This window comes from Ambystoma mexicanum, chromosome 11 (assembly GCF_040938575.1).
Source record: "Ambystoma mexicanum isolate Mex_15411 chromosome 11, UKY_AmexF1_1, whole genome shotgun sequence".
NCBI lineage: Eukaryota > Metazoa > Chordata > Amphibia > Caudata > Ambystomatidae > Ambystoma > Ambystoma mexicanum.
Window position 1 is genome coordinate 1,249,866,107 of NC_090934.1, and position 72,089 is coordinate 1,249,938,195.

The 72,089-nt window shown below is 46.2% G+C and overlaps 1 protein-coding gene across 1 annotated transcript; it reads left to right on the forward strand.

Moving 5' to 3' along the window:
• Nucleotides 1–23,045: 23,045 nt before the first annotated feature.
• Nucleotides 23,046–44,490, forward strand: LOC138504838 (surfactant protein C-like). The gene is made up of 6 exons (XM_069625279.1): nucleotides 23,046–23,159; nucleotides 30,480–30,623; nucleotides 37,343–37,480; nucleotides 38,515–38,622; nucleotides 40,901–41,039; nucleotides 43,752–44,490. The coding sequence occupies exons 1-6, from the start codon at nucleotides 23,118–23,120 to the stop codon at nucleotides 43,859–43,861; spliced, it is 681 nt and encodes a 226-aa protein (XP_069481380.1). The 5' UTR covers nucleotides 23,046–23,117; the 3' UTR covers nucleotides 43,862–44,490.
• Nucleotides 44,491–72,089: the final 27,599 nt, after the last annotated feature.

Consider the following 72,089-nt stretch of genomic DNA (forward strand, 5'->3'; position numbering starts at 1 on the left):
TATCTCATTAATAGGCGACCTGACCTCCATCCAGACATCTTTTAATCCTGGGCATGACCAGCAGATATGATGGTACATTCCTCTCGCGTTACAGCCACTCACACACTCTCACAATTTATCACTATACATTGTATGCAGCATATCAGTATAGTTGCTTGTACTGTGTGTCCAAAGCCGAACACTCGGGACATCTTACCAATCCTTTGAAGACACAGCAGCCATTGTCTTCCAGTTCCACTTCCCGCTCCCTTTCTCAGGCCTCCACATGCTTTCCATTATAGCTGCACTTCAAACTCATTGGGCCTCATTACGAGTTTGGAGGTAGCCATGCCCTTAATAAGGGCCCTTAATAAGGGCATGGCTACCGCCAAACTCGGGTCTGGCTCCGGGTCCCGCAAAAGGGGACTTACCGGGCCATTGCGACTTGGAGGGCCCGGTAATTCCCTTTCACGGGACCCGGAGCCGGTACGTCCCCATTCCCATTTGAGCCCCCATAGCGCTCAATGGGAATGGGGAGGATGGTAGCAGCAGTACCGTTCATAACGGTACCGTTGCTAGCATCCTGGTGCCGCTCTGCACACCTGGTCTGAGGTAATGTTGTGGCATGGCAACAATGCAGCTGATAGCACTACCGGTGCCGTTGTTGCCTTACCGCAACAGTTGTAATGAGGCCCATTATCTCCTTATCAATTGGTGAAATGAGACCCTTTGAAGAGCTCTTCCCCTGCAGGATCTTTTCTATCCCTCCAAACAACCTGCTATCACGATCCTGAATTCTGCATTGCACTGTTCAAAACTTCTAAAGGTTTCCTCATGAAACAAGTGCCAATTTTGTTGCACTCTTCTGCCTTTCATCTGGAACACCCTGTCCCCTAGAATCCTGGTGAGATGTCAGGTTTTCAAATATGGGTGTGAACGGGGACAGGGATGAGGTAATCCCTGCGACCCCAGATACTTTCTAGATATTGAAATAGCAAGGGTTGTGATTGGGCTGACCATCGTGGATTTTGCCCTATATCAGGACGAAAGCCGGGTCTGTCTACAAATATGGGACCCTGTAATTGCCTGCTCCATAAAATAACATTTCTTAGATTCTCTCGGTATCCACTCCCCAAAAACTCATAGCTGCAAAGCCTCTAAATAAGATTCGATATCTGGGCACCCCAGACCCTTTTTCAATTTGAAGTACAACCTTCAGACTCACTCTGGCCGTAGCACCCGGCCGCATGAACTGAGCAATTATCCTATCCATTTTCATGATCTCCTTTTATAAACCGCTATGGGGAGCATCTGAAATAAATACAATAACCCAGGAAGGACATTCATTTTGGATATTGCAATTCCCTATCCTTGTGCTGCATAGTTTTATAATTGCTTCCACTTCAGAAGATCTTCTGTGACAAATACAACTGAAAAGTTTGGGAGTCAGGTACAACCCCAAGTACTTGGCTTGCTTTTTAGCCCAATATGAAGGGAACCCCAGAACCAAGAGATGCCATCTTCTCCCCCAAAATGGTTAAAATGTAAAAGGTCTGACATCACATCCCTCATCACCGGAAATTCCAAACCGTCAGCACAAATCATGATCCTTGGGGACTTCAACCTCGGTTACCAGGACCCAAACGATGCACATGTTGCATCCCTAGCCAATGTCCTAACTGAACATGACTTCACTCAACTCATTGTACTCCCCACCCACCAAAAAGGCAGAACCCTTGACTGGGTAGCAACCTACAATTGCAATACAACCTGCAAAGACCCCCAACCTCTGGCATGGACTGATCATGACATGATCCCTCTTGAGGTCAACACCAATCAGGTACTGCCCAATAAATACCCCCCGGCACCAGCCTGTCCACTAGGAATAAACGCAACATCACTGCTGAAGTCCTACTACCATTGGTCCTACCCACCCTCAATGCTCTCCCAGCCAACGCTGATTTAAACCTGCCTATTGACACCTTCAATGACTCCATGGCTAAGGCAATGGATACTGTTGCACCCCTGAAAATGCGCAAAGACAAACCTAAAGCTCATCTGAACTCGTGGTACAGCCCTGAGCTCAAATTACTCAGAAAAGAGAACGCCAAGGCACAACACACTTGGAAAACTAACACCTCTGCAGAAAACAAATCCAACCTCAAAAACTTGTCCTCACTTTACAAAAGCGAGATAATTTGCACCAAAAAAGATGTATACAACACCAGGATTGTTCAGGCAGGCTCCTCCACCAAAGTATTATTTAAAATTAGAAAACCCTATTTCACCTCCAGACACCTGTCTGAAAGACAAATCCTGGTGCACCATCATCCAAAACGCCCTCAACAATAAAATCTCAGGACTCCAAACCAAAATTGAGGACAAACGCCAACAACTCTCCAATAACAAGGTAACCAACCCTAGTCTACCCACGCCTAACAATACTAGTTCGGGCTTCTCGTTTAAGAAAGTCACCATTACGGAAGTCCAAAAAATCATCATCTCCTTGAAACCTTCAAACTGCAAAGGAGAAAGCTGCCCCGCCCAGATCATAAAAGATGCAGCTAGAGAGCTCTCCCCCTTCATCACCAAACTTATCAACCTATCCTTCACCAATACCTCGATCCCTAGCAACTTAAAACAATCATGGGTTCTCCCACTCCTGAAAAAACAATCCCTCGACCCAGCCATACCCACCAACTACAGGCCCATCACCACAGTCCCCTTCCTACTAAAAATCCTGGACAGACATTTGCCTACATCCAAATTCAGGAATACTTGGAATCCAACCAACTGCTAGGAATACGTCAATCTGGCTTCAAACCTCAACACGGAACGGAAACCGCCCTTGTTGATCTCAAAAGCCAGATTGATGAAATTAAAGACAAAGGCAAGGCCGCAATCCTACTCCTCCTAGACCTCTCAGCGGCCTTTGACCTGGTCAGCCATGAAATCCTTTTTAGCCACTTAGCCACCGCAGCCCACTTCTCCTCCTCTGCCATCACATGGATACAATCCTTCCTGGCAAACAGAACCATGCAGGTTTTCTCAACAACAGCTGCAGCAGACCCCATCCCCATCACATGCGGGGTCCCACAGGGATCCTGTGTATCCCCCACTTTGTACAATATATTTACAAAGCCTCTATCTGACCAACTGGACCGTCTGGGTGTCACCTACACAAATTACGCTGGTGACACCCAGATACTCCTCACCATCACAGGCAATTACCAAGCAGACGTCGCCCGGATCAACGAAATATTCTCCATCATTCAGGCACGGATGGCCTCGCATGGCCTCTGCCTGAACGATGAGGAGACAGAGCTCCTCATCGTCGGCTCCCCCAACACCCTAACTAAACTCAATCCTAGCTACAATAACATTAAGATCGATGGTCACACCATCTCCGTTGCCAAAAGCGTGAAAACCCTTGGCTTCTATCTGGCTGCCAACACCAACCTCTCCAAACACACCAATACGACCGCCTCAGCCGCTGCTTACACCGGCAAGCTCATTAGGGCCAGTAGACCCTTCCTATCACCCAACAGCTGCCTCACCCCCGCCAGAGCCCTCATACAATCCAAATTGGATTACTGCAAAAGCCTGTACATAGGTGCTAACCAAGCTGCAGGTACTACAAAATAACGCTCTGCGCGCAGCCCTCAACATTCCTAGACGAGAGCATATCTCCGCTACTAGGAAAGCCTGCAAATGGCTCTCCATATGCCAAAAAATTGACTTAAAAACCATCTGCCTCACGTGCAAGTCCCTCAATCACCTAGCACCACCATACCTAGCTAACAAATTCACCATGAAACCTGCTACTAGATCGACCAGATCCTCCAACACTCTATGTTTGACAGTGCCCAGATTCCACCTAATAAGAGCTGGAGGGGCAATCTTCACAGTACTTGCCCCCCAACTCTGGAACACCCTGCCTCTCAACATCAAAACTATCAAGTCCTTCCAGATCTTCAGGAAGCAGGTCATCAGCTGGCTCCTAAACAAAGAGTAGCCCCACTAACACCAGACCTCACACCCCCTGCGCAGTAACTGGCTCATGTACTGTATGTATATTGTAACTGTATATTGATAAATGTATATGTATGTATTATAAGTATGCACGAAGTATGCAACACAAAGATACTTCTCAATGCTGTAACCGTATTCTTAAGCGCCCTTCTACCCCTGGGTTTGGAGCGCTATACAAATAAAATAAACAAACAAACATGGTCATATTGACGGTAAACCCTGAAACCGCTGGGAATCCTTTTATCTCCTCAGCCACCGCATTAAGGAAGGTGCCAGGATCCCTCAATAGGAAAATAATATCATTTGCCAAGAGCCAGATCTTATGTGACTCTGCCCACCCCCACAAATTCAATCTCCCGGACCACTTAATACCCCCTCATATATACCACAAAAGGTTTGACAATGGAAAGAGGAGATGAGAATGCCAGCATCCCTGTTTTGTCCCCCTTTGAAGGGGAAAGGAGTCAGAGAGGTTTCCGTTGAGGTCCACCCTCGCTTTCGAGGAGTGATAGTTGTACTGAATCATTCTAGTCATATGTGGACTGAATCCATATTTTTCCAATACCTTTTGCAAATACCCACAATCTACTCAATCAAATACCTTCTCTGCATCTAGCATGAGTAGTACCAATTTAATCCTTGACCTATGGACCTTATCAATAACATGAAACACCCTTTGTATGCTATTGAATGTACTTCTATTTGGAAAAATAAACAGATTGGCCTGGGTCTGCTGGGGATGATCGGTAAATCTCACTACAACTGACAACACTTCTTGTGCATAATTTTGCATTGATATTAATCCGTTAAATCGGCCTATGAGGAGCACACAGTTGAGGATCCTTTTCCCGTTTTGAAATTATTTTAATTTTGTATTCGTCTATTAATTTTGTAAGTGGACTCATATCCCTAAGGGATTAAGCAACGTACTCAGATGGGGAACCATTATAGGTGTGAATGTCTAATAAAAAGAGGCAGTGATAACATCCGGGGCTGGTCTTTTATTATTTGTCATCCCTTTGTTTGCCTTGTACACCTTGTACTCCACAGGATCTAGCCTCTCTCTCTTTGCTCCTGCACAAGATTGCAAGAGGCACATTTTCAGAAGGTAACTTGATGTAAAGGAGGGCATTGTTACCTAGAGTACGGTGATGTATACTATTAGAAAATTCCCTCTTCTGATCGCACTCTATCCTCATCTGATGCTTTGATTGTTGGATTATGAGCCTTGATCCTTTGCACCTGCAGCTGCTGTGCCAGCAACGATCCGCTTTTGTTTCCATGTAGAAAGAATGCGGCTTCGCCTTAGGGAAAGAAGCTTTGGTTTTATTTGTCAGAAGGAATATAAGATGAGCTTTGGCTGTGAGAAAGGTCTTCTGCTCTGCGACTAACCTATTTCCTTGTGCAAAGCAACCTGATACCTTAAATCATCTTCAGTGAGTAATCTCAATGTTTAGCTGCAATCACCAATGCTATACAGTTCCCCTGTATTACACCTTTCATCATATCCCATGTGGTTGGCATATGATCTGTCCCGGGGATCCTCTTCTCTTTTGAAACACTCAATTATATATCTTAATTGTTTCCTACATACAGACCCTCTTAGGATATACACCTTTAATGTCCATAGCCTCCTTCTACCAGTTGTTTTGTCCAGACTATAAGCTAGCGAAATCGGGGCATTATCTGACATAGAATTATACCCATACCAACCACCCTGAACCCCTGGAAAACATAATGAGAAGCCAATAGAATAGCAGTTCACCAGTAAGTGTGGCGCCCATGGGAGTATAAAGAATAATCCTTCCTCTCTGGGGGTATGTTAGGCCTCGCATCCAGTACCTCCTGTTCCAAATTCTAGCTTTTAATTAGCTGACATACCCACTGCCGACTGATATATCGAATTTGAAGAGTGGCCCAACAGTAGGTTGGTCACTAGATTACAACCTACGACCTTAGTAGGCGAGAACCCCCAAGCATTCCCGGATAAAAGGTTCCTGTCCCTGTTTTGGAGGCTAAATCGACATAAACATCAAGGTGACATCCCCCAACGGTCCCACCACCAAGAAGTATCTTCCTACAGGGTCAGATGCAGCCAGCCACCTGTAAATGAAAGTTTACATGGAAGAAGAGAGCAACCCCTAGTCACTTTCATCATGATATTGCACTGGATGTTCCTTAAACCTAAGCCTGTGGAGGTCTATTAGTCTGAGGTGTGTGTCTTGCAGACAATCAATGTCCGGAAGATCATTGCCCCCTCATCAACTTGCCTCTCTTGAGTGGGGAATTCAATCCCCGTACATATAAAGACCCTTTTCCAGCCGTGCCTCACAATGGGAAGGAGGCCTTGCTTGGTCCCCCCCCTGAACCACTAGCATGTCTCCAACAATAAAGAACACCTTGAGCCCTATTAGCCTGAATCTTCCAATATGAGCTGCTATAATTGGGCCCTAACAAACACTCGACCCTCTTCCCCTCCCCTAACCCCCTGCCCTCTTTATCCCTTTGATATATTACGCTGAAGGCACTCTCCCAGCTACTTCCGCGTGGCCTGCTGACTTTTCCCGTGACCACTCCTTAATGATGCATCACCACACCCGCCAATCCATTCGACATACATTGGACCATGTACATTTCAACAGTCAAGAACTTGCTAGTCAAGATAACATTCGACCACAAACAGTGTGACACTTCTACTCACTCATACGGAGGTACACTAAGCACATTTCTCCTCTCCAGCAGCTGATTGGTTACTTTGCTCTTTACTGGTTGTACCACAACTCACCTAAAGCATGTCAGCCCTCGCCATAAACATCAAAATTATTTTGGAACTCCAGAAAGCCTCAAAAGCTCTCATTCGTAAGCAGTTTTGGGTGGTCGGCACTTGTTCCCTGTGGCAGCCAGTTGTTATTGAGTTTCAAGATAGAATATCATCCCTAAGGAGTCAACCTCTTGGAGTTTGTCAACTGTGCATTCAATGTTGGCGTTTCCACTCCGAGGATTCTATGCCGTTCGTCCGTTGTGGTAACTCCATCCTTCTTATCTGCTGACTGAAATTGTAGCCCAAACAGAAATGTCCAACTATATCAAACTTGTATTGCTTCGAGCGCCTCTACTACTGGTGTCATCTCTCTTCTACTTCTACAGTCAACCATTGCTGCAGTGATGTTCTAGAATAGTTGGACCTTGCTATCAAGATAATTAATGTGGGGTTTAATTGTTGCAGTTGCATGAAAGTCATGAAATGTGTCTGGGATGTCTCTTGAAGGGGGACCAGCCTCATCGCAATGCCTGCTGACTCTAAGCTCTCACTCCACCCTCTAAGGATTTCTGGTAGATTTCCAATGATTGCTGTAAACTGCACCTGCATTCATCCTCCAATGTCATTGAGTTTCTCTCTTCGGGACTGGTTATCTAGGACTCCACACTTCTATGCCAATTCTGCAAGGGGGATTCTTGAAGGGTCTCAATTTCGGAGCCAGTGGATTTCATGCCACCTGCACATGATTCTATACGACAGTGGATGTACAAAATGGCACCCCTGCTCTGACAGTGAGGCAACCACTGATTGGTTAGCATTCTGGAAGGTCTTTACCTTACGTGCATGCAGTCCCATATAAAAGGGATGTTTAAAATGGCACCGCTGGCCCGACAGACAGGTGTCCACTGCGCATAGCTAGCACACCACACAGCGCATCACGATGGGGTCTAAAATGGTAAGTATGCACATAGATCCACAGAAATGGACTCGGCTAATAAGAGAATGCTCATTGTAAATAAGGGACACACCACAAAGGTTAGAACAGAACAAAATAAATATATTGAACAATGAATATATAGAGCATTAGGCTCATTGTTGCTTCTCCATTCTGTTTTAGAACATTGTCAACGACACACAGAACTTTACCACAGAAATTGAATATTTACAAGTACAAGGCAGGGGGGCGTGGCCTGGGAGGACCTGAGAGGATGCCTCTCTGAGAGCCTCTGCGCCACGCAGGGCCTGATGCCTTGCTACCACGGCTTAGTTGGCTCTGGAGTGCCTTGTGGGGTGAATCCTGCGAGGGCAACCAGGAGAGCATGTAGATGGGAATGGGGGCTCTCACCGTCCCGAACTCCCATGGATTTCACCTCCGTCCGTGGCAACCCGGAGGCACCCTAACTCCAAGATGGTACCCGTGTTCTTGGCAGATCGGCCGGAGCTCCTGGAGAATGTTCCAGAGTGAGGTGGGGCGTGGCCTGTTTCTGACGTGGTGGCCTTGGTCCCCTCACTGGGACTCAAAGCGTGACCTGGTTGGGGTTCTCTGTAGCCAATGGAGGAGCTGACTTGCAGGCCATGAGACTCTTGAAGCAGTGATACGACATGCAGCAGGATGGGTGCAGACTGAAGCTCTCAGCGGGGTGGAGAAACCCATCTAAGTGGAGTGTTCACACTGCTAGAGGCCAAACTGCTTTGAACTACTGAACTAACTAGCCCCCTGGATATGGCGCTGCCTGTATATCAATGCATGGAACTTTGCTCGCTTCAGCTCTGCCTTCGATGGGTGTGCTGTGGTCACTTTTTGTGTCTTGGGGATAGCTCTAAACTGCAGTGGGCAGGCTCATCTGCAAATACCTTTGTCTGTGGTCTCTCCATCTCCTGATGCCTCTGGGATTTGGGGCTTCTGGGAACCTTGCCCCTCTGAACTAGCTGTAGTGGAGGACTGTGCATTGATGGCGAAGCAGGGTAAGAATCCCAGAAGCTGCAACATCGCAATGATGTTCCAGGCACAAGATAATGCCAAAAAGGTCAACACGGATGTGGCCCTGGTGCACTGTCCTCAAGATGAGGGGGACAAGCAGGTTGTGGAGGTGGAGCAGCGTATTGGTAAAATCAAGGATATCATCTGCGAACAAGCTCTGGAGACTTCTGAGGCATCCCATTGTTTATTGGACCTGGGGCAGAGGTGCGAGGCTCTGGAATACAAGCGGGAGGTCATTGAAAATCGTTCCAGACGGAACAGCATCAGGGTGCATGGGATTCCCCGTTCAGAAGGGGATGCTGATCTGCCTGACTATGTTCATGCCCTCTTCCGTTCTCTTCTTTGTCTTACTGATGAGGCAGTGGTTGAGCTGGGTCAGACTCATCGCCTTCGCGGGTCGTCAAGGGATAGAACGAACTTGCCACCTGATGTTCCCTGCTGGATTCATTTCTTTTCCCTCAAGCAAAGAATAATGGATGCAGCTCGTCTTGCTCCGGATCTGAAATTCCGTGGCCCTGATCTCCATATATTCCAGGACTTGGCTGCTGTTACAATTCAAAGGCGCAGGGTGCTCTGCCCACTCACTACCCGGCTTACGCAGGACGGCATCCGCTCCAGATGGGGCTACTACTGCCCTGATCTTTACGCATGAGTGTAGGCAGTGATTGATAAAATCGCCTAATGAGGGTGAAGATTTCAAAGGAGTCATCACTAATCTCCCAGCGGTAACCTCCTCCCATGTGACCAGGGGACGGCAGCTGCTTCCTGATGCTGACCCTGGGGGCGGCTATGTGAGGGAGGATAACATGGGAACAGAGAGCCTCCGTAGAGATGTCATGGCTTCATTGGATGAAACATGGTATCCCCTTATTTTCCCGTGAAGATGACCCCTTTATACTCAATACCCTCATAGCATATTGCCATATATCTACAACACCTGTTAGGGAAACTAGAGAAACCCTTTTCCAAAACTCTGCAGAGCAAACTCCCATCTGTGGTCTAAAATGTGGAAGCCCCAAAGAACCCTTTTTCAGTTCTAATTATTCACCATATACAACTGATTTGTCATTGAGAACTGTTGAAAGTGATTTTCTAAGTAATCGCAACATTGGTGAGGCATCTGCATGATAGAGAGGGTTTTGAACACATCCGTTCTCAAATTGGGAGCCAGTGAGCACCTCTTCTTGCGGCTGAGATGTGTTTGCATATAAGAATATTGAGAGCAGCTCGGAGGGCGTTGTTCTGGATAACCTGCATCTTCCGGATGTTGAGCGATGAGGTGCCTACAAAGAGTGCATTGCAGTAGTCAAGCCTTGACCCAATGACTGCTTGGGCAGTAGAAAGACAGCAGAAAGACAGATGTCTGGGGATAAGAAGAGTCTAGATGCGTTGATCAGTTTTGTTGTGAAGGCATTGGAGGAGGCAATGGCATGCACTTGGCGAGTAAGTGAGAGAGAGGCATCAAGGTAGACTACAAGTGTCTTCACCGAGAAGGAGACCGGGATCCAAATTCCATTAAAATATTGAAAGATGCATATTGGGAATTGAGCTTCTTGATCACCTCTGAAGGTCCTACCAATAGGATCTCCATCTTGTCATCATTGAGGCAAAGACGGTGAGTGACCTTTCAGGCCTCAATGGTCATTTAGACAGTGTTTAGGGTGTCAGTGGGCCTCATTATAACAGTGGCGGGAATGGTATGAACTGTGCCGGTAAGGCACCGGCACCGTTCATACCGTCCTGCCGCATTACGAGTTCTGCTTTCGGGTTCCTGACAGCCCGCCAGGTAAGGTCCAGGGGCATTACCTGAAGTGGTAATGCCCACCCCCCTGCGAGGGGCTTATTTCTATTAGTACTCCAGCCCACAAGACCAGAGTACTAATAATCTTTTTTTTTCAGTTGAAAAGAAAAAAAATGGCTTCCACGTAATGGGGAGAATTCCCTTCTCCCTTTCCATGGTGGCCATTAAAAAAAGGAAAAAAAACAAAACAAAGAAAATGGACATCATGGAAAGGAGAAAAGGGACAACATGTAGTCTCTTCTCCCTTTCTATGGCGGCCACTCCTGGAAGAAACCCGGGGACGCGGCGGTGAGTGGAGCTTTGTTGGCCAGGTAATGACCCAGCAAGGACCAAACAGATAGTGTGAAACAATTTGATTGTCCCTTGCCGGGTGCTAATTGTATGAAGTTGCTAATGCTAAAAAAGACTGAAGCTTATTTGAATGCAGTCAAGGCAAAGTACAAAATCAACATCTAATAAGAAGAATGGTTTGATGCAAACAAGGCAAGGTACAAAGGCATACCCCAAGTGAATGCAGATATATGAGATGGGGGAGAGTTGAAGTAAATATTACCACAGAGAGAGGTGCCAAGCATTTCATGGTATATGAAACTGTGGTACAACCAAAGAACAGTAAAGCATATAAGAAGTCCTGGCAGGCGAATAAACCAGGCAACTGAAATTGTACAATAGATTCCTGGCAGGGGAGTACACCAGTAAATCTGCAAAGCTACAGAAAGATATTTGTTTTCACATCTGTTAGTCAAAGAGACACTTGGCCTCATTATAATGTTGGCGGATACGGTATGAATGGTGCCGGTAAGGCACCGGCACTATTCCTACCGTACCGCCGAATTACAAGTTCTGCTCGTGGGTGCCTGACAGCCCACCAGGGGAAGAATGGGGATTGGGATCCTGGCAATACCACCACCCGCAAATGGGCAATTACCGGCCCATTCATCTCGCAATGGGCCGGTTATTGCCCAATCGCAGGTGGCGGGGCCGGTAGAGAGCATGGCGGTAGCCATGCCTGCCATCAGGCACGGCTACCGCCATGCTCGTAATGAGGCCCATTGTCTTCAGAGTAGTTGCCAGAGAGAAAGGCAACTATGTGGAGAACCCAAATTGAATGACGTATCAAGGAGATATACTATAGCGAAAAGGGTATGCAGAACTGTGGGAGTAAAAGAGGAACAGCATGGAAATATAAGCAGTCCTGCCAGGGGAGTAAACCAGACAGTGACCATTGTGTGTGAATAAGAAGTCATGGCAGGAGAGAAAACCGGGCAGTGACAATTGTGTATGAATATAAGAAGCTGGGCAGGAGAGTATATCAGGTGTTTACAAGTGAATGATAAGTCCTGGCAGGGGAGTATACCAGGCAGATGCAAGTCTGCAAGAAGTCATAAGAAGTATAGAATTGTGTTTACTAAACCAAAGGAACTTTTTGAAAGAAGTGGAACTACAAAGCTAAGCAGCTTTGGAAATAACAGTACTGCTGTGGGCCAAGAAAGACCCAAAGAACTGTTGGATAAAGAATCATTTGTAGTGAGCAGAATTCTAGGGGAAGGGAGCCACCCCCTGGAGCCAAGGCTTTTCATCCTTGGAGAACTTTCACGTTGGAGCTGTTTATTCTTCCTTTATAAACTCTTTTGCAATCACCTAAGGTTAAAGACATTCTCCTTTTCTCTTTATAGTGTGGGGGTCAGAATAGAACTTTTGGACACAAAGACTGTTTTGATTTCAACATCCTGACACAGACAGATCCTTAGTTTTTGGTTTTAGCTAGGGCTTCTCTTAGAGTAGAGTCAGAGATGCCTTTGCCTTTTGCTTTTGTTTTAATAAATCTTTAACCAAAAACATGACAACTTGTGTCCGAGTTTCATCTCCTCCTTTTCACCTATCACGACGGATGAGGTCTCTAGAGTAGTCCGCTCTATGAAGGTCTCAATCAAACAGGTGTCTCACTGTTCTTCCAGAACCATCAAGGACAACATATTCTCCCTCGCACCTGCTCTTGCTGACTTTTGCAATCACTCCTCCCTCAAGCACTCCCTTGTGCACCCCCTCCTAAAAAAGCCTTCAGCCGACCCCTCCTGTCTGGCCAACTACCACCCTATCTCTACTACACCCTTCTTGGGAAACTCCTGGAGAAGTTGGTCTTCCCCCAACTGGCCCAACACACTGATCTTGTGTGTCCTACCCGGCTACGCCTCTGTGCCTGGCTCTGGTTTCCTCTATGGTAAGCCTTCCAATCCAGACAGAGAGGGGTCACCATCATCTCTTGACGAGGTCAACTTATTTACCTGGTCATATATATTCATTTTTACAAGGTGTTGGTTAAACATATTTATGGGAAATGGGGACGTTGACAATATGGACTTCTCATATCTGTGAATATTGTGCATTGCCAGCGACTGCATTTTCTATTGGTGATCTTACATACTGAATGTATTATTTCCACATTCGCTGCTGCTCTTACTCTGTCTCCCATGGATTTCTCTCTGTGCACAACACCTCTCCCTGTTCATTCACTCTCCCCTGGACCAGGGCCACTGCCTCCTGGTCGCTGCTCATGTATGGCGCCTTAGCTCTGTTCTTATCACTTTCAAACTATCTTATACCTGACCACCAAAACATCATCCATTAGTAAGGCCACTGGCTGGATAGCTGTGTATACCTTCTTTAACCCAAAGTAGATGATTTAAAGAAAAAATGTGATGTGAACAGTAGCCCTTTCACCAACTAAAAGAAATCATACAATCGTCACACACAAACTAATATCCACAAAGTCAGGGGTACTGGATTTTGCAACACTTAAGGCCTATTTTTCGACTCAGGTTTTTTACTAGCAGAATTCAAAATCACCATAATGAAACCCTTTGACCCTGCCGACCCAACAACTATTGACACAGAAGCCACTTCCTGATCATTCTCAAACAGATGGCAGCAGGCCTACAGCTCCTGGAGTCCAAAGAAGCAAGTTAGTGAACCACGCAACTCTAACCAAACACATGGGCCAGATGGTCAAGTGCTGGATTAGATCATCTCGGGCCACTCTGATTAAGTCCAAGTCCTCCCTCTTTCTTCATTTCTCTCCAGCTCATAATCATCCCCCTCAGGTGTCCCCCAGGACATCACCTTGTCTCCTCTTCTTTTTGGCCTCTACCTGAGGCCAAGTCATCCTTCACAACTCCCAGTACTCAACAATCTTGGTCAATGGCTGCTCGAAGTGGACTGATAATGGGTAGCCTTCATTAATGATCTGTGGCAAATGGCCAGCTGTGAAGTCTCTTCTGTTGACCCTCGTTGGGCATTTTGTTTGTGTAATTGTGTGCTTTGTGCCCTCAACGCTTCCAGCGCCGCTGCTCCTCACTCCCTCCCTCCCCCTGTTTCCACTTCCCGATCCTGATACCTCCCGCCTCCCAGCACGCCCGCCTTCTTTCCTGATTGGTTGGGTGCGGAAGCGCCATCTCAGCCTACCGGCCCGACTCAATTCCACCTTGCCACTTTTACTGCACCATCAGGTGAGCGTGGGCTGTTGTTGACCCTCCTTGGGCATTTTGTTTGTGTAATTGTGTGCTTTGTGCCCTCAGCGCTTCCAGCGCCGCTGCTCCTCACTCCCTCCCTCCCCCTGCTTCCACTTCCCAGTCCTGATCCCTCCCGCCTCCCAGCCCCCCACCTTCTTCCCTGATTGGTTGGGTGCCGGAGCTCCGCCTGAGCCTACCGGACCGACTCGCTTCCACCTCGCCACTTTTGCTGCACCATCAGGTGAGCATAGGCTGCTGTTGACCCTCCTTGGGCATTTTGTTTCTGTAATTGTGTGCTTTGTGCCATCAGCTGCTCCTTGAAGTGTCCGGCAGGAAACAATGATAACTACGGAGTAAGTTATAGTGTGATTTAATTTAAACAACAAGTATAAGTGAACATTAGGGAGGAGGGAGATTGCACGTCTCTCAGTCCGGCTGGCATCAGTTTATGTTCAACTCGTCCTCCGCATTCCATCTCACTCCGTCATGTCGATGACACGCTCCCAGCTTGTCCTGCTGCCTCTCGTGCTCCTCATTCTTCTCGTGCTAACTATACCGTAGTATGAATATTACACATCTCCCTTCCTTTATATACAAAAATATAAAACACCAAGAGTGTTGACACTAGCTTATATACAACTTATATACAACTTCACACAAAGTCCTCCATCCTTCTGGGCTTCCGAATTGTTCTCCCACTTCTGGATTTGCATGACATCTCACTGATTCGACTGGGCAAGGAAATTACTTCATTTTTGTTGGATCTCACCACTCGCACATTCTTCATCCCACATACAACCTTCTGATTTTTTTCATTTCTTACTTCTCTTTGATCCACTTTCTTTCTCTCCTTTTGCTTCATCATTATACTACCACTACCACCATCAGAACATTTGTTGTCACCACATATCCATACTCTTTCCACATTCCAGATCCTGCCATCCTCCGTTCTGACAGAATGTTTGCCTGCTTCCAACACTCTGATGGGCTTGGACCATTTACAGGGACCCTCTCTGAGTACAGGGGGTAAATTAATTCTTACCATTTTCCCTACCACGGTATTTTTATCATACTTGCCCGTAGGTCTTTTCTCATCATAAACTCTTTTGTTTCTCAATTGTGTATTTCTTATATTTTCACACACCAACCCAAAATCCTTGTTAACTCTATTGTTCTCATTGCTTAACCATATAGGTGCTAATTTTGTGTGCGCCTTTCTACCCCTACTTAACTCAAACGGGGAAAGACCTGTAGTCGAATGAGGAGTGAATCGATGTGCAACAATTCTCTCCTTAACTGCTTTTTCCCAATCCATGCCATTAGACCATGCCAATCTAATGGTCTGTTTCAACACTTTGTTAAAGCGCTCCACAGTGCCATTTGTCTGAGGATGATAAATGGCACTCTTTTTATGTAGTATAGAATATTTTTCGCAAAATTCTTTCATCTCTTTAGACTTAAATTGAGTACCATTATCTGTTAAAATGCTATTCGGGTAACCTTCCCTTTCACATATTTCAGATAAAAATTTGATCACTATATTACTTGTGACTTTTGGTGCAATAAGTACTTCAACCCACCTAGTGAGAAGATCAATTAGTACTAGACAATATTTTTGTACACCAGCACTGCATACTGGGCCTAACACATCCATTCCCACATCCTTCCATGCCTTATCTGGTATTTCAGTCACCACCATAGTTTGTTTTACTCCCACACAACCTTTATCATTATTGTTGCAAAGGATACAATCCCTAATGTGTCTCTCAATTTGCAGGTCACATCCTGGCCACCAGTAGTCATTTCTTATTCGTTGTTTGGTTTTCACAATTCCTTGGTGTCCCTCATGACCTAATTCCATGACTCTTCTTCTCAGGCTGGTAGGCGGGATTATCTTGTCTCCTCTCATGACTATGTCTCTGTGTGTATGTAATTCCTCAGCAATAGGCCAATATTCTGACAGATTGGCTTTCTCAAACAACGCTTTGTTCCATGGAGTTTGACTGCATATCAAACCTTTAAGATTGTTCATATCACTGTCACCTTTTATGGCATCACTCCATTCCATCCTTGAAATAGAAGTGGACTCAATATTCAGAACATTTTCAGTATCGTCATCCTCATCTGTAGTTTCTGATGTATTAGTCAAACGTGACAAACAATCAGCTGTAATGTTTTTTGTACCTGGTACATATCTCACAATACAATTATATTCCTGAAGTAGTATCACCCATCTTCTAATCCTGTTGGATACTTTGTCCAATCCTTTGGACATAATAACATGAACCAACGGTTTGTGGTCAGTCCGAAATTCCACTTCACGTCCCCAAATAAAGCTTCTGAACTTTTTTGCCGACCACTTAATTGCCAAAGCTTCCTTTTCTATTGCTGCATACGATTTTTCAGCACCCCTCAGAATTCTTGAAGCAAATGCAATTACCATCTCACGTCCTTCATGTTCCTGAGTAACAACAGCTCCTAATCCAACATTGCTGGCATCTGTGGTGATTATGACTTTCTTATCGCTACTGAAATTTTTTAACGCTGGAGCCTTATCAATTGCATTTTTGATAAATTCAAATTCTTCCTCACATTCATTATTCCAATCAAAATTCTTCTTCTTATTGACTTCACGTAAAGGAACAGTATGTACAGCAAAATCACGAACAAACTTAGAGTAGTATTCCGCCATACCTAAAAATGTACGTACTTCATATCATTCTGTCAGAACGGAGGATGGCACACTGCTAAATGCCATAACTCTACTGTTTATGGCGATTAATCCACTTACAATTGATGTGGTTGATATATATATGTTCAACTGAGAACTCCTCAGCACATATGACTAGTACCATATAGACTGACTAAATAGTTTCCTTAATGTATATTTGCATCACACTATATTTTATTATTGCTTTTAAATTTTGACATCCGCATTGCTTTGAAACTTGTGTTGTTTCCTTACATTAACATATCCACTGAGTAAGATGATTACTTCACTAATGACAAGTCCAACGACCTGCAGCAATTTCCCTTTTTTTTTTCTGTTTGGTTTATGCAGGCAACATTGATGTGTATGTCCCTTTAAGACTAACTCATTCACACGCATGCGTGTGGACATCCAGGAAGTAATTGGGCATAACCGAGCTGTAATTCACAGAGAGAAAACGAAGCAACGGCAGCCCACAAACATGAATGTACTCCGTGTAAATACCATCAATCAACGTTACCGTTTGACAATTCGGGCCGCTGCAACACTCGGGCATGAGCGGAGCGGCCTATGATGTCAGATGATTAGTGATCCTCGTCGCCATCTGAAGTGTCCGGCAGGAAACAATGATAACTACGGAGTAAGTTATAGTGTGATTTAATTTAAACAACAAGTATAAGTGAACATTAGGGAGGAGGGAGATTGCACGTCTCTCAGTCCGGCTGGCATCAGTTTATGTTCAACTCGTCCTCCGCATTCCATCTCACTCCGTCATGTCGATGACACACTCCCAGCTTGTCCTGCTGCCTCTCGTGCTCCTCATTCTTCTCGTGCTAACTATACCGTAGTATGAATATTACACTCCTCACTCCCTTCCCCTGCTTCCACTTCCCGGTCCTGATCCCTCCCGCCTCTCAGCCCGCCCAACATCTTCCCTGATTGGGTCTCTTTTGGTCATCACTGATTCACCCAGGGCAGCTCTCTCCCCAGCAGCTCCTGCGGCTAAGGTCCCAAGGCAAACGCCGGCTCCAACATTGGCGGCTCCAGCTCGTGTCTGCAGGTGTCTGCAGGGGATGCCAGTGGCCAGCCTTCAACCGACAGCAACTAGGATTGGCCCAGGTTAGCAATTAGAGACTGCACTCTACCCTGACAACCTTGCCAAGGAAAAATGTTCATTGTGAGAGTATTTTAAAATTGCATTGTGACTCCTAGGCCTCTTTCCCCTTATTGAGGGCTCTAGCACTTAGGTATGTTTCGCGAGGTGTGTTCAAACAATTGCATTGTGAAAGTATTTAAAATTGCATTGTGAATCCTAGACCTTTTCCCCCTTATTCAGGACTCTCGCTCTTAGATGTGGTTTTCTAGGTGTGTTCAAATAATTGCATTGTGAAAGTATTTAAAATTGCATTGTGAATCCTAGGCCTTTTTTCCCAGCATACAGGACTCTCAGACTTAGGTGTGATATCTAAATGACACTGTGTTAGTAGTGCCATCCTTTGGTTTTACTTCTTAGCAAAGCTTCATCTAGCATATCTCTACCATTGTCTGAGCGCCTGTCGTCTTGTCCAATTGTCCACTCTTGTCCCATCTCTCCCTGTCTCGTTTGCTTGCGCCCCTCCCTGCATCCTTCCCTATTGCTCTTCCCACCCTCCCTCCCCCTTCCTCTTCTCACCTATCCCCACCTACTCTATGGTGTTCTCTGTCTCTCCTATCTTTTCTAACTGCTTCTCTATCGGCTATCCTGCTCTCCTCACTAAATCTGGTCCTCTTGCCAATCTCCTCCTCTTTGATAGACGCTTCCCGAACCTCATCAATTTCCTTCCTTCCCCTGCTGTCCTCTCTCTTCCCACCAAGGCTTCCTTGCCTCCCCCTGCTGTCTCCTCCTTGGCTACTTTGCCCTCGCCTCCTTCCTCTTCTGCCCCCCCTTGGGCCTCGTCTACACCTCCACAGGGCATACCTCTGATTCGTACCCCTCCCGGGAAGTCTTTCAAGGACGGCAACCTTCTCCATATTGCCACTCTTAACACTCGCTCATCTGTCAAACACTCCTCTGACATCTGCCACCTCCTGGAGGAACTTGACCTTGATGTCCTCGGCCTCACCGAGACATGGTTCACAGCCAACTCTGTCACAAGCTTTGACACTCTCCTTCCTGATGGCTGCAAGATCCTCTCCACGCCCAGGTCCAACCGTTCCGGAGGGGGTGTAGCCCTGATCTTCCCTGAGTGGATTCCTGCCTCTGTCATTCCTATGCAGGCCTACTCCTCTTTCGAATGCCTCGTCTGCAGGCTCTCTCTCTCCCCTAGCTATTCCCTTACTGTGGCTACCATCTATCTATTCACCTGGATGCTCCCTGTCCTTCCTGGGGACTCTTTGGCAACCTCTGTGACTCTCTCTCACTCTCTATTCTCCCCTCTGGCCCTACTCACTCTGCAGGGCACACTTTGGATGTTCTGATCTCTTCAGGCCTTCCCCTTTCTATCCCTCTCCTCTCTCCTCTCTCCTCTCTCCTGGAGTGATCACTTTCTCCTTTCCTCCCAGCTCACCCTCTCTACCCCTCAAGCAAAGCCAACTCCAGCACTGCCACCCACCTTCTCGGTCATTCGACCCATGAAGCGTGTGTTAGTTGAGGCTTTCGCTGCCACTTTCTCACCCCCTCGTCCCCGTGACACAGCCCTTTCCATGCTCCATTCTGCTATATCTGATACTCTCAATGTTATTGCCCCTGTCATGAGGATCCGCTTGAAGCCCAAAGCCAAGTGCAACTCCTGGCATGACTCAGACCTTGCCACCCTCAAACGCCAGTGCAGGGTGGCTGAGAGGAAGTGACGTGCTTCTGGTACACCCTCTGACAAACTGGCCTTCCGCCTGCTCCATAGGCAATACCGGCTCTCTGTCCACACCAAGAAGAGAGCTCACATCCAAGCCTGCGTCTCTACGGCATCTAACAACTCGGCCAAACTCTTTAAAATCTGCAAGGAACTGGCCAACCCTGCTGCAGTCTCAACCTCTCCTGTCCCTTCCCAGGCCCTCTACATGGCTCTGGCCTCTCATTTCATCTCTAAAACTCCAGACATCCTGTCTTCTCTTCCCCCCCTCCTCCCTCTACCCCTGCTCTGCCTCTGGCCCTTTTTCAGCCACCTCTGCTCCCTCCTTCTCTGTCTTTCCCCTGTTCTCCCCAGATGAGGTTTTTAGACAAGTCTGATACATGAAAGTCTCATCAAAACAGGTTCAACCCTGTTCCTCCAAAACCATGAAGGACCACATTGACTCCCTGGCTCCTGCCCTGGCCGACTTCTGAAACCATACCTTTGCACTGGAGTCTTCCCATCCCCCTTGAAGCACTCTCTTGTGCACCCTCTTCTTAAGAAACCCTCTGCCGACCTGTCCTGCCCGGCTAACTATCGCCCAATCTCCATCACTCCTTTCCTGGGCAAACTCCTGGAAAAGCTGGCCATCTCCCAGCTTAATCTTCACACTGAATCTGTTGGTTGTCTTCATGATCATCAGTCTGGCTTCAGAGCTGCCAGAAGCAAGGAAACTGCTCTCCTGAACATCCGTGAAGACCTGCTCTCCAACCTTGATTCCAATACCCCCTGTGTCCTCATCTTACTTGATTTCTCTTCTGCCTTTGACACAGTCAAACATGCCATTCTGCTCAACCGTCTCCGTGAAAACCTGGGGGTCAGGCCCTGGCATGCCTGACTTCTTTCCTCTCGGATCGACCCTCCCAGGTCCAACTTGGGTCCTTCCTATCCTCCATCTTTATCTCTACCTGCAGTGTTCCCCAGGGGTCTAACCTCTCTCCCTGACTGTTCAACAAATACCTGGCACTTCTTGCCTACCGCATTGCCGCTCTGTGCCCCAACTTCCAGTGCTATGCGGATGACACTCAGCTCATTTTCAGGCTACCTTCAGCCACCTCTTCTCCTTCTCTCATCTCTGACTGTCTGTCTGCTATCCAGGAGTGGTGTGCTGCAACGATCTCTGTCTTAATGCCAGTAAGACTGAAATTCTCCTCATTAGCACACCCGCTCTCTCCTTTCCTGTCACTTTCTGGCTGGCCTCTCTTGGCCTTCTCCCTGCTCCCAACTGCGAGGCAAAAAACCTCGGGGTCATCTTCGACTCCACACTCTCCTTCTCTCCTCACATTTACGATGTCTCTAAGAAGTCACACTACCAGCTGCCCCTCCTCAGAGGTATTCTTCCTTTCCTCTCCTTCCCCCAGAAGCTCACTGTCTCCAGAGCTCTGGTTCTCTCTAGGCCAGACTATTGCAACAGCCTCTTTCTAAATCTGCCTGCTTCTACTCTCCGCCCTCTGCAACTCATCCAGAACAGGACTGCGAGACTTGTCCTTGGCCTCAAGCCCAGGGTCATATCTCTCCAGGACTGAAATCTCTGCACTGGCTCCCAGTGGCTGCAAGGATTAAGTTCAGAACCCTCTGCATTGTCCACAAGGCCTTCTGGGACCTCAATACCTTCAACTCTCTCTTCCTAAATATCTTCCCTCTCGAGCTCTTCACTCATCCGCCTCCAACTCCCTCAGGGTCAGTCGCTTTTCCAAGCAACGAGTTGGTGGTACATCTCTTTCCTCTGCTGGGGCCTCCCTCTGGAACAGCCTCCCTGCCTCCCTGAAACTTGAGGAGAACCCTCTCCGGTTCCGGAAGCACCTCAAAACTTTCCTCTTTGCTTCTGCTTTTTCTCCTTCTCTCCCCTGCTGAATTCATTGCTGAAACTGCACTGGTTACCTGGCCACCCTCTGATCTCGGGCCCAGGTCCCCTCCCCCACCAGTTGCTCACCTGCACTGCCTCCCGGGGAACCCCCGCACTTGGGGACTGTTTTCTGTATCCCTACAGTCCCCTACCAGCACTTGACACCTGATGTCTGCACTTACCCTGGCACTTGCCACCAGCTGGCCGTACTATTACTTATTGGTTATTTATACTATTTATCCCATGTACTGCACTGTCCCTCACCCTTCCCCTCCGCACTTTTCCCCTCCACCCCTTCCCATGCAGTTGCGCGATCTGAATGACACGGCCTAGTAAGATCGTTGTCTCTGTCTTCCCTCTTTTCCCCCTCCCTTGTCTCGACGTGCCTTGAAACACTTGTGTATAGATGCATTATAAATGCCATATCATATTTTATCATATCATAACTGCAGTGCTGGGTACCCCACCCAAAACTCCCATGGAGGTGAGAAGTCTAACTGTCTTTTTCTCAGTAACTCCAGCTCTAGAATCTGTGACCAAGTCCTCTTTCTATGTTCTTAATTTTCAAAGACGCGTCTTGCCTTTCCTGAGTTTCTGCACTTCTTTAACAGAGTCTGGGCCACCTTGGCACTTATCAGATCTCACTTGGACAACATCAAGAACCACAAGGCATCCTCAGATACTTCTTCGGGAAAATACAGCAGGCCAGAACTCTGCAGCCAGAGTTCTGCTCCACCTGGACCTTTAAGAAGACATCCCAGTAGCGCAGGAGGTGCAGAATATAAGTCACACACCACCCCTCCTTCAAAGCACCAGGCATTGCCCACCGGGATCTCCAGTCGTGCACTTCCGACAAGGCAAACTTTGCAGTTATTGTGGCCCCTTTGCTCCAAAACTCAACTACAGATCAAAAACCCTCCTTAAGGCAATCTCACCTGGACAACCCAATGGGCATATGAACTAGCCTCAGAAGGACTTTTCTAGCTGATCGGCTGATAACTGGCAAAATGCTTTTTGCCCAGGCTCCAAAATAGCAAATATTCGATTACACGTCTCAAGGTCCCTAATCAACATATGCAGATTCACTTTTCAAGGCGGTGCAACCTCTCACCCTCAACCTACTCAACCTAAAGCTTTGCTCGGAGCCTAATTGAATCAATTTAAATGATCGAGGACTCACCCATCATGCGTAGTCATTATAATGTTGCCCGCTTATCCCCGATATCTAAGTGCGCTAAGAACCCCGTGTGTTGAGCATGAGAAAGGGGCATTCACCACCCTAATCGTCACACTTGTTTGTGGTGTTAAGAGAAAGCAGTAAACAAAATGTGAAAGGCACAGAAAAGGAATGTGTACTGAAAGACCACACACAGAGGATTCTAAGGGCAGGTGCTCATTTTAGTTCCTGGTTATTGTTCGCAGAGGTATTCTTAAAATGTCCACACATCAGTTAGCCCTGTCGAGCCAACGTAATGTGGACAATGTGCGTGCCTATTATGTCTGTTAGTTCCTGGTGCATTGACTATAAAGAAGGCCTCTTCCAGTGAGGTGCCATTATCGCTTCTTTAAGAATAATCTGGAAGATTCTAGCACTGACGGTGAAGGGAACAGTCCTAGGACCAACCAGCAGGATGGAAACGGGCAGTAAGATGGACCTGGTGGAGTCCCCTCCAGTGAGTGTATTTTCTTACATTTCTTTAACAGGAGCCTCTTTTCTATAATGATAGGTGTATGTCTACCTTGTTCCTATTTGCAACCTTTCAACATAGGGCCTCATTACAAGTTTGCCCGTCCAGAAACACTGGAGCCGGTAAGCTTACAGGCACTGTTGTATCCGGCCCGGCAAACTATGAGTTTCCTTGGCTGGGTGCCATCTTGCCCGCCAGGTCTGCCCTCGCGGTCGGTACGGCACCCGCCCGCAGACTTTCACTGAAACACTGGCACCATCAATGAGGGTGCCGGTGTTTCAGTGGTCCCCAGTCCCATGGAGTCCTATGGGACTCTATAGGAATGGGGAACAACATAGTTACCGGCGCCTGATTTACCGGCAGCCGGGGTTGTAATACCCCAGTGTTACCGGCAAGCCAGGCGCCGGTAACTGTTTGCCGGTCCGGTTGCAGCTTACTGGATTTACCGGCACGGCTACCGCCGGACTCGTGACGCATGCACGATATCAAGGAAAAATGCCAATGGCGTGTCATCAAAGTTCCTGGAGGAGCAACCGCCAACCTGATTAATGCGGTAACTGATCCACTACCCGGGCAAGGGGTGTTTCAAGGTGAGAATATTAAGCCTTCGTGCTAGATCAGGCGGGCAGCTGAGCTGATGTGAGCTTAATTGGACTCTTTGGTCATTATATCATTCAGATCTCCATGCGTCTAATTATGAATTTGGCAGCAGCTGTAAAAACATGCTATATTTTGAATAACATCTCTTTCTTCCACATCTCTGAGATAGGCCAAGCAGTAATTACCACGTGCCCTATTCCTAGGAATACTGATGTTGTTAAATAATGCATGCAGTAAATACTGCTTCATGATGGGTGATGTACCTCATAAATTGTATAAACGGATACAAGTATTTTCCTTTAAGTGGCAGCATGCAATAATGTGTCCATTCAACTTAAGTGAAAGAATCTATACGGGTCGCCCAAACGAGGTAAATAATGGGCGTCTCACATACACACCTTCTCACCACATTTGCAAAATTGCGAAGACAAGGGCACACAATGATCCTTCTGTGCATTGTTTTGGTGTTACAGAAGTGGTTCAATCCTCTCCATCCTCAAAAAACAGGAAGGGGAATGGGTTAAAAAAAAAATGCAAACACATTTTTTTAAAACTGCATGAGATATTTCAGTAAATTGGCATCCTTGCCTCTGTACCAGCGGCATAGTTGTAATGAGGTGGAGTCCAAGAATTATAGTGTGTGGCAAATCAAATGCAATTACTACATGCGGAAATTCTGCAGAAAATTCGACTAACTCATAAATGATCCCCAATGGGTTTAACACCACAGCCGCCGTTTTGTTGAAGCACACATGTACATTATATGATATGGCGAGTTCCTCCACTGAACGCTGACCAATAGCTGAATCATGTCTTCAAGACTTTCTAGCCTGAAGCTGCTCTTCTGAGCACAGGCTGAACATTGCATATCCTTCCGCCCTCTAAGAATTTGTTTGCCTGATGCAATTTTTTTATATCACCCAAAAAAAATAAAAATAACCTCAAAATCTTCACTGCTGGTGATGTAGACTGAACTGCATGTGCTCCATACAAAGGAGCATCGTTTTAAGGCTTTGCAACCTGTAGAGTTTCTAGATGTTTTGGCCTACAACTCCCATGATCCCTCACCATTGACTATACTGGCTATGGCTGATGGAAGTTGAGTTAAAAACATTTGTAGAGCCGCAGGTTGCCTACACTTAATGGGATTTCCCAGCAATCCAGAGGCATGTCTGGAAATGGGCCCTTGCCCATGTTTTAGGGGACACAAATGGTGAAACTTCTGCACAGCACTCAATGTCTCAGGACCAGAGTCTTGTCTACAACATCAGAAAAATACAGACATCTACTCTCACAATCTTCTACAAACTGATTTTATAAACCGGCTGATTGTGGACAGGAGCACTAAAACCATTTTCCAAACTCCTCATTGACAAGTTTAATACTGGATGCTACTAATGTCACAGTTACAGCTCTACTTTTCAAGTACATGGTCACCACATCCCTCCCCTCTATCACACTGACACTTCTATGCAACAGCACCTCCACACTTGTCTACAAACCGAGTGGACCCCCTTCCTGTGCCTCTGCTCGGGAAGGTTAAAGCCAGCTATCTTGTGTGCAAATAAGCAGGTAATTGCATAAGGGTCTGTAGGACACATTTTTGAATCCTCATTAGCTATTGTGACGATTCCGAGGATATCATCACTTCTCCCCTAGGAGGAGCCCTTTCCCGTGAAGCCTGGGAGGTGAGACTGCTACCCGATAGTCCCCTAGGTGGTGGTACTCAGCAGGTGGATCCCATGTGGAGGGAAGCCCCCTATGGGATTAGAGAACATGGTATCTCCACAACCCACCTTACCCTAGTCCACCTTCCTCACCAACCCATACCAGTACCATTCCCCCTGTTCCCATGTGTTTCTTTTATACTTACAGTATAGCACGTACTGGGAAGAGGAAGAGCAAGGACTATCCAAACAGAGTTCCCCATCACAATACCACGATAAAGAAGAATTCTACAATTTCCTGGGAGATTTACCCATGTATTACTGTGACTACCCAAATAGTGTTCCCTTTCCTAATAACAAGACAAGGATGGACTCTACTAGTTCTTGGGGAGACTGATTCATTTTGTTTTGAGATGAAGAAAAGGCAGAGAGTACTAAGGAGTACCCCTGCAGAACTAAAGTGACCAGTCTAGTCCATATGAACTTGATCGATGTATAAAAACTGAGAAGGACTCAGACTAATGTCGAACCCTCCCTGGAGGAACCAGGAGTTCAGAGAAGGGGGCACTGGAGAGAAGGCAGACTAGGATGCCAGGAAGGGAGCACACCACCACATGGAGGGTCTGGTGTGGAAGGACGACTCCACGAAGGAGGAAGAAGCAACTCCTGGGGTCCTTGGGATGGCGAGCGTGCGTAGCAGGAAGCACGATCCCTGGAAGGAAATGTCCCTTGCGGAGACGCCACAAGAAACAGGGAGCCGCTGACTGGCGAGGAAACACAGAGGCACCAGATGCATCACAGAAGCCCTGAGAGCACCACGGACCATAGAGACTGTTAGGCAAGTGCGAGGGGAGGTAAAAGTGCCTAAGGCAAAGGTGTAGAAGCTAGGAACCTCAATGGAAACAAGAGTCACAGGTCTGGGACCCCAGCCCTGAGAGTATAAGAAGTTGTGAAAGCATTCAGGTTGATCATCATAGTCTCAGTGCTTGGCCGGCTAGCAGACCAGGTGGACTGAACGTGGAAAGAAGAAAGTGTGAGTCTGGGACCCACACCCATACAGGTGATCAAGGCCTCCAAGTTAATCATCATAATCACAATATCTGGCAGGTGGACTGCATCTGCGAGGCTGGGAATGCACCCATAAAACATCTTTGCTAATCTTATAATAATAATACCTGGCAGGAGAGTATACGAGGTGGATTGTACATACAAGTCTGGCACCAGCACCCATGGAAGTATCCTCATCAATCTTAATAGTCACAGTAACTGACAGCACAGGAAGTCATGTTGACTGTGAGTACAACAGCAAAGCAAGGGAAAGGAAGCATTACCATTGACAAACATTGTAATAGCAAATACCTGCCATTGAGAAACCAAGTTGGTGATGAGACCAGGGCAAGGGAGTCATACCCCCTGGTGCTTTATGAACATTTCTGTTAACAGCCAAGAGAGGACATTCCTTCTCTTGTCCCTATAGAAAGCCTAAGACCAGGGGAAGGGAATCATACCCCCCTCTGCTTAATGAACATTTTGCAAACAGCCAAGAGAGTTGAGTCATTTTGGCCCTATAAGAAGCCTAAGCACAGGGGAAGGGAGTCAAACCCTCTGGTGCTTAATGAACATTTTGCAAACAGCCAAGTGAGGAGAGGCATTCTCTTGGTCCTATAAGAAGCTTAATACCAGGGGAAGGGAGTCATGCCTCCTGGTGTTTTATGAACATTCTGCGACAACTAAGAGAGGAGAGTCATTCTCTTGGTCCTGTAAGAAGCCTACGACCAGTGGAAGGGAGTCATGCCCCCTGGTGCTTAAGGAACATTTTGCAAACAGCCAAGTGAAGTGAGTCATTCTCTTGGTCCGATAAGAAGCTTAATACCAGGGGTAGGGAGTCATACCTCCTGGTGTTTTATGAACATTCTGCGACAGCAAGGAGAGGAGAGTCATTCTCTTGGCCCTATAAGAAGCCTAAAACCAGTGGAAGGGAGTCATGCCCCCTGGTGCTTAAGGAACATTTTGCAAACAGCCAAGAGAGGAGAGCCATTCTCTTGGCTCTATAAGAAGCCTAAGACCAGGGTAAGGGAGTCATACCCGCTGGTGCTTTACGGACATTTTGCAAACAGCCAAGAGAGGAGAGTTATTCTCTTGGCACAATAATAAGTCTGAAACCAGTGCAAGGGAGTCCTACCCCCTGGTGTTTTATGAACATTCTGCGACAGCCAAGAGAAGGAAGTCATTCTCTTGGTTTTCTAAGAAACCTGAGAAAGACCTGGGGAAGGGAAACATTCCCCCCAGGAGCTTTGAACATTGTGAAGATAAGGGACTTTATTTTCTTTGTACCTTTTTGGAGAGTCAGTCCAAGGAACCTTTCTGAGACTTTGCTTTCATGCTCTACCCTTGACGAAGAACATTTCATTTGCCCTATAACTAAAGGTGGGGGAATCGTTCAGGGAGAGAGAGACATTCTTCTGAACCAAGACGATCATCCTTTTCCTAGGTTTCTGACACGTTGGTGGACCATTTACTTTTGACAAGACCTCCTGGCAGAATCCTCAGTTTATTTGAGTCAGGGAAGCCCCTCTTCGAAATAGGGAAGTCTATAACCAACAACATGCCACAAGTGTGTCAGTCTCCTATGTCTACACCCTTGCACTAGTCAAATATATACTTCTGCCTTTCCCTTGCACAAAAGTGTAAGGCAGAAAGTAGATCTCAAACTCCAGTCAGGTAGCCAACAGACTACTGACGAGACAGATGGACCGGTGAGTTAATCGCGCGTTGTTCAGATTTGTTTTCGGTGCGCTCCTCTCAAATCCCACTAAGCTTTACATAATTCAGAGATTAATACACTGAGCACCAAAACAAACTGCTAAATCGCAACGCCTTCTACTTATAATACTGCACACTGGAACTAACTGTAGGAGCAAGCACTACATAAGAAGACGGTAACATTATTATGATCATCGTCATCACCTTTATTATTATCATTATTGCTATTATCGAAGTTCCCTGATCAACACATAGCACTGATGCAACTCTCTCCTGAACTGCTCCAACTTCTGCTCTTCAGCACGAGACACCCAACAGACTGCAAAGTGCTTGGCCGACCGCCTCTGTATGATTCCACCCACTCATGTATTCCCTATCTGAACTTCTGCTTTTGCCTAACTGAGCCTGTCCTGTTTCGTTTTGTATACACCCTGAAGCCTGCGGCCGTGTGGCGCAGTAAATACAAATTCAAATAAATAAATAAAGCTTGGTATAACTCTCAGCGAAGGAAAAGGTTTCCTATCAGAAGTGTGGTGTGATAGAAGACTACTAAGAGATCTGGAGTGGATTTAATGAACTTTAAGGATGAGTAATTTAAAGGATCGAGGCATGTTAAGATCATGATAATTGTTCCACTTATCGCCCCTTGTCCCCCTTCTTTATCCCTTCCCAGGTTTTCTAAATTCAAATGGTATTTTATACAGTAAGCATGTTCATTTCTGTTCTTTTAAAAATTCCGCAAAGCTTGTTTACATACAAAAAAAGAAATCCAACAGACACAGATAGCGCACTTCACCCCTGACTTTTTGCCTCCATATCATTTCCAATTTTAGCACCCCAACACAGCTCTGTCAGTGCGCCTCAATCCTGGCCTGCATCTTCCCTAATAGTCCAGTCTTTAGTCCAACACTGTCAAAGCACCTCAACCTTCACCAACATCACCTCATCCAGGCATCCAACCGGTTTACAATGATGTTAACAGTATTGAAATCCTGGTGAGAATTGCTTGCTTGGCCCCAGTTAAAGCACTGCAGGGGTGCAGCCTTTTTTTAAAGGCTGAGGGCTGCCTGCCAAGCCTCATTAAAAGTGTTAAAGATAAGCCGATACATGTCTTCACTGCCCTCATTACATGTGTTGCAGTCCAAATGCGGAGGCTGATCTATTAAAAGGTTCAGAAATGTAAATACTGCCACAGCAAAGTGTTTCAGGTGTGCTGAAGCATGTCTGCACTGTCCTCATTACACACACTGCAGTCAAGCAGCAGCTGCATAGCTCTAGTACTCTCTCCTATATGCACGCCCCATGAATAGTTGTGGCGTGTAGGCAGCGCTTTCAGCTCCATCTAATATCCAAAACGAAAAATACTTCAGTCGTGGCAAGTTTAGTTGCTCATGAAAATGACAGTGGGGGTCATTCCGAGTATGGTGGTAGCCATGGAGCAATTAGCTCCATGGCTGCCTCCCATACCGGTACCGACTCCGGTTTGGTACAATGGGGACTTACCGGTCCATTCCGACCCTGGAGGGACCGGTAAGTCCCCATTGACCAAACCATTCCCCATTCCCATTTGAGCCCCCATTGGGCTCAATGGGAATGGGGAGGGCGCAAATAACGGGCTCGCTAATGGCAAGCCCGTTATTTGCGCCCTGGTCCCCTAACGGGACCCGTAAGGTACATTTGGTCCGACCAAACGTCCCTTACGGTTCCCGTTAGGGGACCTCGGAATCTGGCGGTAGGGGATTACCGGCACCGGTCCCCTACTGCCTGACTCGGAATGACCCCCAGTGCCATGTATGTGCATGTTTGCTCAGGAGTATTTTGTTCAGAGGTGTCAATTGGCTGTAGGCCATTAGAGTAACTTGCATCCAGTCCTGCCAATTTAGTCAACATCACTTTGAATGCTGGGATGTGTAGTTTGACCTTTTCCACTATAAACACAGATTTCAAAGTTACAGTGACTATAGAGCATGGACTGGATAAAGGTGAATTTGAGGAATTGATACCAATTCTTCTCTTAGCCAGCCACTCAAACCCCAGATGCCCATGGAGATGACACCCCGGAGTCTGTACAGAGAACTGCAACAGTTCCCCAAAAATATGCTCGGGACAGAATGTACTGTTATTGGAGTGCACGCCTGTGCAACGTCATCAAGTGGTCCACACATGCATTGCCCGTAGTCCATGTCACTGGAGTTTGTTAAAAGAGACCATCTTGTCTGTGTTGATTGTATCTCCCACTTGCAAGTCCGACTGGCCCTCTCCTCTCCCCCTGCAGGTTTACTCCATATCCCCCAAGGGCTGGACCCCTGAGAAGAGGAAGAAGGTGGTGATTATCTCTGTGGTGGTGGTCGTCCTGTCTCTGATTGCGGTGGCCGCGATCCTGATTGGAGTCAAAATGACCCAGGATCACACAGAGCATGTGAGTACCCCAGTTCATTTCCAGCCTTTGTGTACCATTAGAATGACCATGGATACAAGTCTTTTTTTGTTGTTATAGAGGGGGGAGCCAAAGCTGGCACGAGTGTCTCTGTGAAAGAGCTGACCCAAGCATCACCTCACCCTCAGTTACTTTCACAGAGGAAATAAAAGTGACACTCACACCCAGTGACAGTTAAAACTCAATGCAATCGTCTACTTGCACCGAGTACTTTATCTCTACCCAGGAATGGCATTGCATGTTGGTGCAAAAGTAAAGATGCTAAGCGAGCATGTCTAGTCTGCAAAATTCAAGACAGCAAACTGTGCTATCAGAAAACCTGACTTCCACACTTAACCAATCTATGCAAACCTCTCTCCTTAAATAGCTCCTATTTCCTTTCACTGCCACAACTGAGATCACTTCGAAGTGATTTTGTTAAATGAGCACTAACCAAACCCAACTTACAAATATTGTATTAAACCACAGTGTTGGCTCCATTTGGTGGGCAACAGGGTTTGGCTGAGGCATTCTCCTTTACTGTATAAGGAGCCTGCCAGGACCATTTTAATTTTTTATTTTTTTATTAGTGAGTTGGTTTAAACATTCAAACCTTTTCACAGAAAGAGGTATACAACGGATACAATATAAATAACTTTAAAAATACAGTGCATAGAAAGTTAGAATCCATGAAGTAGCCAAATTAAATTGAAATGCCCAACATTGTAAATATCTTTGTTGACATCGAAAATAAATCCAACAGCCTAGTAATACTGTTGCCCACCATTAAATCAGCCCCCAAAATATTATCAGCTTCAATAGAGGAAAAGTCTGACTGGTGATCGGTCAAGCACCCAATGGTTGGACTTCTGATTATTGGCCTGTCTGCCTGGGACCCTGCCCTAAACCCTCTACTGTAGTTAAAAGCCTTGGAATTAAGGTCATGACTTTGGGCTCTAGAGAGGTGCAAATCTCAGCGGTCTGCCAGACTGGCTTTGTGAAACTTAGGGTTCTGAAGAAGGTGCTCCTGTTTCTCCCCAATGAGGCTAGGAGTAAAATCGTCACTGCTTCCATAATGGGTGGAATTGATTATTGCAATGGCATCGATCTTGGTCTGCCAGAAGCACTGCTTCAACGACTTCAGACCCTCCAGAATGCGGCAGCCAGGTTGGCTCTTCATGCCCCTACACTATCCCTTTCTCAGGACCTTCTTCAGCGTCTTCACTGGTTGCCCGTCAGAACTCGGGTCGAGTTCAAGGTCTTTTGTACGGTCCATCGTGCGCAGAGTTCCATGGGCGCAGAGTTTCTACAGTGAAGCTGTCTCTTTACCACCATAAGAGAATTCTTCGCTCAACCAATGAGTTGCTGCTCACTGTCCCCCGCTTCCGACGTTCTCGTGCAGGTGGCAGATCTTCTCTGTACTTGCTGCGTCTCCGTGGAACGCTCTCCCGTTGCATATCAGGAGCATTCAGGTTCTGTCCAACTTTCGCAAGCAGTTAAAAAAATGTTTGTTTTAATATGTGTTGTTCTCCTCTCCTCTCTGGTGGTTTTTCCCTCCAGCGCATTGATGACTTCTGGTCTTTGCCGCGCTTTATAAATCCTCATACAACACAATACTACAATACAATGCCTAAAGTGTGTATGCTTAAGCTGTGCAGTGCGTTCATAATACAGTACAAGATGTTTTGTTGTTTCAACAGAGTCAGGTTTTTGTGCAAAGTCTACAAATTCTAGAACTCTTAGGCAGAGATATTCTAGGTCCCATACACTGTAAAATAGGCAACTGATTGAATTTTAATCTTATATCTATATATGTCACTTGCTCTAGAACTAGGAAAAAGATACATATATCTAGGTAGTAAACGGTACCAGTCAATTTACTGAAGCAAATTTCAGAGTGGTACATTTCACTGCAACCATAATACTGAAAAATTCTGAAAATATTAAATAAATATATAAAGGGTAGTGGGGTAAGTGGTTAAAATGGGTCAGGATGGGGTTGGGGTGGGGTTATAAGGATAGAAAAACGGTGGCATGGGGGCTCTCCCAAATAAAAAAAAAAAGATTTGAATTTGGTATTTTGGTTGCGGTGAAGTGTACCACTCTGAAATTTGCTTTGGTAATATCACATATAACTGTAGCAAACTCATTTTCCTAGGAAAACTACTATATTCAACATACAGTGTGTACATGCTCAATTCACACACCAATCAAAGTGAAAGAGCTTTCTCTTGACATAGAGAGGGGTTTCGATAAACGGCCCTGTCAAGGCCCAATCATTCTAAAAGTGCCAACATGTTAGTGCAAAATGTGTCCAATGAAGAAATCGAATGAGTGCAAGACCTCAAAAACACATTTAGAAGGAGGATCCAAGATCTTAGAAAATAGGTGCAATTTTGCCCACAGGACTCTCGTCGCCAGCCAGGGCAGCAGGCAAAAGGTTCATACCTTGCTTCATTATCTTTTCTTCAAGGGAGTTCAAAAGAGGACCCCCTCGAGCAAGGAGATCTCCATCCCATAAATTGAAACTGGGACCAGCTTAGCAAGATAACATTTGCACAGCGGAATGAGAGAAAATTGTTAGAGGGTCCTATGGAGCCTTTTTAACTGAACATGAGACTTAGCTCTCAGACAGTTACAGATTGCACATTGGGACTCGCTGTGAGAAATATTAAAACCTAGGTTCTTTATAGAGTCAGTAAGTTCCAAGCAGGCAGTGCCAACTGCCCAACCCATTGTTTTAGGTTTCTGTGAGAAAATGATGATCCTTGATTTGCTTCCATTGATCTGCGGGCTATTGTCCTCAGCATAGGAAGAGAAAACAGTAAGCTCATGCTGCAAACCTACCGCAGTCAAATCAAAGAGCATCACATCGTCAGTGAAAGCCAACCAATTCAATTTAAAAGACCCTAGCTTTACTGGAAAAGATGTAACAGAATCTCTTAGTGAATTTATATTCGAGATAAAAATATTAAAAATCAAAGTGACAGGAGCCAACATGTCTGGGCCAGGGGCCCTAGAAGGGGTATCCTAAGAAAATGGTCTCTAATTTCTGCTACGTCCAAAGCAGTCCGAATGAGGGAACCTGAGACATCATCTGATAAGCCTGGGGAATCGTTATTATGAGGCTCAACATAGATATTCTCATGAAACGAAACCCAAACATCTTCAGTAATGGTATTGGGATCTACGACCAGTCCCCTATTTGTTAATGAATTAGTCAATTTCCAAAACTGGGATATGTTACCATTTACTAGATGGCTTATGGCTTCCTGACTATCCTGTATGCAAAGCTGAAATATAAGGATTTTAATATCATTTCTATAATGTTGGCACATCTTTTTTTTAGTGGCAACGTAATTATGGGCATTTAAAAATTGACTTTGCATGTTTCTGATGAGAATAGTTATCATATTTTTTGCGTTGGTCCCTCTAAGATCGAATCTGTGGGCATAAGGCCTTTGCAAAATGCAGATGCATTGACTCATAAACCTATTTAAACATTTAGAGATGGTGTCGTTTATCGTCTCATCAGCAAACAAATCAAGTACTCAGTAGAAGTAGAACAAACTCTATTAACCTCTTGCGTAAATCTGTTTAACAGAGAATGGATCCATTGCTATGGATAATGGTACTACTGTACCCCCATTATGCGGTTCCTCAAACGATAGCCACGCACACGTCTCAAGATTGCAGCTATTGATTGTAATCTTGAACATTAGTGGGAGATGATCACTCATGATCACTCACACTCATCTCCTTGATTAACAAAGTCGAACATTGTAGCATAAGAGAGGCAGAAACAAAAATATGGTCTATCCATGAATGATTAGAGCCTCTATTCCATGATTAAGCCTAACACTAAGGCTCAGAAGTACCCAGGAGTAGAAGACAAAATTCCAAGTTTTGAAAATTTCAGACTATGCTCTACCCTGTTCAAATAATAGCAATCTACCACCCTTAACAAATAGATCTCTTGGCCCAAGTATGTCAACAGCACAGGCAGAATTGAAGTCTCCCCCAGCCACATTGTTGACCACATGTCCATTACCCAACCAGGCCTCCAACATGTTGCCCTATTCAAGCTGAAAATCATAAAGTTGTCTCTTTGCCGGATTCCAATGTAGATTTATTATAAGAAGTTCCAATTTGGATTCGGAGAACTCAGTCACCGTTGCTAGAATTCCAAAAGTGTCACTGTCTAAAGGAAAGGTGCGCACCCTGAGTCTTAAATCTATTGCTATACCCAATTCCCCACTTAGTCTTCCAAGAGCGCCTTTTACTGCACTATGTGAGTAAATATAAAACCCATTCAAAATTAGGGGGCGGTATGCATAGTTTCTTCCAACATATAGACATCTTAATCCAAAATGGGAAAATTGCAATTAGCCAACCCGGTGAGATTACGAGAACCACAAGAATTCCAAGATAGAAATGTTAGTTATTGTTAAAGGCTGGGTTGACGCTCTTTAGGGATGATGTTTTTGTAGAATGCCTCTAAGAGCCACGACCGACTGGTCGGTCACTTGATTCTGAGCGTTCACCATCCCCTAGAAGAATTTATAAAAGTGGCAACTGGTAGGTCGTTTCAATACTTATTCCTTGTCGTCAAAGAATTCTTGTGATTTTCCAGTACATCTTGTTAGTTAAAATAATGATCAATTTGCCTGCAGTCTCTGAAGTGAATTACATCAAGACCAATAGACATAATTGAGTCAGCCTGGTCCCACACCAACGTAGCCACAAAAATGAATAAAAGTAGGCCACTAGCTTATTACACCCCGAATCAGGTATGACCGGCAGATCTATGTCACCGGTGGGCATCGATTGAAGAGCAAGAATTCTTGCAAAGATAGAAATAGCTTAGAATAGGGGACCTACAATTAGGGATTGTGGGTGGATCCTCAGAATCCCTGCTTTACTCTACTGACAAACAATCCAGTGCAGTTATCTCAATGTCCTTTGGCACAGGCATAAATGTTGTTATTATTGCCTGCAAATACTTTTTTTTAAGGTTTCTGCTTAGAATTCCTACCTTATTGATGGGTTGGGGTTTTTGTAGAGACTTCTTGTGTGACCGAGTCAATTATTTCCTGGTTGTTTGGCAGTGACATTAAACATTTCCCAGAAGACTTCCTTCTAGTGCCCTTGACATTCGTAAGATGTTTAGTTTTGCAATTCTGACAAGCAACTGCCCCCTCTCTTTTTGTTGTATGTGCCGGTGGAGAGAAAGGTCTCACAGTGGTGACTCCAGGACCGCTAACCAGTGCCGGACTATCAGCGTGAGAATCATTAGGTGGAGTTTGAAACAGGACAGGAGACACAGTTAGGCATGTTAAACCAAGGGGAGACTGTTTAATAAAGGGGCCTGCTAGGACAATTGCTTTTACTCTCTCCCTGAGCTATGGGCAGTGTCCATGGTTCTTCTAAGTACAACTAGTTTGTGAATGAGGTGTTGTGGGCGGCTACACTGATCCTAGGCAAATAGGGATGCTTGCCTAAACCTGAGGATTTCCACAAGCCGCACAGCCTCTTCTTAATTGGTGTCCTCAACCCTCCACCCAGGACATGTGGGTGCTGCCTGTTGCTCTCTCTTGTGGCTGCTGAAAGACAAAGGATAGCTCCTCTCGGGTGTAAGCCCACTATAAACTGTGCACAATAACTCGCTCCAAGCCTGTGGGAAACAATGACTACAAATAGCAGTGTTATTTGTGTGTGTCTAAGTCCTGAAAGTGCAGTTGAAAAACGCAGGGGATTGTTTAGGTCGAGACTACTTTGCATTCTGGTATGTGTAACTTTCCATTCAGGATGATGCAAATAAAGCTAGAATCACGCGTTTTGATCAATGTAAACAGGGGAGTTGCTAGGTCTGGAAAAGACCCGGGGCTATGCTGATGTCAGAACTGTTGGGACTGGGGGCTAGCTAGTCTTTTGGCTGTAGCTCCTGACATTCTATCCGGGGCTACAACCAAATGATATGGGGCTATAGCCCCCTTAGCCCCCCCCTAGCAACGGCCATGAATGTAAGGTTGTATATACGGTTGTTTATATTTTGATTTGTGTACTTTTAAGTCATCTTTATGAAGCAGAGGATTAGTTTAGCTCCTTAAAACCATACATTAACACACATTTATATCGGCTAGAGGTGAGAAGACACGTGGTGCAGTGTCTAAAGTGCAGACTGGGATCAAATCTCATTTTACAGAAAGTGTGATGCCGCTCAAATCATTTCATTTCACTGTGCAGCCTCTTCCAAATCTGGGATGCTGAATACATGTTTCCTGTTATAGGGGCAGGAAACAGTAGGGGTTCGTATTGTGGGGGGCAGGGATAGGGGGATGCCAGGAATTGGTATTGTGTTGCGGGAGTTAACAAGGCAGGGTGACAGGTATGGGTTTGGTATTTCAGGGGGTAGGGATGCTTGCTTGACTAGAGCTTAGCTCCTAGAGCTACGCCTGCCCAGGCCACTCTGGGCAAGACTATACATCTGGTTCACAGACAGGCCTAGATGAGGACAACATGAATCCCAGGAGGTGCTATTTGAGCTGTTATGTTTATCAAAAGCTTCCTTATTGAGATACCAAAGGCAAATAAATAAACAAAAATGTGACAAAATCGATGTTATACGAAATGAAATATTGTTACATCTGTCAATCTCTTCTTCATTGAGCTGTACATAAATGTATTTAAAGGTTATTTTACATAAGGACATTTTATTTTAGATTTTTCAGACAGCTTTTAAAAACCAAGATGGCTCTGAAACTCAACAGACGGGCACGATCAACAGCCAGGAGAATGTGGCGACATTTCAAGTGATGGGAACAAACTACACTGCAACAGTGATCTACGACTACACTAACGTAAGTCCGAGCAGTGCTGTCGGGACTTGCAGCAGAGCCTCTGGTTGGTGGGGAGGCTCTCTAAGTTTTGCGAATAGGGTATCTTGTGCAAGGACTTGCAGCCAACAGACACAAGAAATCAGTAAGGCGTGAGAATCAGAAATATCGCGCACAAGACACACTTTTGTTCTGTGGGGTCAAGCCTGTGAAAGCTTCCACCCCTAAGCAGGCGATGATCACCAAACTAGTCGTTAACATCTCCCACTTATTGATTCCAAAGCATAACATGTGTGTACCTTACCCCCAAAACAAAGACATCTTACAAGATACCATCTCAAACGTATGGCAGGCAGTTTGTCAGGCAGATGCACAATTTAAAAGGGACATCAGAATGAAAGGTCAGGAGTGTGACAGGAGAAAAGAAGAGAAAGGAATTGAGAAAATAATGAGAATCAGTACAGAAAGGGAGAATACAGAAGCAAGCAAGAGTGAGAAAGCGAATAAGAGATAAAGAGAGCGCAAGGAGAGATAAAGATAGAACGAATGAGAGAGCAAAACCAAATGATGTAGAAATGTATGGGCAAGAGGCAAAGAGAAACAAGAAAGGTTGCGTAGTTGGAGGGGTGGTGGACGAGCGGAACCTCATATCAGTCTACCCCGTTCCCTCTTGTGCAATTTAATTCATATCCTCCCAATGTTGTGAAGAAAATAAAACATCATTCTGTACAAGCATGTGGATGGATTTTAAAGATTGAGTCTTATGCTCAAAGGGGCAATTAGAAATTTGCTTTATAAGTTCAAAGACGGATGGGGCATTAACGCATCTGAGAAGATCCAGAATTCTCAGAATGTATCTGCGGTAATGCAGGATGATATATCATTATCAACAGTAATGCAGAATAATAGTCAAACGACGTTTACCTGGTTATCTTTACTAAACCCTGGTCTGCTAGCAGAAGGATTGCAACCCTTTACTTAATTCTGAATGGAAACTAGAGATGAAAACAATGTTCTACGTATTAACTGTGCCCCACCACAATGTTTTCTCCAAACAGAGCCTGATCGCCGTCAGAATGAACTCTGCCGTCTGTTTCCTCACAAAAATGGACAAGACCAAGATCCCCAGCCTGGAGTCTATCAGCCAAAGCTTTCAGAGCCTTCAGGTGAGGATTGCACCTGCCCAGCAGGGATAGCTTTAATCCCTTCTGATAGGACCAGCTGGAGGCCCAATAGAAGAGGACGATTGACGGGGGTGGGTTAAAGATGTAGGAAGCTGTGGAAACTGTTCAAACATGTCAGCCAGGCCCTATGCAACTACAGACCTATGTTTTCAATGGATATTGTCCTTGTAAGGTATACAATGACCCTTGTGCAAGAGGCGGAGGTAGCAAACCTGAGCTTCCCATTATTCCTTCTACTTTTTTATTTTTTTGGCCAAGTAGCAGGGTTGAAATAATGACCTGTGGCAGAGCTGACCTGGGTCTTGGCAGGGTCTGATTAATACAACTTCTGAGAGAACCCAAACGGTGGTCGGTCAAAATATCGAAAAAAAAATCTTGAATGACAAAAAGGTCGAAAAAAAAATCTCGGAAAAAAAAATCGAATTTCTTTTTTTTAAATTATATATTTATTTTGGGGTCTGGGATTAAAAAAAATGGTAAAAAAAAATAAAAAAGGGGGGTTTGGGGGGAACCCCCCCATTTCGAATAAAAAACGTCATTAAAAACTTTTTTTTTCTTTTTTTGGCCTTTTTTTTCAAGATTTTTTTTCGAGATTTTTTTTTCGGTATTATGACCATAAACCAACCCAAACATGTACGGATTGGGAGGCATGGTTCTGCTCACAAAGACTGGTGCTTCTGTGGGGAAATCCAGACTATGGCTACACTGCTAAGCAGGTGATAGCACAGCTCCTAGTCCTCTGTGTCCATGAATGCAGCCATCAGGATAGAGGACATGAGACCCATGCACTGCAGTCCACTTTCAATGTTTATCACAGGTTCTTAACCGCTCACAGTAAAACATTCCTTTTGTAGATGTCCAGCCTCCCATGTACTTGTTTAATAATCCTTTGCAATGACGCAAATGAGGAAAGGCATGTGCGCCCCTCGTAAGCACGCCTGCCTGTTTCAGAAACTCTAAAACTGGAGCAAATCTTGAGATGTTTGCAACATTCCTGAGATGCTCATGGAAAAACGTGAGATGCTCATGGGAAAATGTGAGATCCTCATGGGAAAACGTGAGATGCTCATGGGAAAATGTGAGATGCTCATGGGAAAACGTGAGATGCTCATGGGAAAATGTGACGGAGAAAGATTTGGCCAGGTGCATTTCAGCGATGTCCAGACATCTCCAGAGCTGCTCCAGTTTTAGACTCTGTGAATCCGCTTTGAGGCGGCAGGTGCAGGTCTGAGATGCACACCACCATCTCCAGATCTGCTCCAGTTTTAGACGCTGTGAATCTGCTTTGAGGCTGCGGCAGGTGCAGGTCTGAGATACACACCACCATCTCCAGATCTGCTCCAGTTTTAGACGCTGTGAATCCGCTTTGAGGCGGCAGTTGCAGGTCTGAGATGCACACCACCATCTCCAGATCTGCTCCAGTTTTAGACGCTGTGAATCCGCTTTGAGGCGGCAGGTGCAGGTCTGAGATGCACACCACCATCTCCAGATCTGCTCCAGTTTTAGACGCTGTGAATCCGCTTTGAGGCGGCAGGTGCAGGTCTCAGATGCACACCACCATCTCCAGATCTGCTCCAGTTTTAGACGCTGTGAATCCGCTTTGAGGCGGCAGTTGCAGGTCTAAGAGGCACACCGCCATCTCCAGATCTGCTCCAGTTTTAGACGCTGTGAATCCGCTTTGAGGCGGCAGGTGCAGGTCTGAGATGCACACCACCATCTCCAGATCTGCTCCAGTTTTAGACGCTGTGAATCCGCTTTGAGGCAGCAGGTGCAGGTCTCAGATGCACACCACCATCTCCAGATCTGCTCCAGTTTTAGACGCTGTGAATCCGCTTTGAGGCAGCAGGTGCAGGTCTCAGATGCACACCACCATCTCCAGATCTGTTCCAGTTTCAGACGCTGTGAATCCGCTTTGAGGCGGCAGGTGCAGGTCTCAGATGCAAACTGGCATCTCCAGATTTGCTCCATAGGAAATATGAGCAAATTAGGCCATATATGTTTGTTGGGGCTGTGTTGGGGGCATTGCAGAGGACTATATAATGATGTTCTGACCGTAGGCCTCTATGCACTAGTCTATGCAGTTAATGATTTAGTGACTTGTGGTTGAAAATAATGCACATTTGGTAATACTATCCAGAATGACATGTCTTTTCTCTCCTCTCTCTGACTCGCTGTGTCCGTTCCACTCTTTCTCAATTCATCATGTTATCCCTTTCTCTCTCCTCTGCCCTGCTTTTCTCATCTGCATGTGTGCATTCAGTCATCCCGTAGCAGCTCAACGCCACCTAACATCTCCTACACCGTACAGAGGGAGGAGGTTGTGGATCGCTCCGTTTTGGGACGCAGCATTAACACACTTTGCACCACGGTCCCCACCTATTGGGCTCAGGAGAGTACAGGTAATTGTTAGCTTTGTATCATCAAACATGATAACATATAACATGATGGTTTGTGAATAATGACCAGCTCGTGCAACTTTCAGTTGATAACATGGCCACACAAATGTAATGTTTCGGATCATGATGCAAACAAGTCAGGGTCCTGGCAGAAAAAGTTACACAGCTACAGGCCTGCTGCTGGAGGAACCTGCCTAAAGGTTGTCCCCTCACCTCAACACTTGGTAGAACACCCTATTATTCAATACCATGTGAAAAGCATGGGTCAACAAAGTTCGCCAAAAAATCGTCCCACTCTTTTATCAGGGACATCATTTCACCAAAATTTCAGAGGTAACAGAAGTGACATCACACACCTGAAGACATCACAGGAAGTGATATCACATGACCTTTGACCCGGATGGCATCAGTTCCTCTTTAACTGTGGTGACATTACCACCACCAATGGGAGTTTTCTTCTACTGCACAAGAGATATGTAATATCATATCATTGAGGAACTCTTGTGCATCTAGGCCTGACAGCCTTAGCAGTGCCTTGCTAAAGCTTAATCCAACGTGTTTGGGAAAGCTGCTGCAACAGTTGTTTAGTTGTATCTCTGTAACCAACGAACTGCCCGCTACTTGACAAGATAGTATAATCGTTCTGGTGCACAAAAAGGGCTCTCACCAGGAAGCAAAATATGATAGGCTGCTCTCTATGTTAGATGTGCCTGCAAAAATATTTGCATGAGTGTTCCAAATTCAGCGGGCGGAGGAGTGTAAAGTTCTTCCGATGTATCAGAAAGGATTTATTAAGGGGGCAGGCACCCTTACTAACATCATGACACTGACTAACGTGATTGAATACTCCTATGCAAGAGGGCAGTGCTTATATGCATTGTCTGTAGACATTAGCGCGCCCTACGACACGCTCTGCAGCAAAAAGCTATGGACAAAACTAGCCAATTGGGGGATATCACCCGGTCTTCTTAGGATGCTACTCTCTCTATACACGGACACAAATGTAATTGTCAGAATCACTAATGCTGGGGTATCTTCGGATCTGATCCGTACCTAAGTAGGCCTCAAACAAGAGTGCAAATTAGATCTGCTGTTGTTTAATTTATACCTCTCTGATCTTTCGGCCACTTTGGACTCCAGTAACTTGTTCCCCTCAAGGCTGGGGGCCATCAAAATACCCTAGCTGGGTTCTGGCGGCGATCTCATTCTTTTAGTTTCTACATACAGACGCTTACAGAGCAGCTCAGATAAACAATGTGGTTACTCAGAAGCCAGTAGCTTGGTCATTAACTTTTCAAAAACGAAGGTCATGGCTTTTAGCAACCATAAGTTAAAATCTAGGAGCAAGCTTAAATTGAAAATTGGCTCGCATGACACTGAGCAAGTCTCTGAATACATTTATCTTGGACTCACCTTTGACCAGCCTCTTACTTGGGATCATAACCTTGACCAGTTATATGTTAAAGTTAGACAATTGCCTGCTGGCATCTCGCATTTTGAGAGGGAACACACAGGCTTTTCATTGAAGAGATTGACTGAATTATATAAAATCAAAATACGAACAACCATGAAGTACGTTGCGGATGTCTCAACCAGTAAGCATTCATCAATATTGGGATTGATGGAAAGGCGTTGCTTAAAAATGTTGCTTAAGCTTCCTCTTTCCACACCTATTGAGTATGTCCTGTTGGAGACAAAATTGAACTCTGCGATTGGCACCTTGAATGTGAGCACGATTCATTTGTTTCAGAAAGTGTAACAAGCGGCTGAGGATGCCTTATTGAATTTTAACCACCTGTTGACTTGGACTGAATTTATGGGCCATAGCAACATGACTATTAATAGAATTTCCAGGGAGGCCTATGGAATCATCCATCATTCAATACTTGAGAGAAGCTATTTGGGGGCTTGACTGCTTGTGTGCATGTATATATGAAGGTGTGTATCTGCTTGAGTGAAGGGTTCTGGTGGGTGTCATGTGAATTATTGAGAGGAATATGGCTGTGTGACTGCTTTTGTTCATGCATATATATAATTTCGCGCAGGACTGCCAAACCGAATTACTGTTACCGTCAATGAATCCCGCGGAATTACAAGTGGTGGTCGGCAGTGTAAATGCCCTTTTTTGGAGTCCATAGGCATTAAGATTTTGGTGGAATTACCACCAGCGGTAATTCTGCCGATTTTGCAGTGGTAAAGTGGAGGATTGAGAGCCAGCATTTAGCTGGAGTTAAATCCTCCATTTCATGGCCAAGCTCAGAGATTGGCTGAGCCGGAAAGGTGGCAGTAGCGGAATTACTGCTAGTTTTTTACCGCTCGGCACACTCGGAATGAGCCCCACAGAATTTGCAGCGCTTCCACCACAATTAGAAGGCACCCCTTTTTTATATTTCTTTACGGAAAAACAATGGATCATAATTATAACATTAGAGTCGATAAGCGTTACTGAAGGCAATCAATGGTGAATCAGATAGTTATTTATTGGACACTAAAGTAATTTCTTTACTATAGACCTATGATATCACCATATCCCATGGACAGTAGGAATGCTTGCAAACTTCCTATAAATGCATTCCTTGTCTGAGAAGCTCGTTTAATGAAATACTGTGTTATTGAATTTGGGTATGTTCAGAGCGTTATCACTTTGCATAAAGTATACATTGCTCATGGTTTCCATTAATACTAATAGCTTGTCCTTCTTCTGTTTCATTGCAGGTGCACAATCACGTGCAGTGTATGACTGCGTCATCGTGGCATATGAATATCGTGTCATTAACGGAACACTTTACCTTATACTTTATCTAAGATGTGTCCTGAGGGTCTAGAAATGGATGTCATTTGTCTATGAACATACATCAGATCGTTTTGGTGGAGGCATCTATTGTTTCTTAAATTTATAGAAATAAATCAAAAATGAAAAACGGCAAATCTGAACCCTGCTGGGACGGTCTACTTTTTTGCTGAAGTGACGGGGTCTGAGGGCTTGCGCAGGGACTTCCAAATTTGTGAACAGATCTACAATTGCGGAAACGTATGGTGCCTAAGCCTAAAAGTCCAACCTGTCATAAAGCAAAAATACAAAGATGATTAAGTCACTTGCATTACATTTGGGGGAAATAATGCTGCCTGTTACAGTGTGAAGAACAGGGAAGTATCTGTACAATGCACTGTATGAAAACATGAGGTTAATTGATATGATCTATTCTATAGACATGTATGGTTGGTATTCTCTTAATTACTCTGGTTCTTCATGACGATGCCATGTCTAGGGGAGGATAGCTCAGGGGCAATGTGCTCGCATGGGAAACAAGACGACACAGAACAACACAGGTTTGATTAAGCAAATTATAAATAACCTATGATATCTGATACACAAATGTAGTGGGTGGGCGTGCACACTCTCTACTGGCTCATAGACCACAGCCTTTGAATAAAGAAATATTTGTTTTCCCAACTTGGTTTCCTGTAATCCTTTTTAGGGGGTATTGATAAATGCGTAGGATATTAAGGAGAATATAAAGGATACCTATTTTGGGAAGTTGGGATTGAAAGGATTTTTAGGGAATAAAACAGCAGTTCATCTGACGCAGTACCATTGTGACGCAATGCATCACAAAGGTCAATGACAATCACTTCCTTCCTGTGCACCGCATCAACAGGTCAATATTGCAAAACACAAACTTTGTTTTCAACTTAAAAAGACCTATATGGGCCTCTTCTATTGGTACGTTGTTATTCAGATACCATCTCGGAAATAATGAATGCCTACACATTTCAGATCTAGTGTTAATTAGGTTGCATTTAAAAATAACTATGAAGTGACATCAAACCGCAGATAAACAATTGATAGAATCTTATTAGATGCGAATTCTAAGAAATATGCTGGTAAAAAGGAGAAGATTTTTTAAAAGTTACCAGTCTCTTTCTGATTTGTGCCTACTATGAGATAGTTATAAGGCTTGTTTCAGGGGAGTGATTATGACTTCCTTAAGGAGCTGACCTTCTGCTCTTGAGAGCAACATTCTATTTATTTTTATTGTATTTCATTATTTGAAGCGCACACCTAGCTCGCGAGCAAAGGAGCATACTACTCTTTAATGCCCCAAGCTGCCGTCTCATTGACACAGCTGGCCACTTGTTTTAGCCACATTTATCGTGATACAGCTTTGGGGATGCTGTCTGTCATGTTGCTGCTAAGTGTCTCTCATCCTTGGCATTCAGAATGGGCGGAAGCCGCTGTACCCTCCTACCCTGACCACCGCAGCAGATACAAGGACACCATGCTCAGGCTCACAAGCAGGCACCATTCCCATCCCGTGGATGGCCCAGAGGGTAGAGGGCTCGCTTGAAAACCTGGAGGCTTTTATCCTTCCCGCAAATGTTTTTTTCTCGCATTTTGCTGAACATATTTCGTTTTTATTCGTGGCCTTTTTGGGGTAAAATTTACCAATTCGCTTAGTCCTGCCTTCATGACGTCAAGTCAAAAAGTATTTCACTGTGGTGATTTGAGATGTTTATTCTAAATGTTTTTTCACACAGGCCTATTTCAGGGTGCACTCAACTCATCCAGCTTTGCAGTGTATACAACACAGGGCTTCATTCTAGTGAATCCATATTCAGTAATAGGATTACATCCTTTCACAACATACAGTTTGGGATACAATTGCAATTGGAGTGTATTAGTATTGTGACCAACAAAACAAAGTTTTTCTTGGAGAAGATTTGCTTTTGAAATATTCCTTATATGGAATGATGTGGAATATATTCAAGTGGAAAAGCACTAGGGAGCTCATGCTCCTGAAATGCGTAATTTGGCAGCTGTACAGTGTAACATAAGCAGGTCCGGCTGTCAAATTATGGTCATTTACACTGTGGGGTGCAAATGTAAATCTCAAAAGGCGCCTTTTGCCCTTCACATTTCCACTCGGCAGTGCAAAGTGAGTAAACCCTGCATGCCAGGTAGCGTTTACTTTTGATTGTGAGCGCCACTTGTCATGCTCTCCTGGTAAGCGGCGCTCACAAGCACAATAAAACACTGTCCGACATGCTCGGATGTCAGATAGCTTTTAATTTTAATTTTTGAAATGCACGCATATAAGCAGTGTTGAGTGGAGTAACTTTGCTTAAAATGCTGGGGACACATGACATCTGAAGGTGAGGGATGAAGGAAGGGCGGAGGGTGGCTGTGAACACTAAACCACTGCACCAGACAAGTCCCATGCCAACACTCTGTTATAACTTTCTTAGGACTGTCATGACTTTGAAATTAAATTCTAAAGACACGTCAGGAGGTTTTCACACCATAGTGTTCACTGCATTGACAACAGTCATACAACCCGAGCCCTCTCTACCTAAAGAGTGCCTGCAAGCATACTGTAGGGGGCTACTGTTTGATATTTGCCACCAGGGCATTGAATCAAGCAAACACAAAGACAGATTACAAAATGGATGCCTGCAAGAATTAAAAAAAACAGCACATTAAGTTGTGCATTCTACATTTCAAAATTACTTGCAACATGTTTTATTTTATTTTTTTAGAGGAAGCGACAGTTAACACCAACAGAAACATAGAGTGCATCCCTGATTATTTGTATTAGATTTTAGTTATAGAACATTCAATGTCAATGTGCTGAACAAGTAAAGGAAACAGTACAACTCAAGGGGAAATAAATGAAACAACCATATCACCAAGAAAGCAAGTGTGTTTTGAGACGAGAACAAAAGTGTGTAAAAGAAGAGAGGGAGTGAAGGGGAAGAGAGAGTCTGTTCCAATGTTTAGGGGCCAGTAAGATAAAGGAGCAAAAGCAAGATTTAGTATTGGAGGACATGGAAGGTAAGTAGAATAAGGGATTGAGAGAGAATGGAGCAAGAAGGAAGGAAATCAAAGAGAAAAGATGGCGGTGAAATTCTTTTTTTTTTTTCAACAAGGCTTTTTATTAAAGTTTAGTAACAAACAGATTGCTGCAAACATTATTTAGGTCATAATGTGATAATGATCAAACAGAGAAATAAAACAAAAATCTAACCAAAACATCAAGTAAACTAGGGGGGAAGTTTGTCAGGGGGGGGGAGTACACCGGAGAGGAGGCAGCTTCGGTTCATAGATGAGCATGTTGGAGCCGCTGCTTGACCAGGCAGAGGGCTGGAAGGCAGTGGTGAATGACCATCTGAGGGGCGGCTATGGTGGGCATTGAGTTGTTGCAATCGGGGGTTCCCGTGCAGGGAGCTTCGAGGGCGCCCCCGACGGGATCACAGCCTTCTTTAATCATATTTCGCCATCCAGCGGAGGGACGGTGGCTGTCTTGCCACACCGGGGTAGTGTTGTGCATAGTCTAAGAAGGGAGCCCAAGTGCTGTAAAACTTGCTTCTAACCTCAAAGCGGAAGGCAGACATTTTTTCGGCCACTGCGATATCCCAACACTTCGTCCACCCCCATATGGGGATTGCTGGGCCCTCAGGGTGCTTCCAAAGTCTTGCCATTGAGATTTTTGCGGCCATGAGCAGGTGGGAGCAGAGATCCGCCAGCCGACTGGCCCTCGCCTGTGTCGCCCAACAAGACCAACAAGACCACTCCTGGGTCCCACTGAATCGAGAGGCCTGTGATTTGTTTGATCTGCCCCAGGATTTCCTCCCAATACCGGGCCGATTTCGGGCATGTCCACAGGAGGTGAAACGGTGTGCCAGTGTCAGTGCAGCCTCTCAAGCAGAGTGGCAGGATGGCAGGGTTGCTTTTGTGAAGGGTTTCCGGCGTTAGATACCATTTATAGCAGACCTTGATCGCCCCCTCCTTGTTTGTGACACATTTTGAGCTCCCATGGGTTCTCGCCCAGATGCGGCTCCAACTCTCTGCGTCTAGTTCTCTACCTATGTCCCACTCCCATGTCTGCATGTAGGGTTCCTTCAGGTTGGAGTCTCCTCTGTCCAGCAGCCTGTATAAATTCGATATTTTCCTGGTGGGCTGGAGCACCATCAAGGTTCTTTCCAATGCCGTCAGCTCTCTGCGTCCGTGCGGTTTTATCGTGTTGTGAGACAGCCAGTGTCTGAGCTGGGCATATCGAAATCATTCAGCCTCAGGGACCTGAAATTTCGCTTTGCATTCCTCGAAAGTAAGCAGAGTACCGTTCGTGAAGAAGTCCGCGATGCGTTTCAGTCCTCCCGTCTTCCTCCTGGCGAAGGTGTTCAGTGTGATCCCTGGAATGAAGTCGGGGTTCTCCCAGATTGGGGTCAGCAGGCCCACTGTGCTTCTGCAGTTCCATCGCCGGGCTGCTTTCTTCCAACTCTCCGCTGTGTTTCTGGTCATCGTGAGGGGTCCAGCGTCCAGCGGTTTCCTGGGCCAGGCGATGTGCGGAAGGTATTCCAGTGGGTAAGAACTCCAGTCCTCTTCTAGTTTCAGCCAGCGTGGACGGTTGATGCCTGATTGCCATGTAAATACTGCTGAGAGCTGAGCCGCAAGGCAATATCTGCCAACCTCTGGGGCCCCCTAAACCTCCGGTTCTCGGGCTTCAGAGCATCATCTTCCAGGTGATGCGTGTCTTTTTCCCTCCCCAAATGAATTGTGAGATGTTCGCTTGCAGTTTCTGCAGATCTTTCCTGGGAATGGAGACTGGGATGGCCTGGCAGTGGTATAACAGTCTGGGTATCAGGTTCATTTTCACTGCCGAGATCCTTCCAGTCCAAGATATCTCCTGTTTTTGCCAGTGGGCCAGGTCCGTCTGCAGCTCTTTAAGCAGGGCCGAGAAGTTTGTCTTGTAGGTTTGCTCTGTTTTGCATGGAATTCGGATGTCCAGGTAGCTGAGGCGGGTTTTGGGTCATGGAATGGGGAACCTGGCTGCCAGGGAGTCTGCCAAGTCTTTGGGGATGTTAATGCCCAGAGCAGTTGATTTTGTGAGATTGATGGTGAAACCTCAAACTGCTTTGAGGCTGTCTAGTTCCTGCCACAGGGCACAGGGCACTCAGAGAAGCCTCTGGATGGGTGAAGGTCAGCAGCACGTCATCTGCGTATAAGACGGCTTTGTAAGTTTCTCCTTTGAAATCGAGGCCGCAAATCAGCGAATCCCAGAGACAAATGGCTCCATAGACAGTGCAAAGATGAGAGGGGATAAGGGACAGCCCTGTCGGGTGCCTTCGGTTATCATGATCATGGGGGATTTGCTGCCATTTATTCTGAGTGCCGTAGTGGGATGTTGGTAGTTTGCCAGCATCCATTTCAGGCTATTCCCCGGATCACCGGCTTCGTGGCGTCCCAGACCATTGCCTTGGATGTTCCCTTTGCTGCGTTTTCCTCAAAGTAGTTTGTAAGGGAGTTCGACAGCTCGCAGGCAACCGCTGGATCTGCCAAGATGTAGTCCTGTAGCTTCCAGGACCTCTGCGGGGGCTCCGGGAGACCCTCCGTACGTAGCCAGGCTAATACTGGTGCGTGATTGGAGATTACCCGCTGTCCAATGTGTATGTCCTCGATGCATGGGAATAGCTCACTGGCCATTAGCAGGAGGTTTATTCTCGAAAATCCCCCATGGTCGTGTGAGAAGAACGTAGTCACAGGCTCCATTGTTGGCTAGTTCCATGCGTAAATAGTCCCGGCTCAGGCGAAGTCTGATCTGGTAGGTGGAAGGGTTTTGTTGACACTGGGATCCGGGGTGAGGTTGAAATCGCCTCCAATCAGCAGTCGGCCTTCCGCGAAGGTGATTATTGACGGGAGAATAGTGCGTAAGAAGCTGTCCTGGGCGTCGTTAGGGCAGTATATTGCTGCATTGGTGATCTGGAGTTTGACTAGTAATCCCTTGAGCAGTAGGTACCTTAATGCTGGGTTACGCTTGACTGTGACATTCGTCAGGGGTACTGTGCGGCTGAGTAGTATAGAAGCGCCCCCCTTCTTCTGGCCAGAGGAGGAGAAAAACCACCCGGGAAAGCATTGAAAGCCAATCCGCTTCTCATCGGAGGACAGCAGATGAGTTTCTTCCAGGCACACAATGTCTGCTGCGAGCTGGGCTAGTCGGTGTTCAACTGATTTGCACTTCCTTGGCGAGTTCAGCGCTGGGGGGGGTCTGATCCTGTGGGGTCTCTCCACTCGGGAACAGGAGTGTTCGGAGTCCTGTGATGTTGCTTGTCTGGAGGGAGAGTCTGTGTCGGGGTACCCTTCCCATGCCTCAGGGTTCAGCAGTCTCTCTGCTTCTTTCAAGGTGCGTATGTGGCGGAGGGTACCTTCCCAGTGAAGGTCAGGGATGTAGGGTATCCCCACCGGGTCTTCTTTTCTCTGAGCCACTCCGTGACCGGTCTCAGGGCTGTCCTTTTCATTAGCATGATGGCCGCCAGGTCCTGGTACAAGGAGATGGATGCGTCTCTGAAAAGTATGCGGGGGGAGGTCCTAGCTTCCTGCATGATTTCTTCTTTCACTTTCTAGTAGTGTAACCTCGCTAGGACATCGGGCAGGGTCAACGTGTTCGATTTCATTCTTGTCCTGTGAACTCTGTCGAAGACGAGGGGGGAGTCATCCGGTAGCGTCAGGATGAAGCGGAAGAGGTCGTTGACTTACCTTTCCAGGTCAGCGTCTGTGACATTGGTCGAGATCCCACTCAGGCGGATGTTATTGCGCCGGGAGCGATTCTCTGCGTCCTCCTGCTTAAGCTCCAGGGCTTTGCATCTGGCTTCTTGAGCTGAAAGTCTGTTTGAGCCCTCATCGATCTTGTAGCTCTGTTCTGTTCACAGAGGGTCGTTTCCACTCACGTAGTTCCCGCCTCTATTTCCTCCACCTGCTTGTCCAGGACCGTGATCTTACTCATAACCTCTTTGGTTCTCCTCTGATACTCCTTTGTGATGGCCGATGGGAGTTCCTGAAGGTTGGCCTTCGTGACTGCCTGTGTCGAAGGTCCAGGGTCCGATTCGGTGCAGGGTTCTCTGGCTGTAGCTTCCATGGCTTCAGTGCGGTCTCCCCTTTTTGGCCTTTCTGTGGCTGCGGTCGTCAGCAGCGTAGCAATGTCTGCTTGTTTAAATGTTTTTAGGTGCTTAGTCATGTTGGGCAGGATGCTTACGGCCTAGTCTGGCGAATCAGGGGCCCTCCATGCTGCTAGGGCTCAGGGCTGACTATATGCGACGGGCCCAAAGGTGGGTGAGTTTGCAGTTTTCTGTTGGATGCTTGGGAGGGGCTACTGAGCCTTCGCCCCTGTGTGGGTGGTGTTGCTGCTGAGGAGGACTGTATGTCCCGTATGGTCAGCTGTATCCGACAGTGTGCAATTGGTCCCCTTGTGACACAACGGCACAGTGCGTGGGCCTTTTACGGGTCAGGCCAGTGGGTCCTCAGATGCACTGCTGGGGTCCTTATCAGACGAGGGCCAGCTGTAGTGAGAGGGTGAGACGGGAGGAGCAAATTGTGGGGCACTCCCAGGGTGCTATTGTCCAGGACTATAGTGTCTATCAGTCCCCGCCCCGAGCCGGAGTACATGTTGCGGCATCGGACCTTCTGCAGTCACAATGCCATGAAGGTGCAGGGGGGGATAGGGGGCTGTGGTTCTGGGCAGCCAGGCTCCCCCAGCTGCAGGGAGCTCTTGTGGTGCAGAGGGCCTCTATGGTGAAGCTCCTCTGGGCTGTCGGAGGCAGTAGGGCGCACAGGGAGGAGCCGATTGCCCGCAAAGCAAATGCCACCTTACCTCCGACCTCGGGTGCGAGAAGGGCACGCCAGGCATGTGCCGGGGTTTGCTGTGGGGCTGGCCTGTCGTTGCAGGCTGTGGAGAGTGTTCCAGTTAGCGTCCCGGCCGCTGGTGGGTTTGCGGAAGGGTTCAGGTGCACACCATGGCTGAGGGGCTCCCGATGTGGATCTTGGGAGCGGGCGTCCCTTCAGGCCCGACGGGGCCAGTGATGGAGTGCCTGCAACCACTGATTCGTTGTGGTGTCCTGGGCCACCAGAGAATAGCAGAGCCCCACTGCTGAGCCGAATCCACCTCAGACTCGCCCGGGTGCCAGTCCAAGGGTAAATTGTTGGGGTGCCAGCTAGGGCACCCCGAGCGGCGTTGGTGGGTCGGAGTGTGGGTGCTGCCACGGGCTGACCGCGGCTTAGCTTGCTCTGAGCTGATGGACCTGGGGGCACAAGGCCATGGTGACATTTGAAGACAAGACAGAGAAAGTTAAAGAGAAGGACTGATTCAAAGTAGAGCCACTGGAGTGCTGCAAATACAGGAGGGATAGTCATGGAGGATAAAGAGAATAGAAGGACCATGCCAGTAAGAAAGGGCTAGACTTGCTGACCCAAAATGCCAGTCTAGCCAAGCAATAACACATACCAAACTTGCTTTATCAATAAGCCTAGAAACTAAGTCATGCCACAGTAAGAAAGGGCTAGACTGGCTGCCCCAACATGTCAGTCTAGCAAAGTAATAACACATACCATGCTTGCTTTATCAAGATGCCCAGAAAAGAAAATCACGTCACAGTAAGAAAGGACTAGACTGGCTACCCCAATATGCCAGTCTAGTGGGAGAAACCTGAGGGTATTCCCACTCTTGCTACCCCTGGATCCTCTTCCTAGGTGGCCAGGGAAAGGCCATCATTCTTGGATCCCGACCATGGTGGCGAAGAAGCGAGGGAGGATCACCCGGGTGGAGGGTCCTCAGGGATTGGGAGTGGGGTGCCCGCAGGCAAGACATGGTATCCCCCATTTTCCATTGAAGACCACCCTAATCCCCCCGGCCTTTGTGGGCTATTGTAGGACCTTCCCCCTCATTTCACCACTTTTGTACCGTTGATAGTACTGAGAAGAGGAAGAGGCGACCAAGAGTTATAACACAAAGACCTAATTTTACAACTTTAGTTTTGGGACAAGGAAGATGCCTGCAAAGTACTTGCAAGGTCAGGCAAGTCCCTTTAATGACAGTCAGGCAAACCCCATTGGAAGTCCACACCTGCAACCTGTCAAAGGGTTGCAGGTGTATAAAGGGAGACAAAAAGTGCAGCAGAGAGAGCAACAGGGAGGCCTGTGTTGCAGAGACCAGCAGGGGACCTGTGTCGTGAGGGGGTAGCCGTGGTGGGACTTGAGAGGAAGTCAGGATGCTGGTCAGTATCCCAGAGACCTGTGGAATCAAGGGCAAATCGGGCTGTTGAGGCACCACAAGTGTGAGCCTCCAAGTTGGAGAGAGAGAGCATCTGAAGCAGCGACCAATGAAGGAAGAAGAAAGGGTACGACGTCCTTTCATCGCGGGATGTTTTTTGCGGCATTTTTTACAGTGAATTTTTATGGGAAAAAACTCATCAAATTTTTTTAAAAATTGGCGGGGGATCTGGGGGAACCCCCCCAAAAAAATTTTAAAAAAATTCGATGGGTTTTTTTTGTAAAAAAAATCGTGGTAAAACCCCAGCGAAAAATAAACCTGCAATGAAATTACATGGAACCGAAGAAAGGCCACCATCTGGCATCCGTGCCCGAGCAGCAGAGCTGCCGGGGCTTGCAGAGGCCAGTCCGCCGCCCAAAGAATCAGAAGAGGAGAATCGGAGCACCGGAGAGGAACGCTAAGACCGGTGTGTGTCAGGGAAAGCCACTTAGAACTGGGGCGTTCTTAGCAGGCTATGTGTAGGCAATTAAGTGATGCATGCGTTTCTTGAATACCAAACTGAATGAAACTTTGAACCAAGGCTAATCATGGTTATTGAATACCGAACTGAATGAAACTTTGAAAACAAAGCTGAATTATGCATATTGACGTTTATTGAATGCCGAACTGAGTGAAACTTTGAAACAAAGAGGAATCACGTATGTTGAATTATTGAATATCGAACTGAACGAAAACCTGGAAACTGAGCTAAAGTAAGCTTACTACATACAGAGCTGAATACAACTTTATGGGCAAAGCTAACAACTGATGATAACCAAAAGGAAAAGTGCCCATTTGTAAGCGACTTACTGAAAAGAGCGCAAGTGCTAAAGAAATACAATAGAAAGGTGGGGCGTGAGAAAGACCACCACAAAGTGAATTTTATGAATGAGAACAGTGTGGCAAGGACAAAGACTGACAAGATATGTGTAACATGTTGTGGCAAAGCCAAGAGGCTAACCAGGAGAAACCAAGGGGGTGTGAAAATGCACACAGAAACAAGAGGCCGACCAAGAGAAACAAGTGGGGGTTCCTGGTTGCGCGACCTGTGATGGATGGATGGACCGTGTGGTCTGACCACTGTGCCTAGACCAGTGAGCCCTAAATGGTGAAAGTCAAGGCCACTTTGAAATAAACCAAGAAGGAGCACTGTAAGTGAACTGAGAAAGCAAACTAGAAGGAGGGTTAAGTGGCCCTAGTTTTGTTTGGAACTTCGAAAGATTGAAAACCATGCAAGTTGCTATGTTGATATCTTGGGGAAGGGAACCCTGAGATTTTGAGCTGCAAATTCTGTCTTGAGGACGGAGCCTCAAAACCCCTTCTTTCTGTGAACTGTATTACATTGAGCTTGGGAAAGGGAACCCCAAGAATTGTGTGGAGCTGTATTGCCTTGAATTCGGAAAAGGTAATTTTGAGACTTTTGTGGAACTTTCTCAAACTGGGGGAAGGGGAGCTGAAGAGGAAGCCAAGAGCTGGAAGAAGCTCAAAACTTTGTGTTGATCATGATTTCTTTTATGATTGACATCCCTACATATCGTTTAACTTTAGTTGTGAGGGCAAGGATAGGTTTTGGACACAGACAGACTTTTAAGTTGAACTCTTTGACTCTGATGTTCCTTAGTTTCGTCCATGTAGGAAAATCCCACCTTAGCATAGGGCAAGTTAGGCCTTAGACCATCCTGACAGTTAAGTTAATAAATATCTTTTGTTTAAACTTTGAGTCTGTTGTCTGTGTCTTGCTTCATGGTGCCTTCACACTAGCCAAGCAATAACATATACCATGCTTACTTTATTAAGATGCCCGGAAACAAAAAGTCATGCCACATTAAGAAAGGGCGAGACTGGATTCCCCAAAATGCCAGTCTAGCAAGTAATAACACATAGCATGCATGCTTTATCAAGATGCCCAGAAAAGAAGTCATGACACAGTAACAATGGCTAGACTGGCTGCACCAAAATGCCAGACTAGCCATATCATATGACAATGTATTGTCATGCTTGCCTTCTTAATGAGGCCCATAAACAAATGTCATGCCTGCGGCCCGCCTGCGCTCCTCTCTCTCTCTCTCTCTCTCTCTCTCTCGCACACACACACACACCCACACACACACACACACATTAATTCAAAGACACAAAACACATATGCAACGTACACTGACTCACTCATTTGCACCATTGCAGTATGCATATGTACTATGCACACAACACATGCATGTGTACATACATACACTAATAACACATATTACAAACACTAAACACACACACACACATTTTCACAAAAAAAAGTAAACATACCTGTGTTTCGTGGCACCTCGACTCTTTGGGCCTCATTACAACACAGGCGTTAAGGGGTTAACGGCGCCGTAAAAGGTGTCGGCGCCGTTAAACCCTTAACTCCTGATTACGAGGTCCCTTTGCTTTTAGCAGGCGTTAAAAAACCAACCCGCAAAGGGACCTAGGAGCTAATTATGGCACTGTAATTTACGGTGCCGTAATTAGCGCCTTCCCCATTCCCATTGAGCCCAATGGGCCAGAAATGGGAATGGGGAAGGGCCATGGCGGCATGGGGAATTACCGCCCCGCCAACCTCGGAATGGGGTGGTAATTCCCCATTCCGCCATGGCGGAGTTGGAAGTTACCGGCATGGACCATGGTCCAACGCCTGGGTCGTAATGAGGCCCTTTGTCTTTCCTGGCCTGCTCTCAAGTCACGCTCTGCACATGCTCTATGCAGACAGAAACCATAAAGGTGACTGAGCTTCCTGGTTCCTGTCGCACAAGTGCTGCTGAGCAGCTGGAAAGCGCACACTCCACGACCGCCCGGCAGGTGGTCAGGGAAGTCCGCTGCAACCTCACAGTGGGCCCTGCACCACTCAGTCCACCACCCTAGCTTCTGACTTTGGTCAAGTCAGCGATTGTGAGGGGCTTAGCCGTGCGGGCCCCAACATGCCAGGACTGCACAGCGGCCACATCCCTGCAACAATGGGACACCGCGAGTCTGGCTGGGGGATCCCCAGCCAGGCTTGCACTGTCCCATTACACCAGGGGACCACTGCAGCGGTTCGGAGTGGGTTACAATTCAAACTTTTAGCAACCTTCCCTTTACCGTGCACCTGTTTGATGCTACGGTTTTAACTGTATAATCAAAAAAGGCTGATAACCCATCCACCAATACTTGTGAAGGAATTGGTGTTTGAGAGTCAGGAGAAGGCTGGGAAAGTTCCATGAGTGCAGTGAACATTTCTGGTTGCATGTTGAAGGCTGACAGAATGTGGTGACTTTGAGATAATAATATTTAAGGGCTAGACAATTGATATGGTGTGCCTCTAATAAGTGTTACTCTTACCAGACACATTCTAGATGATGAACTTCACAACTCATGGATCTGAGTTCATCAGAAAACCATGGGCCTGAGTTTTTACTGTGCAAAGTACATCTAATAGATCAGTGGTCTTCAAATGGGGTGGGCTGGCTCCGCTAGGGGGCCCAAGGGATGTCCATGAGGTGCCAGACCCTTTGAAAAGGAATTAAGATGACTGTTTTTAATATAAAAGACTTTGGGCCTCATCAAAAGTTGGCCGAGCAGTAAAAACGCGACAGTAATGCTATTACTGCTGCATTACACTCTGAGGTTGGGGATTCATCTCCAGCTCTGAGCTGGGGGTAAATCCGCCAAGTTTCCACCCATTTTTGGCACAATTACCATCACGCTATTAGCGTGATGGTAATTGCCAAAAATGCCCCATTTATTCCAGTGGACCCAATATAAATGGGGAATTACCACCACACCGCAACTTGGGATCTGGCACTAATAGTGCCAGACCAAGTTGAGGTAATGCTAATAGCATTGGGCGGTATCCCGGCACATTTACCAGTCGGAGTCAGCTCTACCCTTACTGGATCCCCTTTTGCCTCTTCAATCAGGTTTGTCCTCTCCGGCTTCTCTGCCAGCCAGCTCTTGGTCCACTTTTCCCATTTTCTCCTCCAGTGAAGTATCAATGGCGATTTCTAATCTAAAATTAGCCTCTCCGCAGGATCCTATCCTGCTGATGCTGATTAAAGACATTGTGCCCCAGGTGGTCCTTCTGTTCATTGATGCTGTTAACCTGTCATTTCACAATGGAGTTATCCCCTGCTCTGTGAAACAGGCAACAGTGACCTGCTGTTGAAAAAACCTTCTCTTGATTCTTCTCCTCTTTCTAATATGTGGGCTATCTCTTTGTTGCCTTTTCCTATGAAGCTTTGGAGCATTTAGTCTGTCCTTAACTTACCTCTTTTTCGGAACAATCCTCTTTTTTTCACTCCTCACAATCAGGGTTCCGGCCAGGGATTGGGACCGAGAGTGTCCTGGCTTGGTTTTCATCTTTTCTTACAGACCATTGCCAAACTCTTCCTCTTCCACCTTTTCTCTCTTCAGAAACGGTCAACACATGTGGTGTTCCTCAAGGGTCCTCCGTTTCCCTGGTCGTGTTCAAAGTATACATTCAACCTCTGACCAGGATCATCTTCTCTCATGGCTTCCGCTGCTACTCCCATGCCGATGACACTCAGATTCTGGTCCGGCTTCACTTGTGCATCCCCGAAACAGCAGCTAAGCTTCGGGCCTGTTTGGAAGGCGTGAGAGACTGGATGAGGGATAACTGGCTCAAGTTGAATGGGACATTGGCTCTTTGGATTTCTGACTTCTGGCCTCTTTCTCTTGGCCCTTATCTGTCTCCTATGATTTATGCCTTGGTGACTTCGGCGATCGACTATTGTAACTCATTGTTTCTGGCTTAGCCTGCTTACATTATCCAGTGTCTCCAGGTCCTTCAGAACTCGGCAGCATGCCTGACTAGGTCCACCCCCCGTCGTGCTCATATCTCTCCCATTCTTAGGGATCTCCATTGGCTCTCTGTCGCCAAGCGGATTCAGCTCAAGGACCTTTGTTTAGTTCATCGTGCCTTTTACAACCAGGGGGCGTAATATCTCCAGGCTAAATTCAAGCTGTATATCCCCACTGTGGTTGTTGTGCTCGACAAATGCCTGCCTTATCTTAGTGCCTGCGGTGAAATCCTGCCGCATTGGGGGCCGTTCATTCTCGGTGGATTCTCGGTGGCAGCTGGCGTTCTCCGGAACACTTTCCCACCACTGCTTAGGACCACAGTGCCACACTCTGCTTTCCGTACACTTCTGAAGACCTATCTGTTCTAAATGAGTTCTCTCCTATCCTGCAGGAGTGCCAAGATGCCCTGGGGCGAACATTTGCACTTTATAAATATCAGTTACATTATATTACATTACACCAATTAACAGACCACCTTTAGGTCTTCCCTTTTGTCCCTTTGTGGCCAGTTTTTGGATGATGGTCCGACCATCCATGACCAATGTGTGAACCATCCAAGTCTCCTGCAGCGCAACTATGTTGAACCCATCTGCATGGTCGAGCAGACCATCCCGGTCGTATAGGTGAGTATGGCCTAGACAAGTCCAACTTAAAGCGAGGAATGTGTGATAAGGGACATTGCTGGTACCGCTGCTGTATCAAACCAGCTAGCCATTCCCAGTGGTCTGCATCATTACCAGAGCCATGGGCAGCTCCCCCTAAGCCTCACGTTGTTACTTAATTGACTCTGTTAGCAACATGAATCCCGTGGGCCAATGGGGTGGACTGATGATCATCCATAGATGGCATCCCTCTGCTATCATGGACTGTTAGGTCAGGAACTCTTTTACAGAGTAACGAAGTGGATTCATATCCAGCACGAGAGAAGAGCTGAGAGTATTCCATTACATAATCAACCATCCCATCGGGGAAGAAGTAGACCAACAAAGTTACATCTTGGGCTTCTTCACAATGCTGTACAATTTTTATGTCCTCTGGGTGGATTATTCGCAGGGGAATAATAGATTGGAAAAGCTCCATGAATTGTGTCCGGTTGAGATAATCGTGAGGGTCTTTCCGAAAAATACTTTTTTATTTGTAATGCCTTTTCAACGTTCACATGCTGGTGGTGGGGGGGTGTTATACTTTCTTGATTTGGGCCAGAAGGCTTGTGAGCAGAGGCGATCACTACTTGGCGATCAAAAATTCCTGCAGCACCATAGGTTGTCACAGCGGGCGCCTCAGTGGATTGTATGGAGCCATCCTTTGAGTCCTTGGGCATATCATCGTTTGTCCCTGTTGATATCTCAGGTATAGTGAACAGGTACTTCAGATTGTATACAGGTACATTGTTAGGCCGACTTCCCCCAATATTTCGGTGCCAGCTTGTTGGTTTTTCCGGGCACCTCGTATCTTCTTACCCTGGGCCTCGCTAATAGGGGGGAACTAAATGTCACCTCCAGGGCAGGTATAGTAACCTGAGTCCATACCTGAGATGCTTCCCCACTGGCCAGCGTCTGTGTGCTGTTTATGTTCATAATAGTAAAGATTTTTGTATTGCACAATTTGAAATTGTTTTTCTTCTTTGTTTCACTTCTTTGTTAGGTATCAGTCCATCATGGGATTCTTATATCAATGGCACATCTGGTGAAATGCTGTTCTGGATAGCCCAGAATCCAGTGAGGATGGGTAATTCAGGCTCAGCCTCTCTGCTTTGTAATTTTGGATTCCTTTGATGTAAATAGCAAATATTGTCAACAAATGCTATTCTACCCACTCCATAAGGATGCCTGATTGGGATGCCAGAGATCCCTGTCAGTTTATGTATGGTATGCCGGTTGTATTGTCTATGTATAGCAGCACTTAGTCTCCCTTGTGATTTCCCTACACTGTCTTCAGAGCAAGTAACACTTCTCAGAGGTGCTTCACATTTGAGTATTGCAGAATGTACAATTGAGTTGATAGGCCATGGATTCATGTGACACTCTAGGTTACATCAATGCAATTCCACAGGCATCTCTTGCCGTAACATTTTGTGTGGGATGGTTCAATAGGACACTCCTTTCCAAATGGCCTAACCACTTTCACCACTCCATCTTCTTTTTGACTGAATAGTAACTGAGAGAAAGAAGGGTTTCATTTGGGGCCTTGCAATGACACTAGGAAAACGGTTGCTTCCATGTGCCCTTACGACGTCAAACAAGATCTTGCAAAGGCAAATTCTTCTGAGCAAGTAACTTCTGATGTTTGTCTCTGAGTTTCATTGTCCTGGACAGGAAGATGGCTCCCTTGACAGTGATCACATGTGCAGCAATGGGGATCCGCTCTTGGCTTGGAGTCAAGTTGGACATTGATATATTTTTCAGGAATCCCAATTGTTTCAAGAGTTGACATGTTCTCATTGTGTTCTTCTAGTGACAGGGTCAGAGACCTTGCACCCCTCCCGACATGAGGCAGCAGGGCCACCTGGACATTAGCCAGGGCCAGCCCTATGCCAGGGGCGGGGTGAACGGAGTTAGGATAGGGAGCTCAGACCTTAACTTCCCCCTCCCCCATGTGTCATAAATGTCACTGATAGTACCATCTTCTATCACACGATGCATCACAGTACTGTTCCTGGCCAGAAATTTCTCTTTTTTCTTTTAGAACCGCGGCACCCAGAATGCCTCTCTGAGCAATGAAGAAAACCTGGAATGGAACCACAAGAATGGAATCCAGAAGGAGAATGAAATGGACTGGGAAACGTTCTTGCGGAACAGAAATGACACACCCAACACCCGACCTATCAACCCCAGATAGAGCCACGGTGAATGGTGGGTCAATTAAAACGGAACTGCATGCGAGGAGAAGCTGCAGGGAAACAGGAGAGACAAAGAAACCCTCCAGCAACCAAATTGACAACACAACCACCAGCACCTGGGGAACGCCACATGGAAAATTAGCAGCTGAGCATTAGGCGGCTACTCTGCAAACAGACTGGAAAGGTGGGGGGGGGGGTTCAGAGTTTCTTTTTAATGTCTTGCACATGTGAACCCCTGCACCATGGGAAGCTTTAGATATGTGCCTACAGTCAGGTGAGCGCTGCAGCAAATAGAAGAGTTTGGGGTTACGGGTGGTGAGACCAAGAAAAAGAGCCATATAGAAGGGAAAGGATGAAGTGCTGAGAGGGGGTTGCATGGGGGAGGTCAGGGGTATGGAGGTGGACCGAGAGACTACGCAAAGGATGGAAATTGAAGCACAGAATTGAAGAGTTGATGGCAGACCAGTAGCAGAGTACAGTGTAAGGGATCAGGAGTAAGACTTGGACACAGTGACATGCTTCAGTATTGTCAAAATAGTAAGAGGGATTGGGGAAATCCTACCTGCCCCTTTGTCAATGAGGGGTTTCCATGCCTAACAAAACTAATGAACGTCTGTGTCAGGATGTTTAACCAAAGAGCGTCCTCCGTCCTGTGTCCAAACACCCTAAACTGACCCTTACACGCTAAACTTATAACAATGTGTAAAATGAGATTTCTGTAAGCTATGCACGTGTAGCTTTCTTTCAGAGTTCCAAACATAAGGTTTCTAAGGTGCAGAAAACAAAAACTCTCTGGTACTTCCGGAAAAAAGGTCAAATAATGTTCCACTGTTTCAAAGAACCTTCCCCTTGTGTCTCTTTCTTTATACAATATTTCACTTCACAGTTTAAAGGGTGACAAATTCTCCCTTGAGTTTCTCCATTATTATGCTTCCACAGTTTTAAGGAAAATAACTCTTTCCCTTTGCTCCTTCTGTTTTTCACCATCCAATATATTAATACAGTACAAGGCTATTACGGGGGGGGGTCTTCCCTTGGGCCTCTTTGAAACACACAGTTCTCTTGCATATTCAGTTTTCTCACTCTGTATCTCAAGTAACCTTAAAGGGGTATGGTTCTTCCCTTTTTGTTTGACTGTTCCTCTGTTTAACCTTGGTGTACTCTCCTACCAGGGTATTGTGACTTTATTACTGATAATAAAAATGGGTGTGGGTCTTCGCTTTTTCTTTTCGTACTCACTGTTCCACAGTTTCAGGTTTACATCTCCTCTTACTCCTTGTTTACTCTCCTGCCAGGATACCACAATTCTGTTTCTTGGGTGCGGGTCCCAGACTTGCGGTGCCTGGTTTACTCTCCTGCCAGGGCTTTATATCCTTTAATTGTGTGAGTCCTAGACTCACTGTTTGCCTGGTTCACTTTCCTGCCAGGGATTTTCCTCCATTCTCTACTCACTCTTTCTTTCCTCCAAGAAATAATGCTTTTCCAGTATTGGAAGACCAAACCTTCCTCAGCAAAGATCTTATTGGTATCAACTCCACTTTTCAAATATTGGGTCACCGACACTTTCTTAACACTGGTCATATTCGTGTCAATTTCCTTTTCCAAGCATTGGGTCACAGTCACTATCTTCACACTGCTCGTATTTGTATCAAACTCTCCAACTATTGGGTCACCAATCCTTTCTGTTTGTATTTGTATCAATCTCTCTTTCCAAGTATTGGGTCCCCGGTCCTTTCTTAAAACATTTTGCATTTGTATCAATCTCCCTTTCTAAGATTTGGGTCACCGACCGTTTCTCAACATTGTTTGTATTTGTATCAATCTTTCTTTCCAAGATTTTAGTCACCGGCCCATTCTTAACACTGTTCAGATTTGCATCAGTTCCTCCAATTACTTCAAGTGGGCTTTCTTGCGCTGTTAACAATATGCAACACTCACACTCAAGCGCTGCAATAACCGACTCGCTCTCTCAGAGCTTGACAGGCAGCTCTGGAATTCTTCACATCCTTCGGTCTTCTTCTCCTTCGGTAAGCTGAATCGGGTGAGTCCTATTAGCTGTTTGGCTCCCACTGTATCTTCCCTTGCTTCTGGCAGCTCCAGCTGCCTATAGCAATAAAGTGATGAGATTCTCTTGGCCCGGTCTCTCTGCACGCCATTCTCGTCAGTCTCTTTGCTGCCTTCCACAGTGTGCTCGCCTCTGACGTTCCAACCAGCGTCAGCACAAGCTTCGTTACGCTGCCCTCTCTGCCTCTCACTCGTATTATGTTCAGCTGTGTGTGTTTTAAACCTCCCAGTATTAGTTAACACTTTCCAAAGACTAGAACACAGTGTTTGCTTACCATTCTGGCCATCCTCATTGTTCCATCTGTTTTCCTCGTTTCAGTACAAAGAATGTGGGGGATGGTAAAAAAGGTTGTTGGTTAAGAAAACTTGAGAATTCTTTATCTGCATCACAATAAGCCATACAGACATGTTGCAAAGGCACATGTGTGTCGTTAAGAACTACATCTGAAGGTTTATTTTGATTCAGTGTTTTCCTGCCACACTGGAGTTTGTCCTCCCCCATGTGGTCCTCCCACAAATAATCACCCCCAGGGTCAGAGTCAGGTAGCTTCTGTCTTTCCCAGGCCATGTAAGAGAAGCTTCCCTCCAAAGAATCGGTGACAATATTGCTAGATTCATCACAACAGGTAAGGTATTGGTTGTGAGGAAAAGTGGGACCAATTGTGAGAGTGAAGTTGTGAATGTGAGACTGCATGTGAAAGTGATTAGAGTGAGGTGGGAGTGAGTGAGAGTAGTAGAGTGAGGAGGCGGTGAGAGTAGCGAAGGAAGGAAGGGAGGTGTATTAGAGGGGAGAAGTAAGGTTTGGAGATTGTGTGACCATCGGAGAGACAGATGGAGAAAGTACAAAAGTGAAAACAGGGTGGGGAGGGAGAGAGAAAGAGAGAGAGAGAGAGAGAGAGAGAGAGCAGAATAGTAGACATGGGGTAAGGAGAAGAAGCATCAGGAGGAGGAACGTGAGGGAGAGAGAGTTCAGAGAGAGAGCAACTGTGCAGTTCAAAAAGCACCAGACCACAGAACCACACTGAAATACTTTCTAGGGGAATCAGTAGGGTAGGTCACTACACAGAACCACCCCAGAAGGAGAAAGGGAGAAAAGGCAGAAGCCTTTAGGTCCACATCCTGTGATAACTTTAGACATTAGGTGTCATCAATCTCTAGTGGTCAACCTGGATTACAGGGATGCCTCGGCAAGGGAGGTGGGGAGCACATGGGAGACGAGAGAGGAACAATCTTTAGCATGTCGCATATCAGTCATCTACAGTGAAACCATTGAAGCGTTTGCCTTATGTCAAATAGAACTCTTGAACTGTTTCTTGAAGTCTGTGACACTCTTTCTCTTCTCTTTTGGTCAGGGGTGAATGAACATGCCATCCCGGTAGGGATGAACTTGCATCCTATCCCGCTTTAGAACCCTGATTGTTTTTTCTACTATTTTTGTGAATATCTTTGGTGCCGATGTAAGCCCGAATGATAGAATTCCAAGCTGAAAACACTGATCAGCCACAGTGCACCGGGGGTACTTGTGGTAATCCTGATGCATCGGAATGTGGCGGTATGTATCCTGGAGATCTATCTTGGCCATATAGTCTCCCTGACTCACTAGTGGCAGTTTTGACTGAATTGTTTCCATTGCAAATGTGAGATTGGTCATTCAATGGTTTAGTCTTTTCAAGTTTAAGATAATCATTAAGCCTCCAGAAACCTTAGGCACGAGGAAGACTGCAGAATAAAATCCTCTTCTTGTTCTTGCTTGACAATTGGGACAGTAGTCTTCTTGTAAAGAAGGATATTGAAAAGTAACGCCTCACCCTTCTCGCTTTTTCTTGGTGCTCGAGACCAATGATGCCTGATTTTAAAGAGACAGGTGCGGGTTCCAGTCCATAGCTTTGTTCCATTATGGAGCAGGTCCAATTGTCCAGATTCATGGATCTCTTCATGGGATACCCTTGATACTATTCCTGTAGTCAGGAATTATGTGTTTTTCAGTGCTGGTCACAGGTATGGAGTGACTGTTGAAGGCAAGTCCCTTTTACGCACACTCCAGAGTGAATACAACCCTCTAGGGAAATAAGCCAGGAGATAGCTTTGCAAAGATAACAAAGTTTTAATAACACAGTATACAAATATCAGCAAAGGACTCTACTGCTCGAGAATGTTCTGGTTAATATTAGTGGAAGCAGAAGCTTAAAAAGCAGTGTGACGTCATCACATACAGTACAAATTAGCGTCACTGATTGGCGCAACCATGTACATGAGCCAGCTGCATAGGGGATGCCAGGCTACAATTGGTTGGTTTCTCCGCCGTCTATCAGGCAACACGTGGGCCAGCTGGGCTCATCTTGTCCGTGGGTGAAGGTCGGTTTGCTCACGAGATACATTGTCTGATACTGCACCTCCCGCACCCAAGGCTTTCACCCTTACCTTGACCTATAATTTAGTTTAGTTTAGTTTAGTTTCGTTTATTCATTTATATGATGCGCACCGGACCCGGGGGTTTCAGGGCACAAGCAGTACAGACAATGCAAAGCTTAGGTATCAGGTTACATAGTTATACACAGAGAATTTAATTACATAGTAGTGCATAGAAAAGGCATAACGGGGTACATAGGTGTGCTATACAAATATAGGCAGAAATGGCAAATATACAAAAATATACATGGGTATGTTCTTAATTAGTTATCATTTGCTTTGAGCCAGTTGATATAACTGAGTCTGAACCTGTGGTAGGATTGATCCGCCCTGATATGATGTGGTAGGGAGTTCCAAAGTTGGGCCGCCTTGACCTGGAAGCAGAACCCCCGATCTTGGTTAGTCTAGATCTTGGAATGTTAATGCGGTTGGCATTGGTAAGTCTTGTAGGACTTGTGGAGATTCTTCTTTGGACTCTGTTTACAAGGTAACTAGGGGCAGCATTGTTCAGTGCCTTATGTGTCAAGGAGGCTGTTTTTAAGTTGATTTTGTTGAGAGTGGAAAGCCATTCGTTTGGTGCCTTGTAGCAGAGATATGAGAACTTTTAGACACACCTACTGCTGCTCTAAGGGCGTTGTTTTGAAGGATCTGGATTTTTTGGGTGATGGATTTGTTGGCGTCAATATATAGTGCATTGCAGTAGTCGAGCCTACATAAAATCAAAGCTCTGGCTAGGGTAATGCAGTTATCATCTGATAAAAAGGGTTTGCCTGTTCTAATCAGCTTACATGTGTAGGCTGTGGCTGAGGCAAAGGTGTTAACTTGTTTAGTAAAAGATAAGGTGGAGTCAAGGTAGAACCTGAGTGTTTTCACCTCTTTGGCCACCCTAATAAGATCACCATCGATGATGAATGATGAGTAATTCGGTCCTAGTTTTTTATATTAGCATGAGTGCCCAGTATGATGAGTTCCGTTTTTTCATCATTCAGGCATAGACCATGAATGGCCATCCATGCCTAGATGATGAGATACACCCTATTCACCAAGGCCAAATCCTCGTCGTAATCCCCGGAAAGTGGCAGGAGAATCTGAGTATCATCTGCATAGTTAGTGTAGGTGATACCAAGAGAATCCAGATCATCAAAGAGGGGCTTGGTGAATATGTTGTAAAGGGTAGGGGAAACGCAAGATCCCTGGGGAAAACCACATGTGATGGGGATAGTGTCTGCTGCCGCTGAGGGCGAAAACACCCTCATGGTTCTGTCACTCAAGAAGGACTCAATCCAAATTATTGCCTCTTTAGAAAAGTTGGCAGCCGTGTCTAAATGTCTGCAGAGGACCTTGTGCTCTACCAGGTCAAATGCAGCTGAGAGGTCCAATAGTAAGAGGATGGCTGTTTTCCCTTTGTCTCTCAGCTCATCTACCTGTGCTTTCAGGTCAATAAGGGCCATCTCTGTTCCGTGTAGGGGTGTCATGACCCTTTCCCCTGGCCCTCACTGGCAAGTCAGCCTTCCAGTCAGGGCCAGGTCAAAGGCCTTAAAACCTCATCCAAGACTCTCTTGGAGTCAGTTCTGGCGCCTTTGGCGCCAGGCTCATAACCATCATGAAGACCAACATTAGAATGGAACTATTTACTTGGGACTATTTAACTTGGAGGCACACACATAGCTCAGTTACAAGGAACTGAGCTATGCGGTCTAGTCGTTTGGGTGTGGCAGGCCTAGGACTACTTTACCTGTACTACTTTGGGTGTGGCAGGCCTGGGACTATTTTACCTGGACTACCTTACCTGAGACTATTTAAACCACACCCAAACAGCAGAACATGCTTTGTGTTATTCTGCTGTGGGCAGCGTAGCGCTCACCGTGTCCAGTTCTTTGATGCCAGTTTACCTGAAACCAAGGACCTGCAGAGAGAGAAAGAACACTACGAAATTTACCTGGAACAGTATCCTGTCTTCAATCCATCGCTGACTTCAGTTCCACTCACCTGAAGGTACGAACTCCAGCATCCAGCACCGCATGCATCCTGGAATACCATAACCTGGAAAGAGGAGAAAGAAAGATAGCATTAGTAAGCATTTACTCACGTTTACTCCCGAATGAAGAAAGCCACACAATTCTTACCTGGGTAGTCATCTCCTGGTCAGTATCATTGCTGGAACATTACGGCGCTCGGCGAGGAACATCGCTACCTGCAAGGAGAGAAAAGACACAGGTTAGCAATATAAAAGGCGAATTACTCACCGGACAGCATTGTGCACACCGCGCTTTCGCCTACCAGCCCATGCTCATCTTCAAACCGCATGACAACACCAAAATACCTTTCCATACTTAAAAGGAAAGAAGCAAGACATTATTATTCGAACTAAGAGGAACATAAGAACTGCATATAAAGACTGTAAAGCAGCAAACCTACGGAGTCGCAGCAGGCCTGGATTCCCACAGGTGGGGGGCTTGCACCAGTGAAGTAACTTGGTCACTGCTCGCCCCCCACATCTACGCGCCCCTGCCACGAGGAGCAGGACGGAGAATCCACCTTTTACAATATTAAGGTGAGGAGAGGGCCCAAGGCGGAGGAAGGAGTTGAGGCTAAGGGAGGTGGGAAAACATAAAGACAATCTGGTATTGAATCCAGCTCTCCTATATTATATACCAGAGGCCTTACCAAGGGACCGGGAGAGGGTTCGAGAGTGCAGATTATCCAACCAGGGCTGGGTGGCGTCCCCGTGGATACCAGGTGAGCGTAACAAGGGGTCGGAAACCTGATTGACGAGCTCCCAGGAGTTTATGTTCTTCCCGACATTTTTGGATCTGGAGAAAAGCAACTTTGTCAAGGATCTTGAGCAGAAAGGGTACAGTGGTGATGGGGCGATAATTGGTAGGAATTAGCGGGTCTAATGTTTATTTTTTTAGTAGTGGGAGCACCCATGCTGGTTTAAGATTAGCTGGGACGGTTCCTGAGGAGAATGAGGCATTAATCAGATTGGTGATGAAAGGGGCAAGATCTCTTGCCGCGTCTTTTATAAGCTGAGCCGGACAGAGGTCACCCTGGCAGTTGGAAGGCTTGAGTGATAGAATTACTTTTTCAGCCTCAAGGATAGAAATTTTGGTGAAATAGAAGCGGGGGTTTGTGAAGCTGGAAATGCATTGGAGGGACAGGGCCTCCGTATCCTTGTCCTTTACTGCTTTTTATCATGTGTTCTGTTGTGTTTTCCACGCAGGAGTTCATGTGGGACTCCTGGCGGTGCAGCTCTCTCCTTTGGTTTTGGTGAACAGACCCGTGGGATACCCTTATGGAACCCATGGCTAGGGGTGCAACCCTGTGCCCCTAGTGTATGTTTTTGGGCACCTGTGTGTGACCCACAGAGCAGGGTATGGGCTGGTGGCAGCTACGTGCTGAATTCACTGGTGCCCTGGGCGTTCTCCATTTTGGGATGCCCAGGCCCTGTCATTGGAATAGGTAGATTCCTGATGGAGACAAAATGGCCCCCATGGCCTCTTGCCTTCCATCGCCTGTTACCTTGATCTTCCCGAAGTCCCGGGAAGCCCTGACTCTGTCCCTTCCCCCTGACTGGCTGTTGGGTGGAAGTTCCATATATGGTAGTGTGGGGAAGTGCTGACCAGACTGGCTGGAGCCTTCCCATCAACCGTATGTTGTGGGTACGCCTGTGGGTGGGACCTGGGTGAATGGGGTGTGTGACGAATATGCATTCTATGTTGTGGGTGTCTAGTATCTGGTGTTTGACACATGACTGAGACAGCCCTGCCCGAAACCGGTATTAATGCAGTATGGAGTGTTGAATGGCTGGGTACTTGTCCCAATACACATAACTTGTTGTGAGTATCTGGAGAGAAGTGAATGGCCTGAATGCACTGTGTGCCTGATTGGCTGCCTGCCTGCATGAATGCCCTTAGTCGTGATTGGATGCTTGAGTATGACCCAGCGGAATGAATGGGAGATCAACAGTATGTCTGGGGACCGCTCACTGCTAGGAATCATGTTCAGAAGCGGAAGTCCACCACGACGAGTAACTGGAGTAACTGAAGCTTGACCTTGAAGCCCTGCTGGACGAGAAGAATTGCTGTTGCTCTCCTTCACAATCTGAAAGCTGCTGTGCCTCCAAGGACTGACCCAGAGTGGACCTGGTAAGGCGCCCTCTTCCTGAGCTACGAGGGACCATCGTGCACCAGCAGATCTTTGCCAAAGCTCCTTGGTAGACAGACCTTCGACAGGCTGCTGACCCAAGATGGGGACCACCGCGGAATCACAAGGAGAAGCGCCCGGACTGTTGTCCGCCACTGTCGACGACCGCCATCGCTGACTAGAGCCGCCGTGCTCCCGTTTGCCTAAAAACTTTAGAATCCAAGGACGCTCTCGTCCGCATTGTCGCCGCTGTATCCTGCTGGAGAAGGCCTGACCGTCGACGCACCAAGGAGCATCCGCCGGTGGGTTTCCCACCACCCAAAGATCACAGAGACTCTGATGACTCGACGCCGTTGCTGGGCCACAGTTCTTCAAACTCTTTGCGGTCCAGAACTATTGACACTGAGGTGCCCCGCACGCCTCTTCCTTGCAGGACGTTTATGCTTCCCCGTCAACAAGCACCACTAGGAACAAAGCTGCCACTTTACCGTCGTAGCTCATCCTGTTCTCCGTCGGATGTTCGACGACCCGTGACTCCTGCCTTAAAGGGAGGGCACTCAAGAAGGGCCGCAGATTCCCCATCGAGGAACGCTACTACGCCTGGTACTTTGGGGTTGCAGAACTATTGGGAAGTCTAGTGTGAACAATATATGGACTGGGCTTGTATCTTTATTCTACCGGTTGCCCAGGTGGGGGGATCTCCACACAGAGCTGTGTTTAACGGCAGTGACCAGTATTCTGCCAATTGTTCAACCATCTTTCTTTCTTTCCTCTCTCTACTGCTGGTTTCCTCTTTATTGATCTGTGTGACATTTTCACAGTATAGTTGATGCACTTTAATGAGATCTAATAATCGTTGTGGTAACACTTTAGAACTGTATACATTTACCATTGTTGATTTTCCGAGCACAAAGTGAGTAATCGTGATATTGTATATAACCTTGAATATTACTTATATAAAGACTGTGTTTTAACCAATACAGTGTGCGGACATTCCTTTGTGGGTGCTTGGGGACTACCTCTCCTCTACCATATAGAGAGTGGATGTACAGACACCCCCTCCGGTCCTTTACAGGCTTAACAGGATTGTCTTTAGGAGGGGTATTAGAGGCGGTGGTTGGGAGGAGTCTCCATGTAGTTTCAGAGCTCCTTTTTAGAAGTCTAAGGTCCTTGAGTTGGGGAGTGAACCATTTATTGAGATGTGCTTTAGGTTTGCTATGTCTGATTTTCAGGGGTGCAATGCTGTCCAGTGTGGTTAGCATTATTTTGTTACATTCCTTCACAAGTGTACTTGGGTCAAGGTTGTCATATAGCCGATTTAGGGTGGGCAAGATAGCTGGTATTACAGTATCTCTAGTTGTTTTTTTTAATTTGTGGTTGGACGGGGGGCGGTAGGTATCATGGGCAAGAGTGGTCTAGTAGTGATGAGTGAGAAGGACAGAAGAAAGTGGTCAGTCCAGGGATAGGGCGTAATAGCAGTAATATTGGGTGTGCAATTGTATTCTGCCACCTAGTCCAAGGTTCTTCCTTTAGCATGAGTGGACTCACTAACTTTTTGAGATAGTCCTAGTTCAGATAGTGAGTTGGCTATAGTTGTGGCTTGTTTATCAAGGGGGTCATTAAAACCTAGGTTGAAGTCACCTAGGATTAGTCGTTGGTAACGTAGTTTTAAGACTGTCAGAAAGGAGGGTAAGGATGTTCTCCTCAAAGGTTCCAATGGGCCCAGGAGGTCTGTAAATTAGATGGATCGTTAGTGTCTGGGAGTTTGGCTGTGAGGGTTTCACAAGAGAGTAATTTATGGGTTTGGGCGAGTCTCTGGATTTGTGGTTAGCACAGTACTTATCGGGTGGGACATGGTTACTGAAATTTGTACTGTGACTAGCAGGGGAAAGAGTAGGCGATGTTGGTTAAGTTCTTCGTACGAGTGGGCATTATGAGCAAGGGCTCGCTAAGTTTGTTTAGACTAAGTTAGGCCTCCCTAGACAGTCGCCAAGATGACTGAGCTAAAGTTGTATAGTACTGTGACACAGTTATCTAGACTTTTCTAGCGTGGGGCGCAGTCAGTGGCTGGGCTGCAGACTTTACATATAGGTAAGGCTGGGTATAGTTTACCAAATGCAGGCGCAAGCATAGGTTAGATGCAGTATTTGTAAAAGGGCGCAACAATGGCTAGATACAAATTTCAAAATACAAATCCAGGCATAGGCTAAATGCAATATTTGTAGAAGGGCGCAACAATGGCTAGATGCAAACTGCAAAATGCAAACACAGGCAAATATGCAATCTTTATGGATGGGCAGGATACAAATTTTTAAAATGGGAGGCCGACATAGGCTAGGTGCAGTTTACCAGAGTGTTTTTTAGTGGCATAGGCTTGGCTGAGCAAGAAGTGGCTAGCATAGGTACATATACAATAGGTGAGTAGCCAGTAGTATGTCTATGACAATATAAGCAGCACAAATAGAAATAGCATACATATCTGCGGATAGTGCAGAGTTGGACAACAATGCTGATGCATGATCAGTTAAATGCAGTAGATGTTGGCCGTTTGAGGGCACAGGCAAAACAATTTAGTACGTTTGGTACAGTGCGTAGAAACCAAGGGGCCGCTGATCTTAAGCATAGGTCGAGTGGTTTGCATACACGGCAAATCGTCGGTGAGGATATGGTGTGCATCAGGGGGCTAGGAGATGG

Bases quoted from the DNA above. Each gene is read 5' to 3' on its own strand.
- LOC138504838 (XM_069625279.1), top strand. From the start codon at position 23,118: ATGGAAACGGGCAGTAAGATGGACCTGGTGGAGTCCCCTCCA. The intron at 38,623-40,900 runs GTGAGGATTGCA...GTGTGCATTCAG, and splicing joins AAAGCTTTCAGAGCCTTCAG to TCATCCCGTAGCAGCTCAAC. The intron at 41,040-43,751 runs GTAATTGTTAGC...GTTTCATTGCAG, and splicing joins TTGGGCTCAGGAGAGTACAG to GTGCACAATCACGTGCAGTG.